General features: G+C 36.6%; 1 protein-coding gene and 1 long non-coding RNA gene across 2 annotated transcripts; both read right to left on the reverse strand.

The window, feature by feature from the left end:
- Positions 1–26,813: 26,813 nt before the first annotated feature.
- LOC130460635 (uncharacterized) lies at positions 26,814–27,720 on the reverse strand. Its single transcript, XM_056827968.1, has 3 exons — positions 27,526–27,720; positions 27,338–27,445; positions 26,814–27,121 (listed from the first exon to the last, which is right to left on the reverse strand). The coding sequence occupies exons 1-3, from the start codon at positions 27,595–27,597 to the stop codon at positions 26,969–26,971; spliced, it is 333 nt and encodes a 110-aa protein (XP_056683946.1). The 5' UTR covers positions 27,598–27,720; the 3' UTR covers positions 26,814–26,968.
- Positions 27,721–32,379: 4,659 nt separating this feature from the next.
- Positions 32,380–35,676, reverse strand: LOC130461923 (uncharacterized). The gene is made up of 3 exons (XR_008921952.1): positions 35,237–35,676; positions 35,086–35,142; positions 32,380–32,859 (listed from the first exon to the last, which is right to left on the reverse strand). It is a non-coding gene; the product is annotated as an uncharacterized lncRNA (long non-coding RNA).
- Between the last annotated feature and the right edge of the window lie 36,413 nt (positions 35,677–72,089).

The raw sequence follows: 72,089 nt of genomic DNA on the forward strand, positions 1-72,089 counted from the left end.
TGTAGAAGTCGTGTGGCTTGCATTTTGAATTTGGGCGATAAGTAGTCTTTGCCTCTTTTACACATGCTCTTGGTCGTGCCCGCATTAGTGCAATATGCCTTACTCTTTTTTAGACTTGTACCGTGGGATGGTTGAACTTATGGCGCGACTTAGGCTTGTGTGGCCTAACGGCGTGTCTTAGAACATTCCTCCAGGCGTTGGGATATCATTATTATTTTTGCATTGGAGTATTTCATCATGCCTCGTTCAGGTGTTTGAACAAGTGTAGCATCTTCTGCGTGGGTTTGCACGGCTTATTACTTCGTTCGATGCGAGGATTCATAGGTGTTTCTTTCTTATTTTATATCTGGGTAAAACTTGGCTAGCAGAAAGAATCAGCGCCCAGGCTGGGGCGTTAAAGATATCGGCGCCCTGCTCTGGGCGTTGAAAATGATTTCTGGGTATATTTTGACGGTTCTTATCCTTGATTTTTTTTTTTCTTTCGCTTTTGCTTTGGAACGAGGTAGACTGTGTAACGGGCGCTTGTAGGGCGAGCGTTATGTGCAGTAGTTTGATCGGAGTTTTGGTGATTCGCGATTTTCAGTTACCCTTGTTAGTGGGGTGACTTTATATATTCTAAGTAGTGCTTTAGAATTCGGGAGGGGTTGTAGCCATTCTAAGGTTCGTTTTACACGATTAAAGCTTAGGATTGTGCCCCTATGACGTGTGTATAGCATTAGCGTCGAGAATTTGCGATAAAATAATCATCTCGAGCATTTTTAGAGTGTTTTTCTCAAGCCCCCAATTGTAGCTACGGGGTTGGCCTGGTGCTATAATCCTTTGCATACGTCTTTATGCATTCATGGTGACATGGATCATGAATAGTTTGAACCAGACTCGTTTAGTGCGAGGTACTCTCGCGTAGTGATCTGCTACTTCTTTTGTAAATGTCGTATTTGTGCGACATTGCCATGGTCAAGGTAGTCACATGTTGAAGTGTGCCTTGACCAAAAGTTAGGTGCCTTTCTTTACCCATAATCATATTTAGAAATCTTTTTGACTCACTTGCAATATCGGGATAAACGCATATTTAGATTAAACCAACGACTCTTTATTATGTTCGAAGAAGTCTTTGAAAATTATTTGGAAATTATTTAAAATCAGAATCCTAATGTGTACAATCGGAGGTGTCCTAAGTAAGTTTGACTTATAGAAGGGTTCGTGCAGGATTACATGAGTGAATCAAAATACTGTTACGATTTTTGGAATGCTGTCTAAGGATTTGCTGGAAGCCAGGTGCAGGCGTCAAGATATACTTGTGCCAGTTTGGCATATGCTTTAGGCTTTTAGGGCCACCTTTTCCAGAATTGCGGGAATATAAACCGTTTTCAAATCGACTTAGATTTTTTGGTGTATGTCTGCACAAAAGGTCAAGGTATATTTAGTTCTTTCCCTAGCTTTTCATTTCAATTTTTTAGCCCCCTGTTGCTATTATGTCTTCCCATTAATGATGCTTTTAGATTTCGATTTTAGATGCCCGTGTCATATGTCTGAGTAGGGTGAGCCTTGGTTAAGTGCCAAGTCCTATTGACAATGTCTGTTTTTTTTTTTTTTTTTTTTTTTTTAAAAGGAGATTAGCAAGCATTCGAATTACCATGAACGGGTACCCTGAGTTCGAAGGAAGGATGGGGCGATGCCGTAGAACAATCTTTTTCATTGCAAGCTTACTGCCTTTACTACTTGTTGGCGATCATGACTGTGTCTAGTGGTGAAAGAAGGTCTTTAAGCGAACGACTATGTCTAGTGGTAAAAGAAGGTCTTTAAGTGAGTTAGTTCGCTTTTAGGGAGGGTCAAGTTGAGTACTTTAGAGGTCATGGACGGCGCTAGCCCCCATTCAATTGAGGCAAAGCGATCTTTTTGAGTATTGGCTAAGTGCCTAGGAGTGTGAGTGCTCCTTCTGGCAAGGGTACGTGCCCTTATTATTTTTCGATGTGTGCTCATTTTGGCATCTTGATGACTTGGATTCTTATTCGTGCTTTCAATTTTTCTTTCGACTTGGATTGCAAGTAATTAAATTTCAATAAGGGACTTCTATTTTATTCTTGTTTTTCTATAGGCTTTAATATTGGTTGGACCGAATCAGGGATTGCCTACGTATCCGTCTTAAATAGATTTAACTTGGAATCAGGTCTTGCGTAGTTCTTAGCCAGAAAATGGTTTCTTAGAATGCCGAATTCGATAAGTACGTTCTGAGGTGGAAACATATCATTTGAAACGGTAGAATAAGTGAAGTTCATTATTATTTTAATCTGCTGCCTTGCCGTAAGCCAAAATTTTGTTTTAATTTTTTTTTTTTTTTTGAGTACATGTATTTTTTGTTGGTACGTATATCTGAATACGTGTTGTACCCCTCCAAGTGTTCGTTATTTTTCCGTGCATGTGCGGATAAAATGACGAGCACTTCTGGACAAAATTTGGCAAGCAGAGAGATTCAGCGCCCAGGCTAGGGCGTTAAAGATTTCGGCGCCCAGCTGTGGGCGCTGAAAATTATTTCTGGGCGGATCTTTTTTGGTGCGCTAAATGCTTTTTTTCTTTTTAGACTAACTTTAGAGGCGCTTTGCAAAGTTTGCTTTTTTATTATTTATTATTTTTTGTACTTTTCATATGTCTTTTTTTTTGTTTTATTCGTGACTCAAGACGGTTTGAAAGATGGGTTGAATGAGATAGGATAATTTGTATAAGTATTAGTCAAGCATGAGGATTACATCTGCTAGGACTCACAATTTGCAGCCTCGTGCTAGCGTCATGAGTTTACATCAACCTAGGCCAATGAGTAGCATGGGGATGGCTCAAGGGTATATCAACAGGATGTATTCAAACAAGTTATATGGTCATTATACTAATGGTGATGTAAGAGCAGGTTTTGGAAATAATGGGTATGACGCACGTGTCAATGGCCGTACGTGGTTTGCAGTTGATAACAAGTTCAGAAACAAGAGTTGAAGTAATGGTTTCTTGGGTTATGGCAATGAGAACATGGATGGGTTAAATGAGCTGAACAGGGACCCCAGAGCGAAAGCGTCTAAGAGCATAAGGAATGGAAAGGGTAGACATCGTAGAATTTTATGATTTGGATTGGTTGACTCAATTCTTTTCCTTCGTTTACTTGGGTAAATTTCTCACTTTGGGAGGTAGGGGCTAAGTATTTCATGGCTCGCTCTTTTCGCTCTCCCTTTTCTCTTTCTTTTTAAGTATTTCATGGCTTGCTCTTTTCGCTCTCCCTTTTCTCTTTCTGTTTTTTTCTTTTTGCTTGGGATTTCTCCTCAACATAAATCCTTCAATTTTTTTTTATTTGGGCTAAAAGGTAGATGGTTGTGGTCTTTGAGTCACGAGGCGAGACTGAGTGAGCCTCGTTTGGTAGGCCTATAGTGGACATTTAATTTTAGTGGGCCTAGGGTGGACCTTTAATTTTAGTAGGCCTAGGGTGGACCTTTTAAATTGTCTTTTAGTCGTTTCTTAAAATGTGCAAATAGCGTAGATTCAAAATGTTATTTTTACCTTATTGAAATTTAACGGAAGAATTACATCGAAAATAATTTTTTTTTGCTTCTTTTCAGATTCCAGTTTTCGGGATTTAATTGGAAGTTGTGATTTAGACTCGAACTTTCATTAACTTTTCTGATTATAGCCCGTGTATGAATACAAGGAGGTGGCCTAGACTCAAAATAATGACGTGGCGTAAGCCTATAATACTTGACCAAGCGACTCTCAGACTTAAGCTAATTGGACCATAACTTTCGTTGGTTGACACTTTAGATTTTAACCCTTGGGTGTTCATTTGTCATGCGCCATTTTGCTTAATGTTGGCAAGGTAGTTAGTTGGGGAGATCGAATTATTATTTTTGCAAGACTAGAATCATTAGTGCGGCTTCTCTCTTAGTGTGTATTGCTTTAGCCCAATGGTAGCCTTATGGTATGCCGATTTGGGTATTTTCATGGTTGGTCATGTTGCATTCATGGAAAATCTTTTAGTCCGTACTTAGTAGTATTTCAAGGAGCGAGTGACTCGAGAGTACTATGATAGTCGTGACCCAATGTGATTATAAGCCTTGGGGGCCATTAATTTTTTCTTTGCCAATGGTATTAACACCTTAGGTTCACTTTGGGGGTTGTGCGACTATGGGGGAATGATTTCCAGAATGTGACCGTTTCCATTTCGCAAATACTATAATATATTCTTTTTATTGGTGAGAGAGAGTATTGAGGCCGTGGATTCCTAGCAAGGGATTGCAATTACATATGGGTGCTCATTGATTTAAATGTTAGGAAGGGAGACTCAATATGGTTTAACCTTTTAGCTTGCAGAACAACACCAAGTATTAGGACCGATTCTATGGATAAGACAACTAAGACTTAGGATTTAGATTGTACTTCGGCATAGCCTAGTCTAGACTCGGATTTACTTATTTTTCATTTGAACATTATTTTTTTTCTTTGAAAACTTTATTCGAACATCATTTTTGAATACTTTGCCCATGTGACATTTAAGGTCATTTAATTAGCATGTTCGGTTTTGGAGCAGAATATTGTCGTCATAGGAGGCCTAACAACGACACAAAGAGTTATTTTATTTTTTACAAGTCGATTTTAGAATCGAGTGCCTTTTCATACGCCCTCGCAGCAATTTTTTCGAAAAGTTTTTTTCTTGCTACGTATATTTTTTTTATGCGCGGGCACCGAGGCTACTGTGCCTGACCAGAAGGCCAAGCAGCAACTTCAGCGCCCAGCGTCGGGCGTGAGAAATTCTGGCGCCCAGCCAGGGGCGTTGAAAATGCGTCCCTGGCTGGTTCTCGTTTTCTGTTTGCGTCTACTTTTGTTTATGCGACTTCGATTTTGCGTGCTTGCCTAATAACGTCCTTTACGCGTTGTGTAGCGTCTGTGGGATTCGTTACAGGCCGTCCCGAGCGTCGCTTATTTTTGGGGCGATCGTTCGGGTTTGCGGAACACGTGTTTTGGTATAACTCTTTGGCAAATTGGTTTATGAATGTTTGGGCAATTTTATGGTCGTTGGTTTTTCTAGGACAGTTTGTCACACACAATCATATATTTCGCTACACATAACTAATATTCCATCATGAGGCAATAATAATATGTCATATAGTTTATGATAGGCTTCTATGGGTAGTTATTTGCGCCTGGCTTAGTACCGCTTCTATCATAGATCCAACACATGCCCCGGTCGAGGTAGTGTCTTCAACAGACGAATTTCGCTCAAGAGGCCAAACCGCAAGTGCAAGCCAAGGGGGCATGCAGGCGAGAGGGACCTAATGGGCGAGCGATTGGGTTTGGGACGGGTGTACTACTAGCGAAAGTGCCAAGTGGACAACATTCGAAGCATATGCACCCCCCGGTTGGCGATGGGTATCCTTAGTCCCAACTCCCAAGATGAAACACCAAGGGAGCCAAGATTCGTTATGCGGTTCTGTCCGTTCACATTAATATGCTGATTTTCAGGTCGTCCCAACTTGATTGGGAAATAAACGCGGGGTAGGATCGTTTCACCCTTCGGCTATTTTGATTACCTACAAGCACGAGTATTTCCTTCACTATCCCCAGTGGAGTCGCCACTGTGAGGGGGTCGAAAAAGCACGAGGCTAATGCGTGACCTCGTCTCTCTTGGGTGTGACGCTTCTTTTTGTCAAATCAAGTGTAATTGGATTTCCTGTGAGTTTACACCCAATTGACTAGTAATATAGGAGTCGCCATTCAGTTTTTAACGACAATGAGAAAAACTGACAAAACCCGGTTATCGTGACATAAAAGGAGTGCAATTATGTTTGACCACGACGGCCGTAGGTTCCCTTGTGATCCCTGGTGGTGGGGATCGCTCAACGTACACCCGCAGGGTAGAGATTGAAGGTTCGGGGGACTGTAACTACCGAGAGGAGTACTCGCTCTTCGATAACTCCAGAGGCAGAATATCCTTACTAGCTCAGCATAAATAATTGAAGGGACATGCGTTAACTATTAAACTAATCTGAGTTGATTTTATCAATATGCAACATATAGTACAAGATCGAACGCGGTTATCTGATTTAGATTGTTTTAAGGGACCTAGCATGATAATCCAATTTCCCAAAAATATCATATTTATTAAGCGTGATCGAACAATCAAATTTTAGTTAGTTTAACAGTTCATAAAAGGGCGAGGAAAACAATTAAACCATGGAAAAGGGACACATTACGACGCACCTTTGAGAGGTGCGTCACGGTTCTCAGAAAACTAACCACTTTGACTTTTCTATTTCTCCTTTTATTTAACGAATCTCAAATTATGGGACGGGATACGTTCTGTTCGATTTATGGATCGATTGCGACAGAACGCGTGATCAGTTTTGCAGCGTGAGGCATAGGCTTAGGGGTTTAGAGTCAATACTCAGAATATAATTGTGTGTTGTGTGTCCTCTTCACGTTGGCTTTAGGGGTCTATTTATAGGAAAGAGTGGCGTAGAAAGATATATTTTCAGGAATTTGAATACGAAACGGATTAGGAAAAGAATCCGTCCCAGGTATTTTAGGCGCCCAGCTCTGGGCGTCAAAGATTTCGGCGCCCAGGGCTGGGCGATTAATATAGGGTCTGGCAGAATTCTTTGTCAGATTGGACTCTAGAGTACGGAGTTCATTAAGAGACTTAATCCGAGTTATTTGGTGCGTATCAATTTACGACGGAATGCGTCTGGGCCCTTTACGAACTCTAGGTTCGTTATGAGTTTAATTAATACGTTAACTCTTTTATCGAACTGCGATAGGAATAGAATGCCTTTTACAATTTCTATCTCTTTTAGGATTTATGTTGGAGTGCAATACCTAATTCTGACAGGTTTCTATCTTTTTATTCTTACTACTTTTAGCAACTACCCATTACGGCAGTTACTATTTTTAGCATGTTTCCATAAATAGCAGGTTTCTATAAATAGCAGGTTCCGGGTGAAATGAAAAGGGGAATTGAGATTCGTTATTTTATAGGAGATGCGTTGTCAAGTGGAGATTTATGCTTTCATCATTGAACCTTCCCTTTCGGGAATGGGGACAAAAGTAGGTGTCTACAAAAGTAGGTGTCGCCACTGTGAGGGGGTCGAAAAAGCACGAGGCTAATGCGTGACCTCGTCCCTCGTGGGTGTGACGCTTCGTTTTGTCAAATCAAGTGTAATTGGATTTCCTGTGAGTTTACACCCAATTGACTAGTAATATAGGAGTCGCCATTCAGTTTTTAACGACAATGAGAAAAACTGACAAAACCCGGTTATCGTGACATAAAGGGAGTGCAATTATGTTTGACCACGACGGCCGTAGGTTCCCTTGTGATCCCTGGTGGTGGGGATCGCTCAACGTACACCCGCAGGCTAGAGATTGAGGGTTCGGGGGACTGTAACTACCGAGAGGAGTACTCGCTCTTCGATAACTCCAGAGGCAGGATATCCTTACTAGCTCAGCATAAATAATTGAAGGGACATGCGTTAACTATTAAACTAATCTGAGTTGATTTTATCAATATGCAACATATAGTACTAGATCGAACGCGGTTATCTGATTTAGATTGTTTTAAGGGACCTAGCATGATAATCCAATTTCCCAAAAATATCATATTTATTAAGCGTGATCGAACAATCAGATTTCAGTTAGTTTAACAGTTCATAAAAGGGCGAGGAAAGCAATTAAACCATGGAAAAGGGACACATTACGACGCACCCTTGAGAGGTGCGTCACGGTTCTCAGAAAACTAACCACTTTGACTTTGCTATTTCTCCTTTTATTTAACGAATCTCAAATTATGGGACGGGATACGTTCTGTTCGATTTATGGATCGATTGCGACAGAACGCGTGATCAGTTTTGCAGCGTGAGGCTTAGGCTTAGGGGTTTAGAGTCAATACTCAGAATATAATTGTGTGTTGTGTGTCCTCTTCACGTCGGCTTTAGGGGTCTATTTATAGGAAAGAGTGGCGTAGAAAGATAGATTTTCAGGAATTTGAATACGAAACGGATTAGGAAAAGAATCCGTCCCAGGTATTTAAGGCGCCCAGCTCTGGGCGTCAAAGATTTCGGCGCCCAGGGCTGGGCGTTGAAAGTAGGGTCTGGCAGAATTCTTTGTCAGATTGGACTCTAGAGTACGTAGTTCATTAAGAGACTTAATCCGAGTTATTTGGTGCGTATCAATTTACGACGGAATGCGTCTGGGCCCTTTACGAACTCTAGGTTCGTTATGAGTTTAATTAATACGTTAACTCTTTTATCGAACTGCGTTAGGAATAGAATTCCTTTTACAATTTCTATCTCTTTTAGGATTTATGTTGGAGTGCAACACCTAATTCTGACAGGTTTCTATCTTTTTATTCTTACTACATTTAGCAACTACCCATTACGGCAGTTACTATTTTTAGAAGGTTTCCATAAATAGTAGGTTTCTATAAATAACAGGTTCCGGGTGAAATGAAAAGGGGAATTGAGATTCGTTATTTTATAGGAGATGCGTTGTCAAGTGGAGATTTATGCTTTCATCATTGAACCTTCCCTTTCGGGAATGGGGACAAAAGTAGGTGTCTACAATGGCAATGAGAACATGGATGGGTTAGATGAGCTGAACAGGGGCCCCAGAGCGAAGACGTCTAAGAACATGAGGATTGGAAAGGGTAGATATCGTAGAACTTTATGATTTGGATTGGTTGACTCAATTCTCTTCCTTCGTTTACTTGGGTAAATTTCGCACTTTGGGAGGTACGGGCTAAGTATTTCATGGTTCGCTCTTTTCGCTCTCCCTTTTCTCTTTCTATTTTTTTTCCTTTTTGCTCGGGATTTCCCTCCAACATAAATCCTTCAATCAAATTTTTTATTTGGGCTAAAAGGTAGATGGTTGTGGTCTTTGAGTCACGAGGCGAGACTGATGAGCCTCGTTTGGTAGGCCTATAGTGGACCTTTAATTTTAGTAGGCCTAGGGTGGACCTTTAATTTTAGTAGGCCTAGGGTGGACCTTTAAATTGTCTTACTTTGCAAGCGTATTTAGTCGTTTCTTAAAATATGCAAATAGCGTAGATCCAAATATGTTGTTTTTACCTTATTGAAATTTAACGAAAGAATTACATCGAAAATAATTTTTTTGCTTCTTTTTAGATTCCAGTTTCTGGGATTTAATTGGAAGTTGTGATTTAGACTCGAACTTTCATTAATCTTTCTGATTATAACCCGTGTATGAATACAAGGAGGTGGCCTAGACTCAAAATAATGACGTGGCGTAAGCCTATAACACTTGACCAAGCGACTCTCAGACTTAGGCTAATTGGACCATAACTTTCGTTGGTTTACACTTTAGATTTTAACCCTTGGGTGTTCATTTGTCATGTGCCATTTTGCTTAATGTTGGCAAGGTAGTTAATTGGGGAGATCGAATTTTTATTTTTTCAAGACTAGAATCATTAGTGCGGCTTCTCTCTTAGTGTGTATTGCTTTACCCCAATGGTAGCCTTATGGCATGCCGATTTGGGTATTTTCATGGTTTGTCATGTTGCATTCATGGAAAATCTTTTAGTCCGTACTTAGGAGTATTTAAAGGAGCGAGTTGCCCGAGAGGACTATGATAGTCGTTACCCAAAGTGATTATAAGCCTTGAGGCCATTAATTTTTTCTTTGCCAATGGTATTGATACCTTAGGTTCACTTTGGGGGTTGTGCGACTATGGGGGAATGATTTTCAGAATGTGACCGTTTTCATTTTGCAAATACATAACATATTCTTTTTATGGGTGAGAGAGAGTATTGAGGCCGTAGACTCTTAGCAAGGGATGACAATTACATATGGGTGCTTATTGATTTAAATGTTAGGAAAGGAGACTCAATATGGTTTAACCTTTTAGCTTGCAGAACAACACCAAGTATTATGACCGATTCTATGGATAAGACAACTAAGACTTTGTACTTCGGCATAGCCTAGTCTAGACTCGGATTTACTTATTTTTCATTTGAACATTATTTTTTTTCTTTGAAAACTTTATTCGAACATCATTTTGAATACTTTGCCCATGTGACATTCAAGGTCATTTAATTAGCATGTTCGGTTTTGGAGCAGAATATTGTCGTCATAGGAGGCCTAACAACGACACAAAGAGTTATTTTATTTTTTACAAGTCGATTTTAGAATCGAGTGCCTTTTCATACGCCCTCGCAGCAATTTTTCCGAAAAGTTTTTTTTTGCTACGTGTTTTTTTTTGCGTGGGCACCGAGGCTGCTGTGCCTGGTCAAAAGGCCAGGCAGCAACTTCAGGCGCCCAGCGATGGGCGTGTGATATTCTGGCGCCCAGCCAGGGGCGTTGAAAATGCGTCCCTGGCTGGTTCGACTTTGATTTTGCGTGCTTGCCTTATAACGTCCTTTACGCGTTGTGCAATGTTTGTGGGATTCGTTACGGCCATCCCGAGCGTCGCTTATTTTTGTGGCGATCGTTCGGGCTTGCAGAACACGTATTTTGGTATAACTCTTTGGCCAATTGGTTCATGAATGTTTGGGCAATTTTTAAGGTCGTTGGTTTTCTAGCATTATTTGTCTAGCATTATTCGTACGCACAATCATAACATAGTCACATAGTTCGCTACACATAACTACATTACAAACACGGATTTGAAAATTAAATATGTCACGTAGTTTATGATAGGCTTCTATGGATAGTATTTGCGCCTGGCTTGGTACCGCTTCTATCGTAGATCCGACACATGCCCCGGTCGAGGTAGTGCCTTCAACAGACGAATTTCGTCCCAGAAGGCCAACCCGCAAGTGCAAGCCAAGGGGGCATGCAGGCGAGAGGGACCTATTGAGCAAGCGATTGGGTTTGGGACGGGTGTACTACTAGCGAAAGTGCCGAGTGGACAACATTCGAAGCGTATGCACCCCCCGGTCGGCGATGGGTATCCTTAGTCCCAACTCCCGAGATGAAACATCAAGGGAGCCAAGATTCGTTATGCGGTTCTGTCCGTTTACATTAATATGCTGATTTTCAGGTCGTCCCAACTTGATGGGGAAACAAACGCGGGGTAGGATCGTTTCACCCTTCGGCTATTTTGATTACCTACAAGCACGAGTATTTCCTTCACTTTCCCCAGTGGAGTCGCCACTGCGAGGGGGTCGAAAAAGCACGAGGCTAATGCGTGACCTCGTCCCTCGTGGGTGTGACGCTTCTTTTTGTCAAATCAAGTGTAATTGGAATTTCTGTGAGTTTACACCCAATCTATATAATATACTAAAAGAGAGGAAATTAATGTGGTGATGACAAATGTCACTCATTGATTGGTCTCTCTTTTCATATTAAAAAAATAAACCAAAATAATATCTTTGACTTTATTACTAAATATACTAAGCACATACTAATTCGAATGTAGGAAAAAAAATTATTGTAACAATAATTACCATATTAAACTATTTCCTGCGTAAAATTTTCACATTACCATATTGACAAAAAAAATATTGTAACGATAATATTTCATATTAAAACATTTCATACTAATCAGAGTAGTTGATTCATTTCACATATAAGAGGAAAATGACTAAATGGCTATGCATTAAGGACAGTTACACGCTTACACGTATAAATGTATAAGGACAGTTACACGCTTATAAGATAAATAATGGGCCGGACACATAAACCGGGTATTAATTAAGTAGGTATGGGTCTTAAGTGATGGATGATAATGATCAATATATAAAGAATTTATATGTTTTTTTCCTAATATTTTATTAAGTCTAACTCTATAAGCCATAGACGTTATAATGGTTAAGTGTTATATTATAAAGGTTTATTTTATGGAATAGTATCTTGTATTTTAACAAAATTGCTATTAATATGTTTGCAACAACAAAAATATTTTTTTGGAAGCTGTTTATGCAATTTGGATTCAAAGAAATGCTAATTTTTTTAGAAATCAGCTTGATCCTGTTTCAGTTGTAGCAAACAGAATTTGTTTTGTGTGTTTGGTAGAGCTAAGTAAGTTGTCCTTAGTTTTGTTGTAGTGTCTTTGTGACACTGGTGTTAGGGTGTATGGTTGACAATTTGTAATGCTGATTTGGTAAATAAAATTCTATCTATTTGCCAAAAAAAAAAAAAAAAACTCTATAAGCCATAGACTTTATAATGGTTAAGTATTATATTATAAAGGTTTATTTTATGGAATAGTATCTTGTATTTTAACAAAATTGTTATTAATATGTTTGCAACAACAATTTTTTTTTTATTTTTTATTTTTATTTTTTATGTTAATGTAAAGGATTACAATTACTTATATAAAAAAATTCGTGCCAATTTAAATTTTATTAAAACCGTGCATCACACTTGATGATGGGGCGAATTTGGATTTTAGTTTGTGTTGACGACGCAGATAAACTTAGATGATTGACTAATAAATAGATATTTGGTGTTGGTGAGTAGGTATAAGGATAACATGTACTCACCTTGAGATGGGCCGAGTTTTGATGTATTGCATATGAGAATATTCATCCAATCCTTATTATACATGTCATTTTTTAAAATATTTTAATCAATATTATGTCTAATTCTTCAATTTCAATAATAAACTTATATCAATATGTTCACAAGTTACCTGAAAGACGAAGTGAATTATTTACAGAATATCAAAATGTGATTAGATTGTCAATGAGCGGGTCTTTTGGGAAATCCCCAGCACATCCGCCCCAATTGGGTGGGGAAGGAGGAAAGTTCGGTGGGTGATGGGTTAAAAGTGTATTTATCATGGATGGCGGGGCGATGATGGATTTTAGATTGCACTCACCCACATTGCTTATCCTTCATCATGTTATACCAATTTTTTTCCTACGAACTACATATTATAATGTTTGTTTATTTACCCAATTACTTTAGTGAGACAATGATTTTGTCAAGACCCTATAATGGAGTTCAAAACTCTCTTACCAAAAAATGTTGTGTCTAAGAGTGGGTTTGAGGTAGTGTAGATACACGGGTGGGTGATGGAGCGGGATGATTTTATTTTTAACCCTTGAGATGTGGATGGGAAGGGTTGGGTACCCGTTCTTGAGTGGCGGGGATGATGATGAGAGTTTTAAAAGGCGGGTACAGTCATATGGGTATGGATCTTCGCCCCGCCTCAAAGTCATCTCTAACTGAATAAAGTAAATGTTGTGGTTAGATGTTAAGTTATCGGGTAATGAGGTTGATGAGGCAGTATTAAGGAGTTATGATTATCCAAATGAAGGGAGGATGTGAATAGCTTTACATTTGACATAGGTGAAAAGTGGGTATAAAAATAATTTTGTCAAACAACATTTTTTTAATAAAGAAACCGAATGGGCAAATAACAAATTCATCTATAATTAATTTTAATTAGAAGAATAATTATAAGCTTTATTTTGCTGATAATTATCTACCACTATATTTTAGATTTCATATAAATTTATATTTAGATTATAATCTGTGCGAGGTACTATACTAGATTGATGGATTTAGATTGAACCTTCCAACCTCGCATATCCTTCATCTAATTGATTATGAATAACATTTTTGCAACTAACCTACATATTATAACACTTTTTTATTTATTCAATTACTATATTAAGACAACCAAATTGACAAATACTTGAAAACTACCAGAAAAAGGGGCATATGGTGGATTTGGGGTAAGTTGGATAAAAGGGAGAATGATGGAGCGGACATGAATTTTATTTTGTAGATGGGTAATGTACATATCGTGGGTGGTACTTGTGGGGATAAGGGTGAGAGTTTTAGGTGGGTACGATTGTGGAAAGCCAATCCTCCGCACCCGCCGCGCCTTAATTAAAAGTCATCTCTAACTAAATAAAGGACATGTTGTGTGTAAGTGTTAAGTGATCAGGTAACAAGGTAAATGGTGGGCGCGAGAATTAAGTGGGTATAACTATAGAAATAAAGGGTATACGAGGATAACTTTATATTTGACACGAGTAATAAATTGAATGTGAAAGAAAGTAACTTTACCTACGTACCCTTATTTGTTTTATTTTTATTTTTTAATAAATACTACATCCGTCCCTTAATACTTTCCCTACTTTCCTTATAAAAATGTCATTTAATACTCGTCCCGTTTCTATAAATGACATACCTTTACTAATATTATATCATTTTTCACTTAACCATGGACCCACATATATTTCTTTCTCCCTAAAAAAAACATAAAAAAAATTCAATTCCCACCCACCCTACCCCATCCCAACCCCTTTATTTTTCACATTTTCCACTAATTATATTAAAAAAAATACCCCACCATTAACTACTCCAACTCACAATAAATTAATAAGTTAATTAAATTTCCTAAAACTATGCGCTGGTCAAACTGGAGCGAGTATTAAGGGACAAAGTGAGTAAGATACAAATGGGTCAATAACAAATCTATCCATGATTAATTTTAATTAGAAAAATATCTACAAGCTCTATTTTGATTAATTATCTATAAATATAGTTTAAATATCATGCAAGTTTAATATTTTGCATACTAGATTATAAATCGTGCATCGCACGGGTATTATACTAGTTGACTAGTAATATAGGAGTCGCCATTCAGTTTTTAACGACAATGAGAAAAACTGACAAAACCCGGTTATCGTGACGTAAAGGGAGTGAAATTATGTTTGACCACGATGGCCGTAGGTTCCCTTATGATCCCTGGTGGTGGGGATCGCTCAACGTACACCCGCAGGGTAGAGATTGAGGGTTCGGGGGACTGTAACTACCGAGAGGAGTACTCGCTCTTCGATAACTCCAGAGGAAGGATATACTTACTAGCTCAGCATAAATAATTGAAGGGACATGCGTTAACTATTCAACTAATCTGAGTTGATTTTAACAATATGCAACATATAGTACTAGATCGAGCGCGATTATCTGATTTAGATTGTTTTAAGGGACCTAGCATGATAATCCAATTTCCCAAAAATATCATATTTATTAAGCGTGATCGAACAATCAGATTTTAGTTAGTTTAACAGTTCATAAAAGGGCGAGGAAAGCAATTAAACCATGGAAAAGGGACACATCACGACGCACCCTTGAGAGGTGCATCACGGTTCTCAGAAAACTAACCACTTTGACTTTGCTATTTCTCCTTTTATTTAACGAATCTCAAATTATGGGACAGGATACGTTCTGTTCGATTTATGGATCAATTGCGATAGAACGCGTGATTAGTTTTGCAGCGTGAGGCTTAGGCTTAGGGGTTTGGAGTGAATACTCAGAATAATAATTGTGTGTTGTTGTTTTCACGTCGAACTTAAGGCCCTATTTATAGAAAAGAGTTCGTGGAAAGATAGAATTGCAGAACTCTAATCCACGAGGAATTAGGAAAAAACACGTACCAGGTATTTTCAGCGCCCAAGCCTGGGCGCCGAAGATTTCGACGCCTAGAACCAGGCGTTGAAAATAGGATCTGGGCCGTTTTTCTTAGTCAGATTCGGATTCCTAGAATCCGGAGTATTTGAGATTTAATTGAGTCCTTTAGTGCATATTAACCTTGTGACGGGATGCGTCTGGGCCCGTTACGAACTCTAGGCTCGTTAGGATTTTAATTAATACGTGACTCTTACTTTCGAATCATATTAGGAATAGGATTCTCTCGCAATTTCTATCTCATTTAGGATTTATGTTAGAGTGCAACACCTAATTCTGACAGGTTTCTATCTTTTATGACTTGCCACTTTTAAAAACTACCCATTACGACAGTTACTGTTTTTAGAAGGTTTCCATAAATAGCAGGTTTCTATAAATAGCAGGTTTCGGGTGAAATGAAAAGGGGAATTGAGATTCGTTATTTTATAGGAGATGCGTTTGTCAAGTGGAGATTTACGTTTTCATCATCGAACCTTTCCCTTTCGGGAATGGGGACAAAAGTAGGTGTCTACACCTTTCCTCAGTATTTCTCTCCGACTAAGTATTTGGCGCTATATCAAGGAGTCACGCGGATTACCTTTGATAGAAAATAAGGGGACATTATTGTTTAAATACTTTTTACGCGTCATTTTAGACCAAAGATTATTATTATCAGTCAAGATCTTCCAACCAAGTTTCGCAATAAAGGCTCTATTCATCGGGTAAGTGCGTCTTAGCCCAAGACCGCCTTGATCTTTTGGCTGAATTTTTTTATTCCAAGCAATAAGGGGGACCGAACTACCCTGTTGCGATTGATTTCAGAAGAATTTACGATGAACCCCATCTAACTGGGAACAAGTTTTCCTAGGAAGAAGGAAGGAATAGCAAATATACGCAGGGAGAGCTTCCAGGTTACTTTGAATAAGAGTCGTTCTTCCTACTTTGGAGAGGAAATTGGCATGCCATGCATTGACACGATTTTTGTTTTTCTGCGTTATAATTGCATAGTCCGTTCTATTGGGACAAACCCCGAGAAGTGAGCTCCAAGGTACCTCCCTAAGGAATAGGATTTAGTTATATTAAAGATATATACTAGCTAAAGTATCTCGTTTCTAGTGGTTGATGGCTTTAGAAAAGATCATTGCCGATTTATGAAAATTTACCAGCTACCCTTACAGGGTACATAAATCTATGATTACTTTTAGCAAGTTAATATATGCCGAGTTAGTAGCTTTACAAAGAAGTAGACTATCATCTGCAAACATAAGGCAAGGGATTTTTTGAGTTTGAGATGCAATTTTAAAGCCAATTCCAGTTGAAGGTATGTTGCTAGCTTTGTATAGAATAATTAATAGAACTTCAATGCAGATAATAAAAAGATAGGGGGAGAGGGGGTCCCCTTGTCTTAGACCCCTTGACGGAGCGAAGTGATCCGTGGGAGCACCATTTACTTTAACACTACAAGAAAGCGCTTGATTACCGACTAAATTTACCGACCGCCAGAAAAGTAGTTGGTAAAACAAAATTTACCGACCACTTTGGAAGCGGTCGTTAATTTACCGACCGGTTTAGAAGCAATCATTATTTTTTACATTTACTGACCGCCTCTATAGCAGTCGCTAAATTAACGACTTCTCCCCCATGTGTCCCGACTGTCGTTACACAAGCTTTTACCCATTTTATCCAAATATCTAGAAACCCTAGCTTCGTTAGTGTTGTCCATAGAAAATCCCATTCCACTCTATCATAAGCCTTTTCCATATCTAATTTCAGCGCACACCACCCAGTTCTAGATTTTGATTTTTTAAACACATTGAGAATTTCCTGAACCAAAAGAAGGTTATCGTGAATAGATCTTTCTGGAGTGAAGGAATTTTGAATGGAATGATATGTTGCTGCAAAACAGGGCTTAAACGGGAGACTACAAATTTTGAAATGGCCTTATAGATGGTGTTGCATAATCTAATTGGTCAAAAATGATTTAGATTCTCAGGGTTTTCAATCTTTGGAATCAAGGCAATAAGAGTATGATTTAGAAATGGTGGGAGTTTTCCATGAAAGGAAAAACTCCTAACCGCCATCGTAACTTCCTTTCCAATGATGGGCCAATATGTTTGGTAGAATTTGGGTCCAAAACCATCAGATCGCGGGGTTTTTAGGGGGTTCATACTAAAAACGCTTGTTTTAATCTCATCATCGGAGAAGGGTGCTACTAAAGCCTCAACTTCAGGCCCCGTAACTACTTGAGGGAGGAATTCAGGGTTAAGACTTCTCCCATTTTGTGCGGTTGAGGTGAATCTCTCTTAGAACGATTCAAGAAGAATTTTCTAGACGTTGTCATGACCTTCTTCCCATTGATTGAGATTGTTCTTTAGTCTATAAATATGGTTCCTAGCTGAACGTTGCTTCATATGCAGATGGAAGAATCTTGTATTCCTGTCACCTTGTGATAACCATGTTTTCCTCGATGCATTTTTCCTAGTATGTTGGCCATAAATAAGGATTTTTCTCTTTGTTTTAGCATTCGTGTTAGGTGGTTCTGCCAAATGGTGTTTAAAGGTTGGACCATTAACTTAGCTTCTAACACAGCTATCTTTTTAGCGTTGGCTTTTAGTTTCATAGTTTTGGAAGTATACTTGTCTTTCGCCCATGTTTTAACTTTTATATTTAATAATTTTGACCTGATTTTGAAAAATCTAGAGCCCTAGATATTGACCTTCCATTTGTTCAGCATACATGTATTATGAAAGGCAGCAGTGGAGGTAATAAGAAGGGTAGGAGTGAAAGAACTAAGCTCAACATACATGTATTTGTAGTCCCAGTAAGCGTAATAATGAAGATTTAAAGACAACTGAAAAGGACACAGGAGATTAATTCCTAGACAAGCAAAACAGGAAGGATCTAGAATACTAATACAAAGTTGAAGCATCACAGTAGTAATTATAACACAGAAAATAGCAAACCATAAGAAAACAAATTGCATGCATTGAAAAAACGCGAGAAATCCAATTAAACAGCATAGTAAAAGCAATAGCCCAATTAAATTCATGATAAAATACTTCCCTGCGCCAGAAATAGCAAAGATAAGATGTTCTATTGGATCCGATTGAAGCAGCTTCACAGACGAGCAAATTCGGAAGGATCTAGAATACTAATACAAAGTTGAAGCATCACAATAGTAATTATAACACAGAAAATAGCAAACCATAAGCAAACAAATTGCATGCATTGAAAAAATGCGAGAAATCCTAGACGAGCAATTCTTAGACGAGCAAAACAGGAAGGATCTAGAATACTAATACAAATTTGAAGCATCACAGTAGTAATTATAACACAAAAAATAGCAAACCATAAGCAAACAAATTGCATGCATTGAAAAAACGCGAGAAATCCAATTAAATAGCAGAGTAAAAGAAATAGCCCAAATAAATTCATGATAAAACACTTCCCTGCGCCAGAAATAACAAAGATAAGATGTTCTATTAGATCCGATGGAAGCAGCTTCACATACGAGCAAATGTGGAAGGATCTAGAATACTAATACAAAATTGAAGCATCACAATAGTAATTATAACACAGAAAATAGCAAACCATAAGCAAACAAATTGCATGCATTGAAAAAATGCGAGAAATCCTAGACGAGCAATTCTTAGACGAGCAAAACAGGAAGGATCTAGAATACTAATACAAATTTGAAGCATCACATCAGTAATTATAACACAGAAAATAGCAAACCATAAGCAAACAAATTGCATGCATTGAAAAAACGCGAGAAATCCAATTAAATAGCATAGTAAAAGCAATAGCCCAATTTAATTCATGATAAAACACTTCCCTGTGCCAGAATTAACAAAGATAGGATGTTCTATTGGATTCGATTGAAGCAGCTTCGATTTTGACAAACAATCTCTCCCCTCATTGGCCGAATTAAGGTAGCAAGAAACCCCTAGTGGAGTAAACTCTTTAACTAACCCACCTAAACCATCATTACGGTTTACTAACCCAAGATCTGATGACGGAACAACAATCTCAACCCTTGGATCAATAATGGCTTGTGGGGGAAGGTGAGTTGAAAGCCGAAAATGGAAAAGCAATCCTCGATACAATCGAGGCACCAATACGGAGCAAGGAGAGCCATAATTACCCCCTAATAAAGCTTAGGCTAGAGGCAATTTGGGAGCTAGATCTAAAGACAAGGAGGAAGACGAAAGGATTTGCAGAGAAAGTCCACCACCATAATGCAAAGAAAATCTAGGAAAGGGGCAATTTTTTTAGGATTTTCTTTCTCTCACTAGAACTCACGAGCCTCTCGTGTTTCTCTTTCATCTCACAAAAGGGTTTGCAAGGTGAATAGATATGTAGTACTTATTAATAGTATTTTTTAACTTTCTAAATTTCATAGTTTCTATTAGTTATGAATACAATAAGGATATATGACCTTAGACAAAAGTAAATAAAAATATTTGTTTTTGAGTTGGTCTAAATTATTCCGATTTTTTTATATAATCAAATTAATTCATTGATAAAAGTATATGACATTTTAAAATAAAATTTGAATATAACAAACACATACATAGTAACAATTGAATCAAATAAAAATTTACTCGTTGCATATCAAACAATATAAAAGTTAGATATTTGGAGCCCTTATTCTTCTGAAGTTTGGAGCAATATTCTACACCTAATGAATTTCCATAGAGATATTGTTGAGTTCGGTACTGAGCTGACTTTTGGTTATAAAGAGTGAGCGAAGAACAGGAGATAAGCACAAGTTGTATTTGATGTTATTTGGGGAATGTGTATACCATATATGGTTGCAAAGAAACACTAAGGTAATTCGAGGAAGCTACCAGTCTCCTGCTGGATCAGAGAGATTTTGTTTAAGGTTGTTGTAAGGGCATCTGATTCGCAAAGGGAAATGCTTGTACTGCCTTAGCTTTGGTGCTACACATGTAGGTTGTAGTTGTTGGGTATGAGTGGTGCTGCAAATGAAGAGTGGTTTTTCCTAGCCCTTCCTAGAAGGTAGGGGTCTAACCAAACTGATGCATAGCACTACCACTCTACTAATATGTTTGTACTTGTGTGTATCTTTGGCTTGGGGTTGTATTATTCTTAACTTCTCATTTTGGTAATAATATTTATGTTTACTTGCCAAAAAAAAAAACTTAGATATTTTGAAAAATATAAATTGAGATTACCGAATAACAATTAAAAATACAAAACTTTTGTCTTTACATATTAGTAACTAGTCTTATATGCACGCGATGCGTGCGAATATATGAAACAAATTTGTGTTATTACATTTAAACTTGAAATAACATGTAAAAAATATAATATAAATGACATGCGTGCGAATATGAGAAATAAATAAGTTAGATAGAGCCGAACGCATATAAATAGATTGATTAAAATGGTAAGAATTTATTTAAGGGGCTAGATTGATTAAAATGCATCTTTGGGCTTTTCCTATTGGGAAGATTGTCATTATATTCTCTATTCTATAAGTATGGAGGGTATTTTAGTAATCCAAGGGGGACACCAAAAGTGAAGTTACTAAAATAACCTCAGCTATTCACTTATATAATAGAGATAACTAGTGGGAAAAGTCAATATGATGCATTTATTAAGAAACGAAAGAAGTAATAAACTAAACAAAAACATTAACTAAAATGAAACACGCTATAGGGGCACTCACTACATTGAAAATATATGTTTTTCACAAATTCTTATTTACAAGTGGTGTACAATAAATATTGTTCACCGAAGTATAAGTTAAATCAAAATGATTAAAAGTTAGCCTTAAATATGTAATAGTTATCTATATTTTAGTGATAAAAATTTTCATTTTAATAAAAATTATTTCTTCAATCACTAATAACGTATAAAAGTAACCATTTAACCATTTAAAAGTAAATTTGCTAAATACAACCCAATATAGTTGCATCTTAATTTTCCAAATACAACCTCAAACATTCAAATTTGTAAATCACAACCTTAAATTTACATCTATAATCTAAATTTCAACCCCGATTTATTTTACGACGATATCAACCGAAATATGATGTCATTAATTTATTAGAAAATTTCTAAAAAAATAAAAACGAATAATATCTGATTAATTTGTTTTTTGTTTTTTTTGAAATTATTTAATTTATGTTTAGAGATATTTTGAGAACTTTTTTTTTTGGATTATTATATTAATGACATCATATACCGGTCGTTTTTGCCGAAAAATGACTCCAAATTGTAATTTACAGTGAGATATAAAGTTTAAGGTAATTTATAAATCTGGAAGTTTGAAGTTTTAATTGGATAAGAGAGAACTTTATTGGGTTACTAGTTATCACCCGTACATTGCACAGTTTCATTAAAAAAATTAACAATTAGTTTCTTCAATGTTATATTCAGTATAAATATGAGTGGTGTAGACGCCTACATTTGTCCCTAGGCTCGATGCGGTGTGTTCAATGATGAAACCAAACACTTATTGACTAAGCTTTCCTAAGTATGCAACGAACAACCTGTGACTGATTGACAATCCCTAAAACCATTATTTCCATTTTTAGAAATTGCTATTTATAGTAACTGCTATGCTTAACTGCTGCCCAAAATGGTAACCATATAAGATAAATATTCAAGTGATTAAGTTGCATTACAATTGATACTTGGATAAAGAATATGAGTAGCATCCCAACCAGTATTCTTAAGAGATAAAACTGTGAGATGAGGATAAAACCGGATAAATCTGGAAAAGTAGAAGTAAAACACCATCGCTAGAAAATTCTAGCGCCCGGCACATATGCGCTACATAATTTCTAGCACACCAAACACAGCGCCAAAATATTCTGGCGCTACAATTTGGTTCTCACCCAATCACGCAAAGATAAAGTTTTAATCCAGCTGTCAAAATACATATGTGGCTCTGACTTGCTGGGCGCTAGAAAATAACAACGCTCCTAATCAGAGTGCTACAATTTTCTAGTGCTGCAAGTTGCTTTTCAGAAAAATCTCATTTCTCCGAACTTATCTTATTATGGCATGTTACACTATAAATAGGGCCTCTGAAATTCAGAAAATAACACAGAATCCCAACCTAAAACCCTAAGCTTGAGTATTGACCGAAGCTTTTCTATGTCCCACATTCTCATCCGTGTGCCGTATTAACACACTGTTAAGTAGACGCTGCCCACACGATCGCCTAGTTCAGTCCAGAAGTTGTCGAAGTTCTGACTCAATCTCTAGCCTAAACACACAAAACTCTGGAAGAATCCTGCCCCGCAGTCAGTTAGTTATCGGAAACTTCAAAGGTTAAAAGGAAAGCTAGCAAAGTCAAGTGGTAGGTGTTCCTGAGAACCGCAATATAGCCTACGCTATACTGTAACCTGAAATAACGTTTTTACAGCTTTCATCACCATATAAATTTGTTCACTTAATCGGCTTATTACTCAGCCTAAATCAGATAATCTTTAGAAAAACCAGTTATTGCTAGGTACCTTGAATCAATTTAAATCACCGTTTTGACATTTTTTTTAGTAAATATCCGTGTATTAAAACCAACTCAGATTAGTAATGTAGCATAATGTATGTCCCGTTCGTCGTCGCATTGAACTAGTAAGGACAACCGCGTGGGCTAATGCTAGACACTCCCCTATTAGTAAACATCCCCCGAACTCTCAATCTCTACTCCGCCAGATGTACGTTGAGGGATCTCCACACTAGGGATCACAAGGGAACCCATGGCCGTTGTGAGTAAAATATGTTTGCATTCCAGGCATATCACGATAACCGGGTTTTCTCAGTTTTCTTAAACTGAATGACGACTCCTACATACTAGTAAAAAAGAGGCTAACGCCCACAATTAGTTCCTATTTATTTAATATGTTTGCCACATCCAGAGGGGAAAAGTGATGCGGGCCGTATACTCTTTTAGAGGCGCCCCATCATGTTTTTTTGACCCACTCACAACTTCCTACACGGACGTGGCAATCAATATTAAGTAAACGGGGACTAACTGGGTGGTCGTAGCCTCCTAATTATTAAACCATGGAGTCTCCATTTAGTTTTCATCGACAATGAGGAAAACTGACAAAACCCGTTTATTTTGATACGAGAGTAACAGCCAAAGCTCAGGCTCACGTATTTGACCACAACGGCCTTAGGTTCCCTTGTGATCCCTGGCAAAACGATCGCTCAATGTACATCCGAAGAGAAGAGATTGAGGATTTGGGGGACATTTACTAATACGGGGAGTGCCCAACATTCACTAGTGGAAAAAGGGTCATTTGCATCGCACTTTTAAGCACATTTGCATCGCACATTGTGCGTGGCAAAAGATCTCGATGCAAATGACCCTTATTTGCGTCGCACATTAAGCAAATGTGCGTGGCAAATGACTTTTCAGGCACCATGTTGAAAAGTCATTTGCCACGCACATTAGCTTAAAGTGCGTGGCAAATGACTTTCAGGCGCCAAAAAAAAGTCATTTGCCACGCACAATAGCTTAATGTGCGACGCAAATGAAAATTTGAGCGCCAAAAAATTAAGTCATTTGCCTCGCACATTAAGCTAACGTGCGTGGCAAATGACTTGTTTTTTGTTTTTTTTTTAAATTGGTTTTTTAATATTTTATTGGAAATTCCGACATGATCGTCTTTGAAAGTAGACGCTTCCCAATACCGGGAATACATTTATAAATAATACATGTCACAATAGTTTACAACGTAATTAACGTTCCCAATAAAAGGCAATTAAATTCGTCATAGATCAACCAACATGTTATAACAAACATAAAATTACTACAACAAAGGTATCTACCTAGAGATCGAGTTCATATTACAAATTAAGCTAAAAGTCGACATTGTTCATAAAGTAATCTGCCCAAAAATCTTTCACCTCATTAATCTCCTCCGGTGAATAAGGCAATGTTCTCGAAAAATCCTGAAAAAGTGTAAATAATTCAATTTATCAACGATCGATCAATATAATAGTTTTGGGTACTTATTATACGTTTAATATGCATATTTACAACTTTCTAAGGCTCTTTACAATCTATTATTTCACATTTAAGGCTAATTGGGTCGTTCTAGGACATTTTTAGGCAAATATGACGTTTTCGAACCCAACTTTGAACTAAAGAACCTAAGGAATGTTTTCAAACTTATTACACGTTTAATATGCATATTTACAACTTTCTAAGGCTCTTTACAATCTATTATTTCACATTTAAGGCTAATTTGGTCGTTCTAAGTCATTTTTAGGCAAAAATGAATTTTTCGAACCCAACTTTGAACTAAAAAACCTAAGGAATGTTTTCAAACTTATTACACGTTTAATATGCATATTTACAACTTCCTAAGGCTCTTTACAATCTATTATTTCACATTTAAGGGTAATTGGGTCGTTCTAGGACATTTTTAGGCAAAAATGACGTTTTCGAACCCAACTTTGAACTAAAGAACCTAAGGAATGTTTTCAAACTTATTACACGTTTAATATGCATATTTACAACTTTCTAAGGCTCTTTACAATCTATTATTTCACATTTAAGGCTAATTTGGTCGTTCTAAGTCATTTTTAGGCAAAAATGAAGTTTTCGAACCCAACTTTGAACTAAAGAACCTAAGGAATGTTTTCAAACTTATTACCCGTGTAATATGCATATTTACAACTTTCTAAGGCTCTTTACAATCTATTATTTCACATTTAAGGCTAATTTGGTCGTTCTAAGTCATTTTTAGGCAAAAATGAATTTTTCGAACCCAACTTTGAACTAAAGAACCTAAGGAATGTTTTCAAACTTATTACACGTTTAATATGCATATTTACAACTTTCTAAGGCTCTTTACAATCTATTATTTCACATTTAAGGGTAATTGGGTCGTTCTAGGACATTTTTAGGCAAAAATGACGTTTTCGAACCCAACTTTGAACTAAAGAACCTAAGGAATGTTTTCAAACTTATTACACGTGTAATATGCATATTTACAACTTTCTAAGGCTCTTTACAATCTATTATTTCACATTTAAGGCTAATTTGGTCGTTCTAAGTCATTTTTAGGCAAAAATGAATTTTTCGAACCCAACTTTGAACTAAAGAACCTAAGGAATGTTTTCAAACTTATTACACGTTTAATATGCATATTTACAACTTTCTAAGGCTCTTTACAATCTATTATTTCACATTTAAGGGTAATTGGGTCGTTCTAGGACATTTTTAGGCAAAAATGACGTTTTCGAACCCAACTTTGAACTAAAGAACCTAAGGAATGTTTTCAAACTTATTACACGTTTAATATGCATATTTACAACTTTCTAAGGCTCTTTACAATCTATTATTTCACATTTAAGGGTAATTGGGTCGTTCTAGGACATTTTTAGGCAAAAATGACGTTTTCGAACCCAACTTTGAACTAAAGAACCTAAGGAATGTTTTCACACTTATTACACCTTTAATATGCATATTTACAACTTTCTAAGGCTCTTTACAATCTATTATTTCACATTTAAGGCTAATTTGGTCGTTCTAAGTCATTTTTAGGCAAAAATGACGTTTTCGAATCCAACTTTGAACTAAAGAACCTAAGGAATGTTTTCAAACTTATTACACGTTTAATATGCATATTTACAACTTTCTAAGGCTCTTTACAATCTATTATTTCACATTTAAGGGTAATTGGGTCGTTCTAGGACATTTTTAGGCAAAAATGACGTTTTCGAACCCAACTTTGAACTAAAGAACCTAAGGAATGTTTTCAAACTTATTACACCTTTAATATGCATATTTACAACTTTTTAAGGCTCTTTACAATCTATTATTTCACATTTAAGGCTAATTTGGTCGTTCTAAGTCATTTTTAGGCAAAAATGAATTTTTCGAACCCAACTTTGAACTAAAGAGCCTAAGGAATGTTTTCAAACTTATTACACGTTTAATATGCATATTTACAACTTTCTAAGGCTCTTTACAATCTATTATTTCACATTTAAGGCTAATTGGGTCGTTCTAGGACATTTTTAGGCAAAAATGACTTTTTCGAACCCAACTTTGAACTAAAGAACCTAAGGAATGTTTTCAAACTTATTACACGTTTAATATGCATATTTACAACTTTCTAAGGCTCTTTACAATCTATTATTTCACACGTAAGTGTTTGATTTGATTTACAATTCTTGTTGTTTTTTTCTGTTGTCCTATCCTTAAATAGTGCATCAAAATTTCATGATTTTCAGGGTACTTGATGAAATACAATTGTTCAAAGATTCTCATCATACATCATCATTTCTTGGTTGAAATCAAATTATTTAAGTTCTGGTTCTGAACTTTCTGGTTTTTAATTATTTCACTGTCTTGGACTTTCAGAGGAGTCATTTTAATGACTCAAAGCTAACAGATAAAGTAACTTTTAAGAGATGGATTTCTATGTCTATTGAGTGATTTAGAATTTCTTCATAAGCATAACCATCCCCCTAAAAAAGGGGGAGGGGAAGGGGGGGGGGTGGAAGGCTTGGGAATAAAACAGAACTTTCATGAAACAATTTTATTAACTCTAGAACATTTCTAAGGGATAATTTCCAAAAAGTAAGTATCAACACCAATTAACCTTGTGGTAACTTGTACTAACCTTGCCGATGGAAGTAACATTAATGAATTGACTCTGATTTGGGGAGCATGAAAGCTCGCAGAAAAGATTCAAGAAGTTCCTCAAGCAAGCGGGGCAACTCACAAGTAAAGGAATCGCCTGCAACAAAATAGCCAAAATTGAACCCTTTTTTACAATAGACAAGAAAACTGAACAAGACACAGAGGTAACAAAATAATTTATCTGCACCAGATCAAGAGTTCTGAAATTATCTATCCTAGGTCCATATTATATACAGGAAGAAGCTGTTTATATAACATCATATTTATTGCTAGACTGCAGTGCTAGACATTAGTAAATAGTAATTATTCTTACTTGTTGAACTTGTGACCGCAATGTGTCAAACTCACGTTCTGTACAACAAACATTCCCACTTATGGTAGGACACAAACTCTGAATTTTCGCAGAAAAGAGATCATCAGGCTGCAAAAGATGACAACTAGCTTGAGTTAAAAGTCCAATGCGGTACAAATAATTTATGAAATAAAAACTTGATATCATGCCTTTTTTGAAGGAGAACTGTCAGGACAATTTAAAACTCTCCCATCGCTGCGCTCTCCACAAATATCATACATGGAACAATACTCTGTTGAGTGTTTTCTCCTAAGAACCAAGGTTAAGCAAGTTAAACTACGAATTTTACACAGGAAGTAACAATTTAGAAAAATTACAAGAGTTAAACTTAGACAAGGGACAGGAATCCGGTAAAGATACAAGAGCCAAGACTATGGGATCCATCTTATACACGACATAGTTATTATAATATGGCACTTGATTGGTTCATACTAAGTCAAGAAATCAAGATTGCAACTTAAAGTATAGACAATCCACTTTTCCTGACTTCTCATCTTCTTGCTTTTAATTTTTCCCAGTTATCTGCGAAAATAGAACTTAGGCGAATGAAATATATTAATACAGATCCTTTCACCAAGCACTAGTCAGAGTAGTCACAGACGTGCTAACTATAAAACGGCTCATAGAGTAATAATTAACCGCCAATTGTTTGAAATGTGTTCCTCCACAAAGATTTAACCACGACACCGCCACCATCTTACTCAGTTACCCTGGCCCCTAATGATGCCTATTACCACATTACTCATTCCAAGCATGCCCTAACAAATAACAATACAGTGGCTACAGTAAAAGGTCACATAAGCCTTTACCGTGACTTGGAAAAAAATAAGTGAAATCATCAAATCATAGACCTAGTTATCATCAAATCATCGTTATAGAGTATCATTTTGAGTTCGTGGAATTTAGTATAAAGGACAGAAGCAATCAATTTAAGAGTATTATACATCATTTTCCCCTTTGACACTCGATCACTCTACACCCCTAAAAACAAAAAAAACAATCAATACACTATTATCACTGCAATAAAACACGACCCATGCTCGAAACGCCAGTCGAAGGAGATAAAGTGAGGTTAACAATTCCAGCAATAAGCCAATCAAGCAGTAACAATATATCAAAGGAAACAATAACCATCATCTTCTGCAGCAACTTAGTATTTCAGATCATTTCTTAACTGAATTATTATACAATTCTATAGACTAAACAAAATCCATCAACAAAAAATAAATAAAAAACAGATAATCAGGGATCCAAAAGAATTCAAAAGGTGAATTATGGGGTTTCCTTTCTGGGTTATTTATTTATCTGTAAAAAGGAAAGATAAAATGCATATGTGCATCTGAAAAAACAAAGAATCGGATCTGGGATTTAACAACAAAAACAAAACTAATAAAAGAGATTGTTTCAATTACCCGTTCTTGCTGCGGAAATCTGTTCTGCTCAGACCCCATTTGTAATTTGTAATTTGTAATTAAAAGAGACGACAATGAACGAGGGCGGCTGAGTGGGTGGTGGCGTGGGCGGCGGCTCTAAAAACGGAGCAGGGCAGTGAATTAAGCAGTGAGGGGAAGCAGTGAAGCGCGCACTACGTGAATCAGCGAAGGAACGCCAACGTGGCAACGATGGAAGGCGGCGAAGCAACGACGGCAGTGCCGCCGGTGAGAACAAAGAAACTAGTGTTGGTGTTGGTGGTGGTTTCGTTGGGGAGGGCGCAACGTTAAGGGTGAGCTTTGCAATAACCTAAGTCAGAATGAATATTCGTTTTGCAATTATGGGTGAGCGCGAATTCGAAAAAAAAAAATCAAAAACCAGTGCATCGCAGATTTATAATTCTGCGTGGCAAATGACTCTAGGATGCTCCTAGAGTCATTTGCCACGCAGAATTATAAATCTGCGATGCACTTAAATGAGTCATTTGCGTCGCAGATTTATAATTCTGCGTGGCAAATGACTCTAGGGTGCTCCTAGAGTCATTTGCCACGCAGAATTATAAATCTGCGACGCAAATGACTAAATTTTATGCTAAAATTTGTTATTTGCTTCGCATGTTCAGAATGGCGTGGCAAATGCGGGGATGCAAATAAGCCTTTTTCCACTAGTGATTAGCCCATGCGGCGGTCCTTACTAGTTCATTGTAACGATGACGGACATGCATTAGACTACATTACTAATCTGAATTGATTTTAATGCACACGTATTGAATAACAAGCATCAATAGGGTGACTTAAGTTGATTTAAGGAAGCTAGCAATAATCCGGATTGTCCACAGAATATCTTATTAGGCGTGATCAATAATCAAATTATGTTAGCATATTTATAACGGTGACAAAAGAAATAAAAATATAATATTTCACGTTACAATATAGCTTAGGATAAATTGCAGTTCTCATGAAACCTTACCACTCGCCTTAGCAGAGCCTCCTTTAGCTTTAGAATGACCTTTGTACTGACTTTTAGATCTTTATCCTTCCTTCAATTCCGGTAGAGTTTCCCCTTATACTCTTCGGTTTAGGCTAATATAATTGGAATGGTTTGAATTCTTATACGGACAGAGTTCTTCTTAACAAAAGTTAATACGAAAGAACTATTAAGAATACGGGACGAGACTTTAATAGAGATTTAGAATATCGGAGAGGAAATAGTGAATTCATAATATCAGAGGAGTGAGACTGAATTGATTATTAATTGGGGTGCAGAAGGGTTGTAGTTATAGTGTAGACTGGCAAAATTATGATAGAATTAGGATCCCTAAACCAAAATTAAATATAATTTGTAACCGTCTGAAACTGTAGCAAGCGCAAGAAAATTCTTGTGCTGGTTATTGGGGTGCAATAAATAATTCGCACCTACGTGGTGGGCGCAAGATTAGTACGATTACGCGTTTTCCAAAAATTTTGATTTTTAACAACTCGTAACTTCTTCATACGAACACAGACTCTTAAAAAAATATCTTGTTGGAAAGATACCGAATCCAGCTTTCTATTTCCACCGGTCTTGCATCAATGGGCTTTGTAAATCTGGAGTTATGGCCCAAAGAGTGGAGGTCGGTCCGTTTTGGCAAAGCCCAAGTAAATGTCTTATAACTTATTCTATTAGATTGGATTTGGGCTTATGACAAGGCTATGGAAAGATTATCCTAAGGCCTATACAACCATGTAATTTTCATGATCCAAATCATAATTTATAAGACTAACTTTGACTTTGAAGGACATATCATTTGCTAACGATCTAACGAGCGTATACTATGATCTCGTGAGCATGTTTAAGTAATTTGTGTTAACATTTACATGGGCTGTGCTCAAGAAACATGAGTTCAGGAAGTGTTATCATTAAAGATATGTTGTTCTAGAGTCTGAAGGCAAGGTCTTAGAATCATTGTAGCGCGTGCAGGTGTGCTGCACGCGGACAATTACATTTTACTTTTCTAACGGTGTACATCCACGTATTAAGCCGTATCGGGATACGGATGCGACAAAATATGTGTCCATACTATTTTAGGAAGCTTTCTATTTATGGAAAATACTATATGTAACAGATTCTACCCCGGATAGCCTCTTTAGTCATTCGAGGGTCATTCTTAAGCTAAATAAAGTGCATTGTTGACAAGTGGGTTATGTTAGGTTATGATACATATGAACAACATAAATCATGCGGAAAAACCTATATGCCAGGATTCAAATTAATTGCACATAATCACATAATTAGTCTAGGATGCATACACTTTGTAGCGTGCCCTCCCTAGCTGCGCCCGAACCGAACAAGAACAAGTCTTTAGGACTCCAAGTGTCGTCCCTCCGTAGAAAGTCCACAGCACGTCCGGATCCGCCTTAAGATTGACCAACTAGAATCGCCCTTAAGGTACTAGTGATTTTCGGCTAATATGGGGCAATAGTATGACTGAATTTTGCTCTCAAAATGTCACTTTGAATACTTGAAAACTCGTCCTTAAATTGTAAACCTAGGTCACATATTTATAAGGGTATGGAAGGGGAATTGGAATCCTATTAGGATAGTAATTAGCTTAATTAGAATTATATTAAAACTCTTATTAACTAATTTATCCACTAGGATTAGGATTTTAATCATTGAACGAATCCTATTAGATTTAGGATTTGTATCGGACACAAACACACGCATACGAGCATGGCGCTCATCCCACGCAAGCCTTGCGGCCCACGCGAGCCTCGCAGCCCACGCGAGCAGCGCAGCTCGCAGCCCTTCGCGCGCGCACCTTGGCCTGGCCTTGCGCTGGGCCTGGCGTGGCCTTGGCTGCCTTGTGTTGGCACGCTTGGCTTGCTGGACGCGGGCCTGGCTTCGTGCTGGGCCTTCGTTAGCAAGTCTCGTCCGATGTTAATTCGTACGACGCGCTTCCGATTAATTTCCCGATTCCGGAATTTATTTTCGATACGAACAATATTTAATATTTCCGATTCCGAAATTAATTTCCGTTTCGAACAAGTATTTACACTACAAGAAATTGATTAATTACCAACCGCCAAAATTGGTTGGTAAAACGCGAAAAACGGTTGGTAAAAGATTTTGCGACCGCCAGCGGTCGCAAAAAGGCGGTCAGTTTTCACCTGGACGGTAATTTAGGAAACTCCAACTGAAAGGCGGTCGCTAAAATTTACCGACAGGATTAGCGACCGCCACATAAGCAGTCACTAAATTAGTGACCGCTAAGGCAGTCGCTAAATTAGCGACCGCCTTGACGGTCACTAAATTAGCGACCGCTTTAGCGGTCACTAATTTAGTGACTGCTTTGTTGGCGGTCACTAATTTAGTGACTGCCTTGGTGGCGGTCACTAAATTAGTGACTGCTTTTGTGGCGGTCACTAAATTTGTGACTGCCTTTGCGGTCGGTAATTATGCAAATATCATTTGCAGCCAATTTTGTAAAATCGCATATATACCTGTATTATATGCCTGTATAAATATTATATATGTACCTGTAAATATTATATATGCCTGTATAAATACGAATTTATATAAATTCTGTAAAATCGTATGAAACCTGCTCGATGTTATAATATTAAACATGTTCAAAGTCATACAACAAAGATTCATAATACACATAATGTTGTTCAAACATGTTAATACGAAAAGTTGTAACTAGTTCAAACTAATACAAGAATACTAACTACCTAACACAAAGGTGTCCCGCCTCCGGTTGGATCTCGAGGGTCCTGCGACTGCGAGAAAGGAAAACCATTGCCTTTTCATCTTGGCAGCATATTCTTCTCTCTCTTGTCTCTCCCTTTCCATCTCCCTTTGATGCTCTAGTCGCTCTGCTTCTCTTTCTTCTCTCTCACTTTGCCTCAAAAGTAGATCGTCCTCCATAGCCTTTAGCATCTGAGTTTTTGTTGTTTCAAGCTCAATGGAAGATCGTCCTGCATAGCCTTTAGTATCTCAAAGTAGATTTGGTTGGGATCTTTAGCAATGCCTTTTTCAACGCATTCAGCAACATTTTTTTCATAGTTTTCCTACAAGAATTGAAATGATTATCACCCATGCATAACAAATATATTAAACCAACTTGCATAACAAATAAGGAACTTTTGTTAAGGGACAAAACAATTGAGCTCTTGTACTTTTGTTAAGGGACAAAAAAATTGAGCACATTTAAACTTAAAACATATATAGGCTAAATAAGGCGTTTTCGGTCCCATTTTTCAACTAAAGGAACTAAGGGCTGATTTTAAATTAAAACATGTTATATAAGCTTAGTTTGAACTTGTTAAGACACATTCAAAAGTATTTACTCACATTTAAGTCTTATTTGGTCGTTATAAGTCATATTTTGCCTAAAATGTCATTTTAAACCGTTTACATGTTTTATGTGGCACATTCAAGGTTTCTAAAACTGATTCTAATAAATTTAAGCACATTTAAGTCATATTTGGATGATATAGGTCATATATAGGCTAAATAAGACATTTTCGCTCCCATTTTTCAACTAAAGGAACTAAGGGCAGAATTTAAACTTAAACAATGTTTTATAAGCTTTATTTTGACTTGTTAAGACACATTCAAATGTATTTACCCACATCTAAGACTTATTTGGTCGTTATAGGTCATATTTTGCCTAAAATGTCATTTTCTCGCCCAACTTTGAGCTAAGGAACCAAACTTGTCATTCCAAATCGTTTACATGTTTTATGTGGCACATTCAAGGTTTCTAAAACTGATTCTAATCAATTTAAGCACATTTAAGTCATATTTGGTCGATATAGGTCATATATCGACCAAATAAGGAATTTTCGCTCCCATTTTTGAACTAAATCACCTAGGGGCAGATTTTAAACCTTGAACATGTTTCATAAGCTTTATTTTGACTTGCTAAGACATATTCAAATGTTAGTTTCTCTCAACTGTGATGACTCATCCTGCTTACATATTCTAGACGTGCTGCAGGGGTTAAGAGAATGGCTGATGTGGCAGAGTTTGTTAGCCAGAGAGCAGAATGTAATTAAAGGGGGAACAGTTGAGAGAGAGGCAATGAGAAAGTGTTAGTTGTCTTATTTCTTTTCTTGGGAGAGATCTAAGCCTCTAAAAATCTTAGGGTTATGTAATCATCCTTCAAAATCTATCAAAAACCTATCTTCTTTGTGTTCAGCATTTTCTCTTTATTCCTCAGTGTTCTGAACTTCTGATTTAGTTATTTCAATTCATTAACATTTACTCAGAAATAGATTGTCCATAAACCAAAGAGTATCTTATTTGCCAATAACAAACCCCCCCAAAAAACTGAAGTAAAATAACTCTAATTATATGCCTCCAGAGAGCATATGACACCTTGCCCCTTCACAACTCTCAAAAGACCAAAATTTTAGTTCAGCCTAAACAAAATCTTGGTCCAAAGATCATCACCAGATACTTCATCCTGAAGAGGGATATCAGAAATTATTCAAGCCGGAAACAATCATATCAAAAGCAATAGAAATTTCACTAAACACTTCCAGGACTGCCAAAGTGCCAAGCATCACAGTAACTAACTTGCTAGAATCAGCAATATTAGTTGATAACATTTGTAAATAATTGGTCATGACAAGAGTAGAACTGAGAGTCTAAAAGATGGTGCAGAGCAATACAACAGTTTTCTTTTTAAACCCAGCAATACGACAGTTTTAGTAGCACATAACACCTTGTAAAAAACAGTCTGTCATTGAACTGATCTAGGCATCATTCTACAAAGCTTTTTAGCAGAAGTGGTGAGTTATTGGTCAAAGCAGAGAAGAAACTATATCTAGAGTAATTCAAATTATTGCACCCAGGCATCAACATATAAAAATATATGCAACAATATTTCACATTGTAGAAAAGACTACAAAGAAATAGCTTAGTGGCTAAAACACTCATTCCAAACACGAAGTCAGCAGTATAAATCCACTGTGAGAATTCCAGTATTATGTATTCTCCTAATTTGGTCGTTATAGGTCATATTTTGCCTAAAATGTCATGTACGAGCAGGTTGAGTGGGTTTTTGGCTTCATTATTCCAACATTGTTATTGTGTATCTGCCATGCTACCGCAAAACGCACTAACAACCACACCAAAATAAAAATCAAAATAAAAATAAAAATAAAATGTGTGTGGCTTCATTATTTTCTGCCTTTCTACAATTAATCAAATTATGCAAAAAAAACTAAAGCCACAAATCTACAAATCTACAAAAAACCAAATTCTAAAAGTAAAAGGAACAAGGTTACCTTGGTTGGGTGACAGAGCCACGCGGAAATGGTAGAGCAGACGGCGCTGGGGTGGGGCTGGCGGTTAGGGTTTGAAAAAATTGAACAATCCAAATTTTAGGGTTTGAAAAAATTGAACCACAATCAATAAAGCAAAATGAACAAAGATTACCTGGTTAATTCATGAGCGTCTCGACGATTCGCAAGGAGGAATAACAGCGAGGGTGGGGCTGGCGGAGCTGAGGGTGGGGCTGGCGGCGCTGGGGGAGAGGGTTGTTGCCTTCAATTCGCCCAATTTATTTGGTCGACTAAACCCCCTGCTCTGTTCTTTTTTTTTTGTTGGAATGTACATTCAGGAAGGAAGTTGGTCCTAAACCCAATTCCCACCTACATTTTCTTTTTTGAAATAATTAACGACCGCTAAAATGGAATAAGCGGTTGGTAAAGTTTTAAATTTAATTTGGAAATAATCTGATGTTTAAGGTCTATTATTTAGTCGGAAAACATGGAAAAGCAGTCGGTAATTTATCGACTGTTTTAGAAGCGGTTGGTAAATTTAAATAATAGCGACCGCTTTTATATTGGTCGGTAAAATACCGATTGCTTTAATATTGGTCGGTAAATTTAGTTTTACCAACTACTTTTCTGGCGGTCGGTAAATGTAGTCGGTAATCAAGCGCTTTCTTGTAGTGTTAATATTTCCGTTTCCGGTTCCAATAATATTTCCGATTCCGACAATATTTCCGTTTCCGACAATATTTCAGATTCCGGCAATATTTCCATTTCCGATAATATTTTCCGATACGTACCATGTTTCCGTTTTCGGCAAAATCTACGACTTGGATAATATTTATATTTCCGATACGATTCATATTTCCGTTTCCGGCAATATCATCGTTTCCGGAGTATTCATTGTTTTCCTTTGACGATCTTAGCTCCCACTGAAACCAAGATCCTTCGATTCCGAATATCCATAGATGGAGTATTTAATGCCATTAAATACTTGATCCATTTACGTACTATTTGTGTGACCCTACGGGTTCAGTCAAGAGTCAGTTGTGGATTAATATCATTAATTCCACTTCAAGTGAAGCGGTCTCTAGCTAGGCATTCAGCTCACTTGATCTCACTGAATTATTAACTTGTTAATTAATACTGAACCGCATTTATTAGACTTAACATTAAATGCATACTTGGACCAAGGGCATTATTTCCTTCAGTCTCCCACTTGTCCTTAGGGACAAGTGTGCATTTCCTAATTCCTTTGTCGCTCGATGCTTGCTCTTGAACATAAGGTAAGAGTTGTCATCCTTATTATGTCCAGAGGTGTTTCTCGGTTTAAGAGTTCAACTGATCAAATAAACAGATAATTATAGCCTGTGATTCATCTGAGCACGGCCATGCATTTTACAGTTTCTAGCTCTCGGAGTGGCCTTGTACAACTTTTAGCATCTCATCCCGGTTTATGGGAGGACAATCCCAATCTTGTGATCTTGATATTAGACTTTGTTTGATAGGCGATTACCTGAGCGTTTCCTTTATAGCCTCCTTTTACGGTGCGACGGTTGACAGCGTCAAAGTAAGCAGTTCTCAAACAAGTAATATCAAATCACTCAGGTATTGAGGATTAGTGTCTAATAATTTTAATGAAATTTACTTATGACATATTTTCATCTCTTACAGTAAAGTTTTATAGGTCTGTCTGATACTAGTCTTCCCAAAGTAAGTATCTATGCAAATGATTACGACATTGCCATGTCCACATAGTTCAAGAAACAGAACTACTAGTCATCTTGCATTCTAGTCGTCTAACGTTTTCTATGCGTCCAACTTTAGAGAAAACTCCGACCAGGGACCATTTTCAATCTTTGACATTCAAGTTCACTTGATAAAAATTTCTTAGTCACAAGACTGGTCCTGACAGTCTATCTTGAATATATCGTCAAATTGAAGGGACTCATCATTTAATAAACCACAAATTAAATGGAAAAATGAATTCTATTCATTTATGTGAATGATTAACCAATAATGTTTTACAAAGTATTAAACTCTAAAACTTTAAAACATTAAATAAGGACATCAAAGCCATTCTCCAATATGCTTGATTCCCATAGCTGCAATGTGCGAGTTGTGCTTCGCCTGCGGCAGAGGTTTAGTCAATGGATTTGAGATGTTGTCATCAGTTCCAATCTTGCTTATCTCGACTTCTTTACTTTCAACGAACTCTCGTAGAAGATGAAATCTACGAAGTACATGCTTGACTCTTTGGTGGTGTTTAGGCTCCTTTGCCTGTGCAATAGCTCCATTATTATCAAAATACAGAGCTATTGGTCCTTTAATGGAGGGGACTACACCAAGTTCACCTATGAACTTCCTTAGCCATATAGCTTCATTTGCTGCTTCATGTGCATCAATGTACTCCGCTTCAGTTGTAGAATCCGCAATGGTGCTTTGCTTAGCACTTTCCAGCTTACCGCACCTCCGTTGAGGCAGAAGACAAACCCAGACTGTGATCTGAAATCATCTTTGTCGGTTTGGAAACTTGCGTCCGTATAGCCTTTAACAATTAATTCATCATCTCCACCATAGACCAGGAAATCATCTTTGTGCTTTTTCAGGTACTTCAGAATGTTCTTGGCAGCAGTCCAATGTGCCACTCCTGGGTCTGACTGGTATCTGCTCGTAGCACCGAGTGCATACGCAACATCCGGGCGTGTACATATCATAGCATACATTATTGACACAATCAATGATGCATATGGAATCCCACTCATTCGTCTACGCTCATCAAGTGTTTTTGGGCACTGAGTCTTGCTTAGAGTCATTCCATGAGACATGGGTAGGTAGCCTCGCTTGGAGTCTGCCATCTTGAACCTTTCAAGCACCTTATTGATATAAGTGCTTTGACTAAGTCCAATCATCTTCTTAGATCTATCTCTGTAAATCTTGATGCCCAGTATGTACTGTGCTTCTCCTAGGTCCTTCATCGAAAAATATTTCCCAAGCCAAATCTTGACAGAGTTCAACATAGGAATGTCATTTCCGATAAGTAATATGTCGTCGACATATAATACTAGAAAAGCAAATTTTCTCCCACTGAACTTCTTGTATACACAAGATTCGTCTGTGTTCTTGATGAAACCAAAGTCACTGACTACTTCATCAAAATGTATATTCCAGCTCCTTGATGCCTGCTTCAATCCGTAGATTGATTTTTTAAGCTTGCATACCTTTTTAGCATTATTTGGATCCTCAAAACCCACAGGCTATGTCATAAACACAGTTTCTGTTAAAATGTCGTTTAAGAAAGCGGTTTTGACATCCATCTGCCATATTTCGTAATCGTAATATGCAGCGATTGCTAACATTATCCGAATAGACTTTAGCATTGCAACTGGTGAAAAGGTTTCATCGTAATCCACACCGTGGACTTGCCTGTAACCTTTTGCAACCAATCTAGCTTTGAAAACTTCAAGTTTCCCATCCTTGTCCTTTTTCAGTTTGAAAACCCATTTTCTTCATATGGCTTGGTAGCCATCTGGCAAATCGACCAAATCCCAAACTTGGTTTTCAGACATGGAGTCTAATTCAGATTACATGGCTTCTTGCCATTGCTTGGAGCTAGGGCTCGTCATAGCTTGTTTGTAAGTCGCAGGTTCATCACTTTCAAGTAATAGAATGTCATAGCTCTCGTTCGTCAAAATACCTAAGTACCTTTCCGGTTGAGTTACATTTCTAGATGGTCCTTGATTCTGACCAGATATTTCTAAAGATCTATGAGTTTCATCCTGAATGTCATCTTGAGCATTCTCTAGAGTTTGTTGTTCGACTCGAATTTTCTTCGAGGTCTACTTTTCTCCCACTTGTCATTTTGGAAATGTGATCCTTTTCCAAAAAGATACCATCTCGAGCAACAAACACCTTGTTCTCAGATGTATTGTAGAAGTAATACCCCTTTGTTTCCTTTGGATAGCCCACAAGGATACATTTGTCAGATTTTGGATGAAGTTTTTCTGAAATTAATCGTTTGACGTATACTTCACATCCCCAAATCTTAAGAAAAGACACTTTTGGAGGCTTTCCAAACCATAACTCATATGGAGTCTTTTCAACAGCTTTAGACGGAGCTCTATTTATAGTGAGTGCAGCTGTATTTAGTGCATGTCCCCAAAATTCTATTGGAAGTTCGGCCTGACCCATCATTGATTTAACCATGTCTAGCAAGGTTCTGTTCCTCTGTTCCGACACACCATTCCATTGTGGTGTTCCAGGAGGAGTCAGTTCTGATAGAATTCCACATTCTTTCAGATGGTCATCAAATTCACAGCTCAGATATTCACCGCCTCTGTCAGACCGCAGTGCCTTAATCTTCTTGCCTAATTGGTTCTCTACTTCACTCTGAAATTCCTTGAATTTGTCAAATGATTCAGACTTATGCTTCATTAGGTAGACATAACCATATCTACTGAAGTCATCAGTGAAAGTGATAAAGTAGCTGAAACCACCTCTTGCGCTGGGCCTGGCGTGGCCTTCGCTGCCTTGTGTTGGCGCGCTTGGCTTGCTGGACGCGGGCCTGGCTTCGTGCTGGGCCTTCGTCTAGCAAGTTTTGTCCGATGCTAATTCGTACGACGCGCTTCCGATTAATTTTCCGATTCCGGAATTTATTTTCGATACGAACAATATTTAATATTTCCGATTCCGAAATTAATTTCCGTTTCGAAAAAATATTTAATATTTCCGTTTCCGGAATTATTTTCCGATTCCAATAATATTTCCGATTCCGACAATATTTCCGTTTCCGGCAATATTTCAGATTCCGGCAATATTTCCATTTCCGATAATATTTTCCGATACGTACCATGTTTCCGTTTCCGGCAACATCTACGACTTGGATAATATTTATATTTCCGATACGATCCATATTTCCGTTTCCGGCAATATCATCGTTTCCGGAGTATTCATTGTTTGCCTTTGACGATCTTAGCTCCCACTGAAACCAAGATCCTTCGATTCTGAATATCCATAGATGGAGTATTTAATGCCATTAAATACTTGATCCGTTTACGTACTATTTGTGTGACCCTACGGGTTCAGTCAAGAGTAAGCTGTGGATTAATATCATTAATTCCACTTGAACTGTATCGGCCTCTAGCTAGGCATTCAACTTACTTGATCTCACTGAATTATTAACTTGTTAATTAATACTGAACCGCATTTATTAGACTTAACGTTAAATGCATACTTGGACCAAGGGCATTATTTCCTTCAGGTTATAGTTTCATCAATGAACCTTCCTATACGGGACAAGGGGTCAAATGTAAGCGTCTAGATAGGGGCACCTTAGTTGTGCGGTAATGGTAAATGTTTTCCACTTTAAGTGCATGGAACTTGGCAGGGTTGGTGATCAGACCACCAAGTGTGAAGTACTTGTGAGTGGATACCTTAGTGGCTTGGATGAAGGTGCTATGGAGAAAAAGAGCATGGTCCGGGAAATCCGAATCAACCTCCTCCCCGAGTAAGTACTTGGAAAAAGTGCCCAAGTCCAGGAAGTAGATCGAGATTGGGGGTGGTGATTTTTCTTTGGATCGACCACCTAGCGGCAAGGAAGAATACAATAGGCTTACGATAAGGGCTCAAGAAAGGAGAGACTTGAAGAAAATAATGCCCTTGGTGCAAATTTTCATTTTAATGCTAAGTCTAATAAATGCGAGTCGGTATTAATTAAATAAGATAATTTTGAAGTGAGATCAATTGATCTGAATGCCTAGCAAGAGGCCACTACAATTTAAGTGGAATTAATAATATTAATGCACGTCTTACTCTTGACTGAACCCGAAGCGTCACACAAATAGTACGTGAACGGATCAAATATTTAGGTGAATATAAAATTCCGTGACTACTTTAATTATGGACATCTGGAAATGATGGATGTTCGTTTCAGTGGGAGCTATACAAACCATCAAAAGGCAAAGACGAAATTTTTTTTCTGAAACGAAGATATTGTCGGAAACGGAAATATGGTTCGTACCAGAAATATTATCGGAATCGGAAATATTACCATAACCAGAAGCCGGCCAAAGCGCCAGCACGTGGGCCAGCACAAGGCGGCCCAGCGCCAGTGCCCATGGAGCACCACCCATGGGCCAGCATAACAGCGCAATGCCAGCCCGCAGGCAAGCAGGCCAGCGCCACGGCGCCAGGCCAGCCCGCGCCCATGGGCCTTGCGCCTATGTGGGACGCATGCTTGGCCAAGTCTCGTTTTCTTGTGCGCCAAGTAAACTTGCTATTCAAGTTGCTTGGGCCATAAGTAAACCAATTTATGTTAAGATTAGAATTAGATTTTTAATCCAACTATACTTGCTAGTTTCCTAAGTCATCCCTAATCCTAATATGCTAATCCTAATAAGCTTAGGATTTGTGATATTCTAGAATACTCCATGCACTATAAATATGACCCTAGGGTGACATATTTTATATACTTGAATACACAATAAATTCAATAATTTTTCCTATCACTCAAAGTGAGATCCCGAGTTCATAATACCTTAGATTATATCCAGGTTGGTTGAAGCTAAGGCGGATCCGAACGTATTGTGGACTATTTACGGAGGGGCGACATTTGGAGCTCTATAATTGTTGTTGTTTTGTTTGGGAGCATCTTGGGAAGGCACGCAACACATAGTATGTATTATGAATTATGCTAATTGATTATGTTGAATTAATTTGGATTCTGGCAATTTATGATTTTTTCGCATGCAATTAAATTCTTCATAACCTTACAAGTGGTATCACAAGCCTCGAAATAATTTCTAAATCAATTACATTAAAATGGATTAATTTTATAAATTTGCAAAGAATTAAAGGGGTGAATTAATTTCGTGTAATTAATTAGAAATTCATGCAATTATTTAATTATATGTTCGCGGGATTTTCGGCAGTTTTGTCAATTTTGATCCGAATCTTATGTTTTTATATTGAATTCTGCATGTAAACAACGTTTTAAAATTTTGATAAAAAAACACATTTCTGCCGTATCTAGAATTCCCAAATTCGAACCATAACTATGAATTTTCGTCCATTTTAGTTTGTTGGATGCAAAATTTATGATTTGTAATGATGTAAAACTAATATTTGCGGATGTTTTTTTTAATAATCTTGAATTAATAATTGGCCTACTGCGTATGATTAACAATTTTAAGGTTTTAAATTCGTTAATTATGCAACCTAATTTTTAATTATAATTAATTGTTGAATTATGAATAAATTAGATTTTGTTTCGTTTTTCATAATTAATTGATAATTTATTTGGGATCCTATGATTAAAAACCACCTAAAATTTGTAAAAGTTTGGATCTTTAAAATTTTATGAACCCTAATTTTAAACACTAGAATTCATGTCATCGAAAAAAAAATTAATTAATAAATTTTCGATTTTTCGCCTAAGTTTATGAAAATAATATAATTTATTAATTTGTCATAAAGTTTTAAATATAAAAAGTTTCGATTTTTATAAAACTTTTAGGAACTTGCACGTACGAACAAGGCCGCAAGGGCCAAGAAGGTACGAGTGCCCCTATGGGCGTTGCCGCTATGCGTGGGGCACACCGTACGAGCGATGTATGCTTATGTTGTGCGCTGCAATGTACGACGTGCAAGGTGCTGGTGCGCGCGAGCTGCAAGCGCTGCTCGTGTACTACATGTGCGCCAGTGCGTGTGTACGTGAGAGATGGCGAAGCGTAGCAGCGAGCAAGCGAGCAAGGCAATCGACGCAACGAGCAAGGGAGCTCGTGCGCGCACTGCCCTGCCTGCCTACCGTGCCCGCTTTTGAAATCCGAGCGCATGCATGCAAGGGTGCTGCTGTGCAATGGCAAGGCTCGCGCCCTGGCAATGCGTGCACGACTCCCTACAGCGATGCTGCTGTGCAAAGCGAGGGATTGTTGCTCCATGTGCCTCCATGCACGACATAAGTCACGGTGGCCTCGTGCCATTGTGTGCCTTATGCAATTTGATTTTCCAATCGAGCGATGAATTTAATTAACTTTAATTTCGTGCTTATAATTTTTTCTCGGAATTTAATTTAATTAGTTTAGTTATTATAATTAATTTTATACTAAATTTTTAAAAAATTAAAATCTTGAATACATTGTAATTAATTTGTTTAATTAATTAAGAATCAAATAAAGGGATTCAAAATAATAATTATATGGGCTTTAAATTTTAATTAAATTCATTAGTAGAAAAATCGACATATTCTTCCATTCAAGTGCGGCTCATTTATTAAATTGGCAGCACTTGAAATCACTAAAAAAAAACACATTTTCACAAGTGCGCCTCATTTAAGAAAATTGGCAGTACTTGAGTTTAAGTGCATGCCCATTTCACAAGTGCTGCACAAAAGTTTTCTAAAATTAAATTGTAAAAAAAACATTTCTAAAATTACAAGAAGCCTCATCTTTATCTCCCCGATTCTGCTCCCTCTTCACCTTCGTTTCTCTCTCATTTGTCGTCGTCGTCGCTTCCTCACCGTCGAACCTCTCTGTCGTTGCTTAATTGTTCATTGATGTTGTGGGGTTGATTGTTGTAGTAGCTCCACTCTTAATCTCACTTGTCTCTGCGCTCTCTCTCGTCTCCAATGTGTACCACCACCGCCAACGGTGGTCCTGAATCCACCATCAACTAAGCAAAGATGAAGAATGGACCAGAAGCTTCGAGTCGCCCTAATTTGAAGAAGTCGTTCAACTATTCTGCTGAATTCAAGTTGCCCATGTGATTCCTCTTTCTCTCTCTGTGATTTAATATACGTTTTAGTTTCAATTCATCTGTAGATTTCGATTCCAATTCATCTGTAGATTCAGTGGTTATCGAATTCCCCAATTTCTGCTTAATTATTAAAACTAAAATAACTATTTTCTCTCTTTGCCATGGCGTTCGTTTAGGGTTACTTCTATCGTACGACATCTCCATTGATGGGAAGGAAGAACAAATCAGTGGATGTTACCCCCTCTAATGACTGCGGAAACACTTATAATAGCATATATGACGTGATTTTAAGTGAACAAACCCAGGTTTTAAAGAATAAATTGTCGTCGATCATCTCCCATTTTGCAGGAACCTTCAACAACGATGATTCTCTCTCCACTGCTTCACCCTAGTGAAAGAATGATCTATGTTGAACTTCATAACACTATTTTGGAGTTGAATCGAGTTCTTGGGATACCTTGACCTCACGCTTAGAGAATGGAGTTGTTGCGCTCAAATATGGGTATTAATATCCAGGGTTCTTCGAATGAAGTGGTGGGTTCAGATGAGCGGCGTAACTTGGATCTTTCTACGAGGATCCAATATTTCAAGTGTTAGGTTATGATACATATGACAAAACATAAATCATACGGAAAAACCATAAAGCCAGGAAACATATTATTCACACATAATCATTTAGCATAATTCAGATGCATACACTTTGTTGCGAAGAACAAGTCTTTAGGACTCCAAGTGTCGTCCCTCCGTAGATAGTCCACAGCACGTCCGGATCCGCCTTAAGCTTGACCAACTAGAATCGCCCTTAAGGTTACTAGGATTTTCGGTTAACAAGTTGCAAGTGTTTGGATGATTTTTGCCTCAAAATCTTACCTTTAGAATACTTCAATTGTGTCTATAAATTGTGACCCTAGGCACCTATTTATAGAGATATGGAAAAGGAATTATAATCCTACTAGGATATGGATTTATTAATTAGAATCCAATTTGAACTCTAAATAATAAATTTAATGTATTAGGATTAGGATTTAATCAATCCACGAATTCCGATAGGATTAGGATTCGTTACGAACACGAGTCACACGACCACGAGCATCGCACCACCCGCACAGGCCTTGCGGCCCACACGAGTGAGCGCTGCCTCGCAGCCCACGAGCATGTAGCCCGCGTTGCCTCGCAGCCCACGAGCATACAGCCCGCGCGCGCCTGCAGCCTTGCTGGGCCTGGCCTTGCGCTGGGCCTGGCGAGGCTGTGGACTTTCGTGTTGGGCGCTCGGCTTGCTGGGCGCGGGCCTGGCTTCGTGCTGGGCCTTCGTCTAGCAAGCCTCGTCCGATGCTAATTCGTACGATGCGCTTCCGATTAAATTCCCGGTTCCGGAATTCATTTCCGATACGAACAATATTTAATATTTCCGATTCCGGAATTAATTTCCGTTTCGAACAAATAATTAATATTTCCGTTTCCGGAATTATTTTCCGATTCCGATAATATTTCCGAATCTGACAATATTTCAGTTTCCGGCAATATTTCCAATTCCGGTAATATTTCCATTTCCAATAATATTTTCCGATACGTACCATGTTTCCGTTTCCGGCAACATCTACGACTTGGATAATATTTATATTTCCGATATGATCCATATTTCCGTTTCCGGCAATATCATCGTTTCCGGAGTATTCATTTCTTGCTTGTGACGATCTCAGCTCCCACTGAAACCAAGATCCGTCGATTCCGAATATCCATAGATGGAGTATTTAATGCCATTAAATACTTGATCCGTTTACGTACTATTTGTGTGACCCTACGGGTTCAGTCAAGAGTAAGCTGTGGATTAATATCATTAATTCCACTTGAACTGAAGCGGCCTCTAGCTAGGCATTCAGCTCACTTGATCTCATTGAATTATTAACTTGTTAATTAATACTGAACCGCATTTATTAGACTTAATATTATATGCATACTTGGACCAAGGGCACTATTTCCTTTAGTCTCCCACTTGTCCTTAGGGACAAGTGTGCATTACCTAATTCCTTTGTCGCTCGATGCTTGCTCTTGAACATAAGGTAAGAGTTGTCATCCTTATTATGTCCAGAGGTGTTTCTCGGTTTCAGAGTTCAACTGATCAAATAAAACAGATAATCATAGCCTATGATTCATCTGAGCACGGCCATGCATTTTACAGTTTCTAGCTCTCCGAGTGGCCTTGTACAACTTTTAAGCATCTCATCCCGATTTATGGGAGGACAATCCCAATCTTGCGATCTTGAGATTAGACTTCGTTTGATAGGTGATTACTTGAGCGTTGCCTTTATAGCCTCCTTTTACGGTGCGACGGTTGGTCAACGTCAAAGTAACCAATTCTCAAACAAGTAATCTCAAATCACTCAGGTATTGAGGATTTAGTGTCTAATAATTTTAATAAAATTTAGTTATGACAGACTTTCATCTCTTACAGTAAAGTTTCATAGGTCTGTCCGATACTAGTCTTCCCAAAGTAAGTATCTATGCAAATGATTACGACATTGCCATGTCCACATAGTTCAAGAAACAGAACTACTAGTCATCTTGCATTCTAGTCGTCTAACGTTTTCTATGCGTCCAATTTTATAGAAAACTCCGACCAGGGACCATTTTCAACTTTTTACATTCAAGTTCACTGGTTAGACATTTCTTAGTCACAGGACAGGTCTTGACAGTCTATCTTGAATATTTCGTCAAATTTGAAGGGACTCATCATTTAATAAACCACAAATTAAATGGAAAAATGAATTCTATTCATTTATTATGAATGATTAACCAATAATGTTTTACAAAGAATTAAACTCTAAAACTTAAAAACATTAAATAAGGACATCAAAGCCATTCTCCAATATGCTTGATTCCCATAGCTGCAGTGTGCGAGTTGTGCTTCGCTTGCGTCAGAGGTTTAGTTAATGGATCTGATATGTTGTCATCAGTTCCAATCTTGCTTATCTCGACTTCTTTTCTTTCAACGAACTCTCGTAGAAGGTGAAATCTACGAAGTACATGCTTGACTCTTTGGTGGTGTCTAGGCTCCTTTTCCTGTGCAATAGCTCCGTTATTACCACAATACAGGGCTATTGGTCCTTTAATGGAGGGGACTACACCAAGTTCACCTATGAACTTCCTTAGCCATATAGCTTCCTTTGCTGCTTCGTGTGCAGCAATGTACTCCGCTTCAGTTGTAGAATCCGCAATGGTGCTTTGCTTAGCACGTTTCCAGCTTACTGCACCTCCGTTGAGGCAGAAGACAAACCCAGACTGTGATCTGAAATCATCTTTGTCGGTTTGGAAACTTGCGTCCGTATGGCCTTTAACAATTAATTCGTCATCTCCACCGTAGACCAGGAAGTCATCTTTGTGCCTTTTCAGGTACTTCAGAATATTCTTGGCAGCAGTCCAATGTGCCTCTCCTGGGTCTGACTGGTATCTGCTCGTAGCACTGAGTGCATACGCAACATCCGGGCGTGTACAAATCATAGCATACATTTTTGAACCAATCAATGATGCATACGGAATCCCATTCATTCGTCTACGCTCATCAAGTATTTTTGGGCACTGAGTTTTGCTTAGAGTCATTCCATGAGACATTGGTAGGTAGCCTCGCTTGGAGTCTGCCATCTTGAACCTATCAAGCACCTTATTGATATAAGTGCTTTGACTAAGTCCAATCATCCTTTTAGATCTATCTCTGTAAATCTTGATGCCCAATATGTACTGTGCTTCTCCTAGATCCTTCATCGAAAAACATTACCCAAGCCAAATCTTGACAGAGTTCAACATAGGAATGTCATTTCCGATAAGTAATATGTCATTGACATATAATAATAGAAAAGCAATTTTGCTCCCATTGACCTTCTTGTATACACAAGATTCGTCTGCGTTCTTGATGAAACCAAAGTCACTGACTGCTTCATCAAAACGTATATTCCAGCTCCTGGATGCCTACTTCAATCCGTAGATTGATTTCTTTAGCTTGCATACCTTTTCAGCATTCTTTGGATCCTCAAAACCCTCAGGCTGTGTCATAAACACAGTTTCTGTTAAAACGTCGTTTGACATCCATCTGCCATATTTCGTAATCGTAATATGCAGCGATTGCTAACATTATCCGAATAGACTTTAGCATTGCAACTGGTGAAAAGGTTTCATCATAATCCACACCGTGGACTTGCCTGTAACCTTTTGCAACCAATCTAGCTTTGAAAACTTCAAGTTTCCCATCCTTGTCCTTTTTCAGTTTGAAAACCCATTTGCTTCCAATGGCTTGGTAGCCATCTGGCAAATCGACCAAATCCCAAACTTGGATTTCAGACATGGAGTCTAATTCAGATTGCATGGCTTCTTTCCATTGCTTGGAGCTAGGGCTCGTCATAGCTTGTTTGTAAGTCGCAGGTTCATCACTTTCAAGTAATAGAACATCATAGCTCTCGTTCGTCAAAATACCTAAGTACCTTTCCGGTTGAGATCTATACCTCTGCGATCTACGCGGGGTTACATCTCTAGATTGTCCATGAATCTCACCTGAAATTTCTAAAGATCTCTGAGTTTCATCCTGAATGTCATCTTGAGCATTCTCTAGAGTTTGTTGTTCGACTCGAATTTCTTCGAGGTCTACTTTTCTCCCACTTGTCATTTTGGAAATGTGATTCTTTTCCAAAAAGATACCATCTCGAGCAACAAACACCTTGTTCTCAGATGTATTGTAGAAGTAATACCCCTTTGTTTCCTTTGGATAGCCCACAAGGATACATTTGTCAGATTTTGGATGAAGTTTGTCTGAAATTAATCGTTTGACGTATACTTCACATCCCCAAATCTTACGAAAAGACACATTTGGAGGCTTTCCAAACCATAACTCATATGGAGTCTTTTCAACAGCTTTAGACGGAGCTCTATTTATAGTGAGTGCAGCTGTATTTAGTGCATGTCCCCAAAATTCTATTGGATGTTCGGCCTGACCCATCATTGACCTGACCATGTCTAGCAAAGTCCTGTTCCTCCGTTCCGACACACCGTTCCATTGTGGTGTTCCAGGAGGAGTCAATTCTGATAGAATTCCACATTCTTTCAGATGGTCATCAAATTCATAGCTCAGATATTCACCGCCTCTATCAGACCGCAGTGCTTTAATCTTCTTGCCTAATTGATTCTCTACTTCACTCTGAAATTCCTTGAATTTGTCAAAGGATTAAGACTTATGCTTCATTAGGTAGATATAACCATATCTACTGAAGTCATCAGTGAAAGTGATAAAGTAGCTGAAACCACCTCTAGCATTTGTATTCATTGGTCCACATACATCTGTATGAATTAAACCCAATAGTTCATTTGCTCTTTCTCCAACTTTAAAGAAAGGTTGCTTTGTCATTTTGCCAAGTAAACATGATTCGCACTTACCATAATCCTCTAAGTCAAATGGTTCTAGAATTCCTTCCTTTTGAAGTCTTTCCATGCGTTTCAAGTTAATATGGCCTAATCGACAATGCCACAGATAGGTGAGATCTGAATCATCCTTTTTGGCCTTTTTGGTATTTATGTTATAAACGTGTTTGTCGTGATCTAATAAATAAAGTCCATTGACTAATCTAGAAGATCCATAAATCATCTCTTTAAAATAAAACGAACAACTATTGTCTTTTATTAAAAAGGAAAATCCCTTAGCATCTAAGCAAGAAACAGAAATGATGTTTTTAGTAAGACTTGGAACATGGAAACACTCTTCCAGTTCCAAAACTAGCCCAGAGAGCAACGACAAATAATAAGTTCCTACAGCTAATGCAGCATACCGTGCTCCATTTCCCACTCGTAGGTCGACTTCACCCTTGCTTAACTTTCTACTTCTTCTTAGTCCCTGTGGATTGGAACATAAGTGTGAGCCACAACCTGTATCTAATACCCAAGAAGTTGAATTAGCAAGTATACAGTCTATAACGAAAATACCTGAAGATAGAACGACTGTTCCGTTCTTCTGATCTTCCTTTAGCTTCAAGCAATCTCTCTTCCAATGCCCCTTCTTCTTGCAGTAGAAGCATTCGGATTCAGAAGTGGGTTGACTGACCTTCCTCTTTTCATATTTGGCGCCAACTGGTTGCTTAGTCTGGCTGGCCTTGTTGCCACCTTTCTTAGCATTCCTCTTCCTTTTAGATTTCTTGAACTTGCCCCCACGCACCATAAGCACATCTTGCTTATCACTTTTGAGCGTCTTTTCAGCGGTTTTCAGCATACCGTGAAGCTCAGTGAGCGCTTTGTCCAGACTATTCATACTGTAGTTCAGCTTGAACTGATCATACCCGCTATGAAGAGAATGGAGGATGGTGTCTATAGCCATTTCCTGAGAAAATTGTTGATCCAGCCGACTCATATTCTCAATGAGTCCAATCATTTTGAGAACATGTGGACTTACGGGCTCGCCTTTCTTAAGCTTGGTCTCAAGAATTTGCCTATGAGTCTCGAATCTTTCGACTCGAGCCAGATCTTGGAACATGTTCTTTAACTCACTGATGATCGTGAAAGCATCTGAGTTGATGAACGTTTTCTGTAGATCTGCACTCATGGTTACAAGCATTAGATATTTCACATCCTTATTGGCATCAATCCAACGATTGAGGGCTTCCTGAGTGACCCCTTCGCCCGCGGCTTCGGGCATCGCCTCTTCCAGGACATACTCCTTTTCTTCCTGCATAAGAACTATTTGCAAGTTCCTTTTCCAGTCAAGGAAGTTTTTCCCGCTCAACTTCTCCTTTCCGAGAATTGATCGAATGTGAATGAATTGTTGTTTGCCATAATTAAAACTACAATTGAAAAGAATAAACAAATAAATAATCATTCACAGTTTCTCTTAATAAACTTAAATTCTAGCATACATGCATAATTCAATGTTCATTAAGCATTTTATTCAAGTTATGTGTTCCGGCAGGTGTGAATAAAATGGTTCCAAGATCCTAAAACTCATTGAAGAATTAAGCACATTATGTATTCAGACTCAATTCTAAAATCTTTTAGGTAAGCAAAAGCCTTTTGCTAATAGTCTAGAAACTACTCTTGGCTGATATGTACGTCTAAGAACTTATTAGGTAAACCTATCGATTTTGCCACGACATAAAAGGACTTCTTACTTATATCGTTGAGTTTCACCAAAACTAACATGTACTCACAATTATTTGTGTACCTTACCTCTTTAGGACCAATAAGTAACACCTCGCTGAGCGAAAACTATTACTAGATTGATGTAAAGGATATCCAAGTAAGTGTTTATTTTGGCATGGCCCCTTTTAACTCAATTTTTTAGTTTGGAACTTAAGGCTCTTACTATGTTGGTTAGATTTTAAGTGAACTAAAATCCTTAATCATGCAACATAATCAAGCCACAATCTCATGCATAATTAAGACATATTTAAAGCAATAAATAACTTAAAGCATGCATAAGATAAATGTGATCTAGTATGCCCCGACCTCATCTTGAAGCTTCAACTTCAAAGTCCGTCTCAAAAATGGAAACTTCGTCTTGAATTTCACCGTGGGAGGCGCCATTTTCTTCAAATAGGATAAGTTATAATTAAACTAATTACAACTATTTGATGGTACGCAGACCATATTTAAATTGAAAAACAAATTTGGTTCATTAGACCAATTACATTCAAATTAATGGTACGCAGACCATATTTTCTATCCTATTTGGGCCATACTAGTCACTCCATAACCTGCAAAACAGTACATATACAATATATACCATTCACCCATTCATTATCATGAATGACCCACATAGCTGGTTAGTAAAACACGTTATGCACCACATAAATATTTGCAGCAATTAATTAAGGGCACCAATAATCTACCAATTATTCAGTCCTTATTAATTCTAATCAAGTTGTTTAACCTTAAAGGATTTGTAGACCTAATAAGGAGTTTATGACTAAAATGCTCCCACTTAAACCAATAAATTCATATGCTTTACTAATTTTAAACATAAAAATGTATTTCTAGCCTAACCGGAAACATACAAATTTATTTAAAATTTAAAGCTCATATAAATTTATAACCGAATCCATTATTTAATTTATTTCACTTGAATTAAACGAATTTAAATTAATTCAAGGTTTAATTTTAGTAAAATAATTAGTATAAGTAAAATTTATAATAATTATAATATTCAAAATTAAAATCCAAGAAAGCAATTTAAATTATTAATTTTAAAATTAATTAAAATTATTTCCGAACTGAAAATTCAAAATTAAATTTGAAACGACTCAATCGAGACACGACGAGGCACTTGGGCTTGCGCCCAAGCCCCATCGAGTGCACGAGGCTTAGCGCCCCTTGATTGTTCGTACAGCAACACGCAAGCAACCACACGCAACGCAGCACTGCAGGCCACGCTGCGCGCGCCCGCTTGCTCGTCGCCTTGCGTCTGCTTGCTTGCTGGGTGTGGCAGCACGCGCTGTGGCGCAGCATGCTTGCTGCCCACACGCGTCTGCCACTGGCTTGCGCCTTGCCCTTCGCCCTTGCCCACTCGCCCACATGCGCACAACACTCGACACACGGCTGCGTGCTGCCTTGTGCTCGTGTGCCATGGCCCTTGCTCGTTGCATCGTACCGCATGGGCGACGAGCTCCCTTGCTCGTTGTCGCATGCCCGCACTATACAACACCCCTTAAGGGTAACACGTAGCGTCCATTGCTTTGTGGGTGCAAGTTTTATGAGCGAATTGCATAAAAATTAAAAATTTTATTTCCAAAATTAATGACAAATTAATAAATCATATTAATTTCATAATTTTAGGGCGAAAAATCGAAAATTTATTAATCAATTAATTTCCGATTATCATGGATTCAAATCTAGGTCATAAAATTTAAAATTTAACACAAATTAACAATTTTTATGGTGGTTTTTAATCATTGGTACATAATTAAATTATTAATTAATTATGAAAATCAAATCAATTCTAAATTATTCGAATTTCAACAAATTAATCATAATTACAAATTAGGTTGTATAATTAACAAGGCTAGGCATTCAAACTCGTTAAACATATACAGTAGGTCAATGAAAGATTCAAGATTTATCAACAAGAATCGCAAATACTTAATTTAACATCTTAAATTTACAAACTTTTGCGTTCGAAAAACTAAAACCTCCGAAAAGTCATAGTTAGGCTTCGAATTTGGGAATTCTGGGTTTCGGCGAAAATTAGTATTTTTGTCAAAATTTTAGAATGCTTTTTACATGCGGAATTTACACAAAACTCACTCGATTTGGTTGACTAACGAACATTCTGCCGAAAAACTGCGTACATATAGTTAAATAAACGCAATTTGCAATTAATTAACAATTACGAAAATTAATCACCCCTTTTAATTCCTTGCAAATTTGTAATATTCAACCATGTTTATGCAATTTAGATTATGAAAATAATAAGAGGCTCGTGATACCACTGTTAGGTTATGATACATATGACAAAACATAAATCATGCGGAAAAACCATAAAACCAGGAAACACATTATTCACACATAATCATTTAGCATAATTCAGATGCATACACTTTGTTGCCTGCCCTCCCTAGCTGCGCCCGAACCGAACAAGAACAAGTCTTTAGGACTCCAAGTGTCGTCCCTCCGTAGATAGTCCACAGCACGTCCGGATCCGCCTTAAGCTTGACCAACTAGAATCGCCCTTAAGGTTACTAGGATTTTCGGCTAACAGGTTGCAAGTGTTTGGCTGATTTTTGCTTCAAAATCTTACCTTTAGAATACTTCAATTGTGTCTATAAATTGTGACCCTAGGCACCTATTTATAGAGATATGGAAAAGGAATTATAATCCTACTAGGATATGGATTTATTAATTAGAATCCAATTTGAACTCTAAATAATAAATTTAATCTATTAGGATTAGGATTCGTTACGAACAAGAGTCACACGACCATGAGCATCGCACCACCCGCGCAGGCCTTGCGGCCCACACGAGTGAGCGCTGCCTCGCAGCCCACGAGCATGCAGCCCGCGTTGCCTCGCAGCCCACGAGCATACAGCCCGCGCGCGCCTGCAGCCTTGCTGGGCCTGGCCTTGCGCTGGGCCTGGCGAGGCTGTGGCCTTTCGTGTTGGGCGCTCAGCTTGCTGGGCGCGGGCCTGGCTTGGTGCTGGGCCTTCGTCTAGCAAGCCTCGTCCGATGCTAATTCGTACGATGCGCTTCCGATTAAATTCCCGGTTCCGGAATTCATTTCCGATACGAACAATATTTAATATTTCCGATTCCGGAATTAATTTCCGTTTCGAACAAATATTTAATATTTCCGTTTCCGGAATTATTTTCCGATTCCGATAATATTTCCGATTCTGACAATATTTCCGTTTCCGGCAATATTTCCGATTCCGGTAATATTTCCATTTCCAATAATATTTTCCGATACGTACCATGTTTCCGTTTCCGGTAACATCTACGACTTGGATAATATTTATATTTCCGATATGATCCATATTTCCGTTTCCGGCAATATCATCGTTTCCGGAGTATTCATTTCTTGCTTGTGACGATCTCAGCTCCCACTGAAACCAAGATCCGTCGATTCCGAATATCCATAGATGGAGTATTTAATGTCATTAAATACTTGATCCGCTTACGTACTATTTGTGTGACCCTATGGGTTCAGTCAAGAGTAAGCTGTGGATTAATATCATTAATTCCACTTGAACTGAAGCGGCCTCTAGCTAGGCATTCAGCTCACTTGATCTCACTGAATTATTAACTTGTTAATTAATACTGAACCGCATTTATTAGACTTAATATTATATGCATACTTGGACCAAGGGCACTATTTCCTTCATCAAGAAGGTTTGAGGACACTGTGGCCTGTAGGAATTCTGGGTTGGGTCAGAACCTTGTTGTAGCTACTACTATACCTCCTCCTGTTGTGGTGCCTGCTCAGAATGGAGAAACCTGGACCAACTTGTTTCGACGCTCGCCATTAACAAGTAAAGGTGCTTCACGTACTTCAATTTTTAGCTCCTACTGTTAAGGATGGTAAGAAACTTGCTCAAATGCAGAAAGCCGAGGTTCATAAATTGACTAACAAATGGGTTACTTATCTTGTAATGTATGTTGTATTGCTGCTATTGTGTTAGGACTCCAAATGTTTTTCTACATGATGATGGTTATTTTGTATTGCAATTTTCTACCATTGTTGATAGAGATGTGATCATCCGTGGAGGTCCCTACTGAAGGAAAAAATGCCCTTGGTCCAAGTATGCATTCAATGTTAAGTCTAATAAATGCGGTTCAGTATTAATTAATTATACAAGTTAATAATTCAGTAAGATCAAGTGAACTGTATGCCTAGCTAGAGGCCGCTTAAGTTCAAGTGGAATTAATAATATTAATCCACAGCTTACTCTTGACTGAACCCGTAGGGTCACACAAATAGTACGTGAACGGATCAAGTATTTAAGTGAATTAAATACTCCATTTATGGATATTCGGAATCGACGGATCTCGGTTCCAGTGGGAGCTGAAATCGTCAAAAGGCAAATTATGAATACTCCGGAAATGATGATATTGCCGGAAACGGAAATATGGATCGTATCGGAAATATAAATATTATCCAAGTCGTAGATGTTGCCGGAAACGGAAACATGGTACGTATCAGAAAATATTATTGGAAATGGAAATATTGACGGAATCGGAAATATTGCCGGAAACGGAAATATTGTCGGAATCGGAAATACTATCGGAATTCAAAAATAATTTCGGAATCGGAAATATTAAGTATTTGTTCGAAACGGAAATTAATTCCGGAATCGGAAATATTAAATATTGTTCGAATCGGAACTAAATTCCGGAATCGGAAAATTAATCGGAAGCGCGTCGTACGAAATAAACATCGGACGAGCTTGCTAGACGCAAGGCCCAGCACCAAGCCAGGCCTGCGCCTAGCGAAGCCCGCACACAACAAGGCGAGCCAACAGCCCGCCAAGGCACGCAAGGCCCGGCCAAGCAGCACGCAAGGCCAGGCCCAGCGTGTGCCAAGGTCAGCAAGCTGGCGCGCCCTTGTGGGCTTCGTTGCAGCTGCTGGGCGGGCATGCCCTTCGTGGGCTGTTCGTGCGTGTTGGTGTGTTCGTGCATGTTACGAATCCTTAAGCTTCTAGGATTTATCCGATTATACTATTTTCCTAAAACTACTAGAATCAGTTGTTGAGTTAAACACTAAATTAATAGATTTAATTAGTATCTAATTCTAATAAGATTAGATAAGTTGAATCCTAGTAGGTTTCTAGTTCCGATGATCCTACCCTATTAATAGGTGATGGCAATCACAATTTATAATACATCAATTCAAGTATTCATATAGTTTTAAGTTAAAACTAAAGTTAATAATTTGCCACAAAATTATAACTGAATAAAATAATACCTTAGGCTAAATTCTAGTTAATTGAATCTAAGGCGGATCCGAACATACTGTGGACTATCTACGGAGGGACTACACTTGGAGTCCTAAACTTGTTTTTGTTCGGTTCGGGAGCAGCTAGGGAGGGCACGCTACAAATGTATGCATCCTAAATTATGCTAATTGTTATGTGGAAATTAATTTGGATTCCTGGCTTTATGGTTTTTCCGCATTAAATATATGTTTTATATTTTTCATAACCTAACAGTGGTATCACGAGCCTCTAATTAATTCTATAATCAATTATAGTTAATATGGTTAAATTTTATAAATTTGCAATGAATTAAAGGGGTGATTAATTTCGTTGATGGTAATTAATTGCAAATTCGTGCGATTATTTAATTATATGTTCGCAGGATTTTCGGCAGTTTAGTCAATAATGGTCGGAATCGTATAATTTTATAGTTAATTTCGCATGTAAACATCATTTTAAAATTTTGATTAAAATCAAAGATTTGATGCCGATCCCAGAATTCCTAAATTTGAAGCCTAACTATGACTTTTCGGAGGTTTTAGTTTTTCGAACGCAAAATTTATAATTTTTAGGATGTTAAATTAAATATTTGCTATTCTTGTTTGTAAATCTTGAATCTATGATTGACCTACTGTATATGTTTAACAATTTTAATGCCTAAGCTTGTTAATTATACAACCTAATTTGTAATTGTAATTAATTTGTTGAAATTCGAATAATTTAGAATTTGATTTGATTTTCATAATTAATTAGAAATTTAATTAGGAACCTATGATTAAAAACCACCATAAAATTTATTAAAATTAAAAAGTTTTAAAATATTATGACCTAGATTTGAATCCATATAATCGGAAATTAATTTGAATAATAAATTTTCGATTTTTCGCCCTAAATTTAAGAAATTAATATGATTTATTAATTCGTCTATAAATTTAAATAATAAAGTTTTGATTTTTATAAAATCCGTTCACGAATCTTCCACGCACGAAGCAATGGACGCTAAGTGTTACCTTTAAGGGGTGTTGTATAGTGCGGGCATGCGACGACGAGCAAGGGAGCTAGTCGCCCATGCGGTACAAATGCAGCGAGCAAGGGCGTCGCACGAGAGCGCAAGGCATCAGCCCTAACTAACGTCGAGTTCTGCGAGTAGTGGGCGGGTGGGCGAGAAGCAAGGCAGCAAGCAAGACGAGGCCGCGCGCGCGGACAGCGTGAGCTGGCTCGACCAGCGAGCGCTGCCTCGCCCAGCGAGGGATGCTTCGCCACAACGAGCGAGTTGCTGCGCGTAGGCGTGGTTGCTCGGCTTGCTGCGTTTGCGCGTGGCTGCTCGTGCCTTGCAATACGATCGGTCGAGTGGCAGCCCATGGGGCGTTGCTACTACGTGGACTCGACGAGGCATGGACGCGAGCCCATGGCCTTGTCTTGGCCCGATTGGTTCGTTTTAATTTTAATTTTGATTTTCGGTTGGAAAACGATTTTAATTAAATTAAAAATTCGTAATTTAATTTTTTCTCGGAATTTAATTTTGAATCATTTAATTATTATAAATTTTATTTATACTAAATATTTTACTAAAATTAAAACCTTGATTAAATTTAAATTAATTAATTTAATTCAACGAAAATAAATTAAAGGATCTAAATAATAATTTATATGAGCTTTAAATTTTAATTAATTTTGTAAGTTTCCTGTTAGACTAGGAAATACAATTTTATGTTTAAAATTAGTAAAGCATATAAATTTCTTGGTTTTAGTGGGAGCGTTTTAGTCATAAACTCTTGATTAGGTCTACATTCCTTTAACGTTAAAATAACTCGATTAGAATTAATAAGGATTGAATAATTTGTAGATTATTGGAAGCCTTGATTAATTGCTGCAAATATTTATGTGATGCATAAGATGTTCTACTAACCAGCTATGTGGGCCATTCATTGATAAATGAATGGGTGAATGGTATATTGTAAATGTACTGTTTTGCAGGTTAAGGAAAGTGACTAGTATGGCCCAAATAGGATAGAAAATAAGGTCTACGTACCATTAATTTGAATGTAATATTGGTCTAAAGTACCAAAGTTTTATTGCTTTAAATATGGTTTGCGTACCATCAAATAGTTGTAATTAGTTTCAATTATAGCATATCCTATTTGAAGAAAATGGTGCCTCCCATGGTGAAATTCAAGACGGAGTTTCTAATCCATTTTCAAGACGGAGTTTGAAGTTGAAGCTTCAAGATGAAGTCGGGCCATACTAGATCACATTTATATCTTATGCATGCTTTAAGTTATTTATTTCTTTAAATATGTCTTAATTATGCATGAGATTGTGGCTTAATTATGTTGCATGATTAAGGATTTTAGTTCACTTAAAATCTAACCAACATAGTAATAGTCTTAAGTTCCAAACTTCAAAAAATGAGTTAAAAGGTGCCATGCCAGAATAACACTTACTTGGATAACCTTTACATCAATCTTAGTAATAGTTTTCCGCCATAGCGAGGTGTTACTTATTGATCCTAAAGGGGTAAGGTACACAAATAATTGTGAGTACATGTTAGTTTTGGTGAAACTCAACGATATAAGTAAGGATTCCTTTTATGTCGTGGCAAATGAGATAGTTTTACCGAATAAGTTCTTAGACGTGCCTATCAACCAAGAGTAGTTTCTAGACTATTAGAAAAGGATTTGCTTACCTAAAATATTTTAGAATTGAGTCTAAATACATAATGTGCTTAATTCTTCAATGATTTAAGGATCTTGGATTCATTTTATTCACACCTGCCGGAACAATAAATTTGAATAAAATGCCAATGACTTGTTTAAATTGCATGATTGCTTTAATTTTCAAGTTATTACTCATGATAAATGTTTAGACTTTGCATGCTTCAATGTATGTTTTAATTATTGTTTATAATTAAATATCTTGCACTGCAGTAAATCCTTTTAGAAAGGTAACAATAAATTTCCTCGATTGGTAGTGAATCCAAGAACGATTCACGGAAATGAGAGAAAATGAGCAATTTAAATGTACGTTTCTTAAATCGACTTTTATGGTTGTTTTCGAGTATCAAAGTCGAATGGAAAACCGATTGGTGCTTGTGAATTCAAAATCCAATGTAGTTTTGAGATCATAAAGCATTGAGTTTAAACGCTCAGCTTTACCAATGGTTAACAACCTAATATCTTTGTCCATTTAATTCTCGAATGAGTCTAGTCCCTAGACATTCGAATAGATCGATGCTTAGAGAACTTTAGAAGCTTCTGGTAAGATCATCTAGTTGAAAAAGAATATTCAACATAAATAAAAGGGTAAGAACTTTGTTGGAGTGACATTGGACATGTCTAACAAAGTATAAAAGTCAACACTAGAGAAGTCAATTCTTAAGACTATAAGAAAGGGTACAAGAAATAGGAAAACAAGGAACAAACAAAAGGAATTTACGATTCCGTTTCTACCTATAAGTTTATGTTTAAAAGAGAAGTGACCTAGCAATCAAACTTCCTTGGTATCATATACCGCTTGAGGTTCTTACTTCGGTAATAACTCAAACAATGGAAGCTAGGATACACTAATGACATACAAGTGGGAAATGAAGCATGGCAATGCTACATTAGTTGTAGGGTCATCTAGTTTGTTTTAAGTCCTTTCAAGGCTGGAACTTAATGACTATTTTGTTCTATAATCAGCATACCTAAATTTATGTTTTCAAGCTCATAAAGACTCACATTCAAGAAAAACAAAAACAATTTTTATTTGTTTATTTGAATGAAATGGTCATTTACGGGTTGAGTCAATATGCTTGATTAAAACAAACAACTATTTAACAAGAAGAACTTTACTAGGTTCAAATCAATCCCTTAATTTGAGTTCCAATAATCTTTGGCACTGTTGCTTAGACCACATCAACAAGGTAACGTTCTAAAGCTCTATTTTGATGGACTTTTGAAAGTTGATTAATTTCTAGATCATTCAAGAGAAGTTAGTCTTACTTGTTGAAAGTAACAAAAGATATGAACTATTATTAGAACCCCTAGACAATAGAGTTCAAAGCTAGAGAAAGATTTTATGACTTTATTATTTCACCTAGATTTGAGTAAATATTGGTTTATTTACTCAAAGTAATATAAGTTTGAATCTGTTTGGCTAGTTCAAAGATTCAGAAGTATAAAAATCCACATGGCAATAAATCATAAAGATCTAGGTTAGATCATGACGATGATTACTTTAAGACCAAAAATGATCATCAATGATTGTGTGTTCACGATGTAGCTCCATAAGATATGACATATCTAAGTTGGATTGATCAAAGTCAATTAGTACTTGATTCGATCAATGATGAATCATAAAGACTTTTCCTATAATTTCTAAAACAAAATGCTCAACTACCACCAAACTAAACCAACTTCGTCAAAGCTATTGAAAAGTAATTTCAGAATATCTTTTCAATGATATATATATATATATATATATATATATATATATATATATATATATATATATATATATATATATATATATATATATATATATATATATATATATATATATATATATATATATATATATATATATATATATATATATATATATATATATATATGTTAACCCACATGGTTTTGATGATGACAGGCAAACTTAACTAATAAATGTTTAAGTTTCTATGCTAAGAAAACCAGGAGTTCCAGAGCAGGAACAAGAGAAGGCCAAAGCATGTAGACTTGGACAATCAGAGAAACTGATCAAGCAGGCATAAATAAGTTCCTGATGGGAACATGGTTCGAGAAGTTCCAGAGGTGGAACAACCAACATGCGGAGCAGCATGGAACATGAAGACAGGAAATAAGAGTTTATTTTCTAGGATTCATGTAAGTATGTAGTAGCTTGAAAGATTATGGAACAAGGTACTAAAAGGAACTTTGAATGTGATCTTAAAATAGTAAAATAAAGTCTCTCTAATATAAGATTAATATTTTCTAAAGAAAGATTTTATAAAACAGAATATTTTCTAAAGAAAGATTTTATAAAATATAATATTTTATAAAGAAAGATTTTATAAAATAGAAATAGAATTTTACTGTGAAGAAATAAAATGAAATAGTTATGTTTTGGAAAATACACCTTGGATCCTATTTTACAAAACATTTCTTTTTCCCCAAGGATTTTATTTAATCACGTTTTCCTATTTTCTGTTCTTTCAAAAGGAAATTCTGTTGAGAAAATTCAGGCACTTCCAGCTTTGACTCCCACGTTTTCAGCAACTGAATAGGTCATGGGAACATGCCTAAAATCATGGCAACATGGTCGTCAGTTGAGGAGATTAAGGGGGAAGTGGTTAGGAGTTTCAACACTATAAAAGAAGATCTTAGCATTCATTCCAAACTGTCTGACTCTCACAGTCTTTCCAGTAGGTCTGGTTTAAGAGGAAAAACGTTTTAATAGAAATATGTTTTGGTTTCCACGTTCTTGAGTCAGTCCATTAGTTCCAAGTTCCTCGAAGTTCTAAGTTCCCCATTGTTCTTTCATGTGCTACATACTAGAGGGATACTAATCAATTATCAATCATCAATATTTTGAGAGTTGGTCAAGGGTTGAGCGAACTCTTGTAATGGGGAATTGGTAAAGGGTTTGAGTGAATTCTTGTATCAAGTTTTGGGCTGGAACTTGAGTGAGTTCCTGATGTGTATGGGGCAGGAACGTGAGTGAGTTCCTGATAAGTATTTGGGTAGGCTTTGAGTGAAGTCTATGAGAGAGAAGAAGAGAGGCTTTGAGTGAAGTCTAAGAGTCAAGAGAGACTTCTAGGGAAGTCAGTGAGAGCGTAGTTGTTTGAGGGAACAACTATTGGGAACTTGAGTTCGTAGAGGAACTCAAGTAATGGCCAAGTTTCTTATAGGATTGTAACTGAGTTGTTGCCCTATAGTGAAAAGAGTTTGAGTTGAAATCCCTAGTGGGTCGAGGTTTTCTTTCCAGTTGGGCCCTGGAAAGTTTCCTCGTAAAATCTCTCTTGCATTGTTTCTCTACTTGCTTATGTTCTTTATAATTCCGCAAAAATTGGCTAGCAAGTTCCATATTACAATTCACCCCCCCTCTTGTAGTGTTCCATCCAAATAACAATTGGTATCAGAGCCGGAACTCGCTGATAAGCAGGCAACCCTGCTGAGTTAAGTTCCTGGAAGGAGGAACAATTACAAGAAACTTGATGAAAGGAACTCGATCCTACCCATTCAAAGGAACAAGGCAGATCTGACTTTTATTGTTGAATAAAAGTCAGTCAAGGTGTAACAGGCGATCTTCTAAGGTAAATATCTATTCCTTTAGACCTTCTTTGTGTGCATACATTAATTTATTGCGTGTTCCTTGCATTGTTTCTAATGGAACTTCTGTTTTGTTTTGATTTAAAATTAAATTTGAAAAATCTAAAATCTATATTTAATAAATGATTTTTCAATTTATTTTTTTTAAACTTCAGTACATTAAAATTATGTCAAGGAAACGTATTTTGAAAAATGCATATTTGTGGAACTCAGAGTTTTTAATTTTTAGGCAACAAAATATCCTACTTATTTTTTCTCTGCCTAAGAACTATTATTTTATATGCTTCATGAATATATTGAATATCATTTATATGAAGGCTTATTGTATCTTGGTAGTAGTTATTGTGTTGATTATTTTCTTAACAGTTACTACTAACAAGAAGGGACCCAAATCTGTTGGGTTCCCTTGACAAAGAAATTGGTACAGGAACAAACAAAGATGCACATTAATATGTCAGAGTTCCTATGAATATAAGTTCCACATTGAGGAACTCACTAGATCACTGTTGACCCACGAGTTACACTTAGTAACTCATGAGGGTGTGACATTATTAAAGATACATTACATCAGCACCCCACTTCAGAACAAGGATCAAAATCCGAAGAGGAACTTCTAGATAAAGGAACTCATTCCAGCACCATTCCAAGGAACAGATAAAGGCTGCAACTAAAAGATCCTTAATGATATATTTAAGGTAAACATCTAATTTTTGAGATCTTTATATGCATACGCTATTTATTTAACTCAAGTTCCTGACAACGTTTTATGAAAATTATTCAAATGTATTTTGAATTTGTTTAATCGATTTTGGATCTTCTCAAATATGTTTTTGTGAGACAAATTTCAGATTCTAAAATTGATTTTACATTTATGCATTATTTGTTTAATAAGAATGGTTCAAGGAACAAGACAAAGGAACAATGCATATAGCCACTCTTGGAACTTGGTTTCCCTGCGAAGGGAACTTTATTCTTTGGGCTACATAATCTAATGTTATATCATTTATTGTCCAAAGAACGATTTTTCCATGTATTATGAGTATATTGAATATTTATTACATGTATGCATGTTGAATCTTAGATCCAGCAGTTTAAGATAATCATTTTCTAAGATGCTAATGCTAAAAAGAAAGGAACTGAAATCATGTCAGGTTCCCAAGACCATTAATTGTTTACAGGTCTGTTAGTTTACAATTTTTGTATACTTTAATCTTCTAAATTATGCTACTTACATATATTTACTACTAATGCATGATTATGGAACGTAGTAGAAGAGAAATGATTTTTACAGGTTTATAACTCATGATTGAGTGTGTGTATGAAGTAAAGGAACAACATCAGAATTACACCAAGGAAAAATGAGTTGGAAATCCATTAGATTCGTTGGAATAGTGAAGAGGAACTCAGGCTCGGAACTTGGAACTTCAGATGTAAACTAGTTCCAGTTCCACCAGCATGTAAGTTCCTTCCAAATATGATGGGTCATATCAACGAATCAACTCACATGCACTATATAATTGGAAGTCACTTTGAACATCTCAAAGGAACTCAATCATGTGAAATGCTAGTAAGGTTGTTCCCTCATTTTACTTGTGTTAATTAATGTTGAATTTTTTTTATATAAACCTGTTTCTCTTAAATTATTGTGCAAACTAACCTTATTTGTGTTATAGGTTTTGTTTTGGAATTTAATATGTATAAAATGCATAATAATAAGTTTCATTGATCAAAGGAACTCTTCCTAAGTTCTGGTGAAACAATCAGCGAACTCAAGGTTACAGTAACTTGATAAATGGTGCATAAACTATTTGATAGCAAATTTTTGGTGTCAAAGTTTTTCATGTACAAGTTCTTGGTTCTTGTTAACTTAAGTTCCATGGAACAAAATATATGTTTCATGTTTCTTTCGTGAAGTAACTTTTTCAGGAACATCATATTTTGTTATTATGTTTGAGTATATATATATTTATTTTAGACTAACCTGCTAATCATAACTTTGCACAAAAGTACTACACTTGAGTGTTATTTTTTCCCAGATTACTCATATTAAAATAACTCAAGATGGAGAATGGCCATGAAGACCATAGGAACATGTTCTAGCTTACTTGTAACATGAAAAATGAGGTGGCTACAACTAAGGGGGAACAACTCGTTATAGCTCGACAATGATTGTTCTATGAAAGAAAATTCACTATTATCGTTTGGTTGCTACCTACAGTGGAAACTTATAACTTTTGACAGTTAAGGTAAGATTGGTTCCAAATGAAAAGTTGGTAAGTCAAGTTCCTGTTCCATTGTGAATTTTTATTGTCGAGTAATTAATGCACATTTGTTTAGAGTTTCCAAAATTATGTTTTCTCTGGTAATTTTAAAAATAAATTACATCATCAGTAATAAATGTCATAGTTGAAGGGAATCAAAGAGGGAACACATACTTTGTGGATCACAATTTGGTTCCTAACAATAATTTGATATTTCTAGGGGTTATTGAAGATGATCCAGAGTTTACAACAAATATAAAAATGTGCGTTGAAATAAGTGAATATATTACTTGCGATTGAAACTAACATGACTATTCCCAGCAACAGGTTAAAGTTTATTTCAATATTGAACTCGCAAGTTCCTGTAGAACTAATCGAGTTTCTAATGATAAAATATGTCACTATTAAAAGCAACAGTAGCCAGCTACATAAGCTCATGTCGAGGAACTTCAAACTAAGGTTCAAGTTCCAGTTCATGAAGCTGAAGATCAACTCGATCAATCAATATCATGCAACAAGTTCCACGACTGCTCTAGTAGTAGAGAAATTGCCAGATTCATTTATCGAGTTCTTGTGTGCACTACAACATTCATTCAATCAATTTATCAATGACATCGACAAAGGAACTCAGAGAAGGTTGGTTCTTGAAAGGAACAACCAGTCAGAAAGGTATTGATTTTTAGGAGACTCTTTCTCCAGTAGCTTGTTTATAAGGTAATTATATATAATCCTATGTTGTTGCACATATGGGACGTAGGTTGTTCCAAATAGAAGATGACTTCTTTTTTTCTTATAAAGAACAATGTCAAGTCCCTTCTTGAAAACTGATTTTAAAATTAACATATTTTGTTTTCAAGAGAAACTGATTTATTAGTGATATATATACATAAATGTTGAACCTAACGAATTTTTTTATAAGGTTTCATTATCATAAGTGTTTATATGAACATGATGAAAGAACACAACAACCACTCTCTTAATTTCTATAAAAATTAAATAGAGAGTGATATTTGAGATGATCAAATGACAAAAGCATGTCAAGGAACTTCTGAAGAATGATTGACAATATTCGATTACACATGAATGTTTCCATAAGATGTGAGGGCATCAAGATGGTGGAACTAGCACTCTAGGAACTCGAACATAAAGTCATCAAAATCAGTCCAGCACTTCAAAGAAATCATATACATGGTGAAAATTTATATAAGGTAAATTTTTCTTATTCATATCATAGCATGTTTTAATGCGTTATATTGTTAACTTATTAATACAAGTGTACAAGTTTTGCAATGCATTATGTGAATATGCTTTCTTTATGATTTCATCTACTCATGGACTGTTTGGAGGATCAAGACTTAGTGAAGCATGACATGAGCATAACATAGTCTTTAACAAGAGTTTTGTTGATTTGGAACGCATACACATATTTAAATAAGGCACTTATGTATGCTTAAAGTAAATGTGTCACACTTATATTTTGTGCTGTAAAAGGAAAACGCATTATAGCTTATTTTTCCAAAGAATTATTCTTCATGCATCATGAATTTTCTTTTAAAAAAAAAAAAAAAAAAAAAATCCTTCATATGAATGCATGTTATAATTTGGTTGTTGTACGTATTTATCACTGATTATATATTCTTTGGTACAACTAACAAATCTCTGTGTAAGTACTTTACTAAACTCATAAAGTAATATGAGCGTAAGAATGCAGAGACGCATCACACTCCCACAGGAACACGAGCAAGACTAGATGAAGGTTCCTAAGGGATGATTGTGAGCAATACACAAAGCTTCAGAGGTATGATTGTTAAATTGTCCAATATTTAACCGCTAATAGACCAAATATTGCCATATCCATAGGTCTAAGCGAGAGGTTCCAATCAAATCTCCGAAAGTCGCATTTTACCATCCTATAACTCTTGATCAGAAGCACGAGAAAATGTGACTGGAACTCAGTATATTCAAGCTGGATATATTTTCCTTGAAGTTCCCCAAATATGGCAAAACTGTAAGTATTTAGCTTTTGGTAAAATTAATCCCACGCAATTCTTGTGTGTGAACATAGATCAGAATTGTACATTGTGAAGGACTCTCCTAATTTCTCGTATTTTGGTTCATAATTACTTGTGCTAACTGATGAAAAGGTCAAAAGAAGAGTCATAAGCCATGTTGTTTTGTGTGTTCCTATTACTAGTACGACAAGCAATTTTTTATATTTTTTCTTTTGATTCAATCTTCGTTTATTCTTTTTCCTTTACAATTTTTCGTATTTGCTTAATGAAAGGACTCCTTGCCGATCTCAATTTTCCTCAAGGATGTTCCATATTTTGTTAAGTTACACCCAATAAAATAAAATTTTATCTTTTAAATGTTTCAATCTATCATAAACACCTAAAACACTTAAAATCTCTTACACCTATATCCTAAAAGACTTATGCACCAATTAAGTTTTGTTCCTCACAAAAATGTTTCCCAATATTCTCTTACCATATCAATCTATTAGAAACCACAAAAGCCAAATCAATACCACACGTTGATTTATTTTTTCTCTTCAAAAACATTCTCAAAAATTCATCACTATACAAAAACCCTCTACAAAATATTCCTCCTTTGTCACTAAATCGATGCAGCAACAACTGAGGGGGAACTAATGAGGAAGGTGATTAATAGAGCGTTAATGTACATTTTGAAAAAAAAAGGGAGATGAAAAAAAAAAAAAAAAAAAGGGAGACAAAAGAAATGAAAAAAAAAAGAGGGGAATAAAAGGAGAGATATGTGAAAATAGAAAGAGAAGGGATCATAAGTTCCTACAAGCATTTCAAGTTTCCAAGTTGAAATGCAAATGAAGCTGTCTATACCTTAAAGAATTATCTCAAAAATTATGTAGTTCCTTCAAGATTCACATGGGAACTTACACCATAAATGTAAGTTCCTACAAAAATTGAATCAAGGAACTATCAAAAAGCTTCAAAGAATTTATACGTACTGCTAAAGAAGAATAGAAGAAAGAAAGGAACAATGGTGTATTTTATGGAGAGGATCTTCAGTTGAAAGTCCGTAAAGAAGGAGACATGCAGATAAACAAGTGACCAAAGGAATACATTCATTAAAATCATGACCCATGCCTAACCTTTACCTCATAAATTGCCTATCCCTGCAAAATATAAATTGATGGTGTTTATGTATTTTGAAATAATTTTTCATTATTTTTATTTTGCTTTTCTGTTTTTTTTTTTTTTTTGGTGAACTTATTTCTTTCTTTTCTGCTTGTTGCTAAGGAACATTGGCTTATGATAATTTCTTTTCACTTTGAATTCTATTCGCTTGAGTATGATTGTCTAAACAGTACAACATTGAGGGAGATATTTTGCTTTGTCTCTGATTCTGACTAACCATTCTCGTTAGTATGGTGCTGTGATGGGATTAAATTAATATTATTAGCTAAACCTTTTTGATGATGCCAAAAGGGGGAAAAGAAAGGCAAACATTGAAGGCAAAATATTTTGAGTTCCTAGTCTCAAATATCTGCTTTTCTCAAGTATGTTACAACTATGTATATTCTTTTAACTCTTGTAAATATTTTGTTTTAAGATTTCTATGCATGTTGGATTTATTTTCTCTATTAAGTTTGCTCGGTTTGTCATCACCAAAAAGGGGGAATTTGTTAACCCACATGGTTTTGATGATGACAGGCAAACTTAACTAATAAATGTTTAAGTTTCTATGCTAAGAAAACCAGGAGTTCCAGAGCAGGAACAAGAGAAGGCCAAAGCATGTAGACTTGGACAATCAGAGAAACTGATCAAGCAGGCATAAATAAGTTCCTGATGGGAACATGGTTCGAGAAGTTCCAGAGGTGGAACAACCAACATGCGGAGCAGCATGGAACATGAAGACAGGAAATAAGAGTTTATTTTCTAGGATTCATGTAAGTATGTAGTAGCTTGAAAGATTATGGAACAAGGTACTAAAAGGAACTTTGAATGTGATCTTAAAATAGTAAAATAAAGTCTCTCTAATATAAGATTAATATTTTCTAAAGAAAGATTTTATAAAACAGAATATTTTCTAAAGAAAGATTTTATAAAATATAATATTTTATAAAGAAAGATTTTATAAATTAGAAATAGAATTTTACTGTGAAGAAATAAAATGAAATAGTTATGTTTTGGAAAATACACCTTGGATCCTATTTTACAAAACATTTCTTTTTCCCCAAGGATTTTATTTAATCACGTTTTCCTATTTTCTGTTCTTTCAAAAGGAAATTCTGTTGAGAAAATTCAGGCACTTCCAGCTTTGACTCCCACGTTTTCAGCAACTGAATAGGTCATGGGAACATGCCTAAAATCATGGCAACATGGTCGTCAGTTGAGGAGATTAAGGGGGAAGTGGTTAGGAGTTTCAACACTATAAAAGAAGATCTTAGCATTCATTCCAAACTGTCTGACTCTCACAGTCTTTCCAGTAGGTCTGGTTTAAGAGGAAAAACGTTTTAATAGAAATATGTTTTGGTTTCCACGTTCTTGAGTCAGTCCATTAGTTCCAAGTTCCTCGAAGTTCTAAGTTCCCCATTGTTCTTTCATGTGCTACATACTAGAGGGATACTAATCAATTATCAATCATCAATATTTTGAGAGTTGGTCAAGGGTTGAGCGAACTCTTGTAATGGGGAATTGGTAAAGGGTTTGAGTGAATTCTTGTATCAAGTTTTGGGCTGGAACTTGAGTGAGTTCCTGATGTGTATGGGGCAGGAACGTGAGTGAGTTCCTGATAAGTATTTGGGTAGGCTTTGAGTGAAGTCTATGAGAGAGAAGAAGAGAGGCTTTGAGTGAAGTCTAAGAGTCAAGAGAGACTTCTAGGGAAGTCAGTGAGAGCGTAGTTGTTTGAGGGAACAACTATTGGGAACTTGAGTTCGTAGAGGAACTCAAGTAATGGCCAAGTTTCTTATAGGATTGTAACTGAGTTGTTGCCCTATAGTGAAAAGAGTTTGAGTTGAAATCCCTAGTGGGTCGAGGTTTTCTTTCCAGTTGGGCCCTGGAAAGTTTCCTCGTAAAATCTCTCTTGCATTGTTTCTCTACTTGCTTATGTTCTTTATAATTCCGCAAAAATTGGCTAGCAAGTTCCATATTACAATTCACCCCCCCTCTTGTAGTGTTCCATCCAAATAACAATATATATCTATATATATATATATATATATATATATATATATATATATATATATATATATATATATATATATATCTATATATATATATATAGATATATATATATATATATATATATATATATATATATATATATATATATATCTAAAGAGTTGCTAAACTCAGTGGGAGCTTAGTGTTTGTTATTCAACAAACTAAGGCCCAAGTATAGATATATGTTTCATTGTGATTTACTCAAATGAGACCCAAGGGTATTGTTTCTACCACGAATTTTTGAGAACATAATGTTTGTTTGCTCGAAATAATGTCATTTTGGAGATTCGTTTCCAAAATGACAAGTAGGAGAAAATAGACCTCGAAAGTATTCGAGGCGAACAACAAACATAAACGGACATTCCGGAGGCTTTTCGAAGTTCTTTCGAACATGTATTCTTTACGGACTTTAGAAGTGGCTTTTAAGAATAGACATCTCTTAGAAGACTTTACAAGTGCTTCAAGGAGAACAGAATATTCAAAGGACTCTCAAAGTGCCTGTTGATATTCTATTGTTTGATGTTCTATACCCAAGTAGACATAGAGTTCAAGTCACTGAAACTATGAGATTCTCCTATTAGATAGTGAAGAAACATAGAGTTCAGGTCACTGAAACTATGAGATTCTTCTATTAGATAGTGAAGAAACCTACAACTTACAGTCAAACTATTATCAAGATAATAATTAGTATATGACTTGTAAGAAAGCTATGACGAAATATAGATTTCCTAAAATGGTTAGAGGCCATATATAGACTTAATGTTTAATTGGTTAAAGGCCATAAAAACATACTCAATGTTCTGATGACAAAATTGAAATTTTGTTGATTTGCAAGAATGATTTACATCTATTGGTTGAAAATTGGTTTTAAGGATAAAAACCATCAAACATGGAATTGTGTTCACACACAAAGCTAGATTAGTTTCTAAAGGTTACAAGAAAATTCATGGCATGGATTGTGTTGAAGCCTCATGCATAATCTTAATGCTCAAGTCTATAAATCAAGCAATGATTGCATATTGGTATATATGGCAATCGGATGACAAAACATCTTCCTCAATCAAATGTTGGAAGAAACTATGTACATGGTATGTCATAGGATTTGTGGATCCAAATAAATACTTGAAAAGGAAAGCTAGCTTATGAAATCTAAGTACAGATTTAAGCAAGCAATTGGGAATTGGAATTGTATTTTAGTGAAGCTAATAAGTATTTTAGTTTCATAAAATGTACATGATTCTTATAGATATATAAGAAGTTTAGTGGGAGTATATAAAACTTAATTGGTCCTATGTGTATCACACACATATCTCTCTATTGTGAAATAACATTCAAATGCTAGTGACTAAGATTTGAAATTATTCATCAATGATGGACCAAGGAGAAACTTAGTACATATTGGGTATTAAGATCTATTTACAAAGATCTTATAATATTGTTTTGGATTAAGTAATGGCATTTACTAAATCAAACACGAAAGACTCCATTGGAGATATTCGACCCATATGAATAAATCTAAGTAATAGATGTTTGAACTATGTATAAGCATTTACTAAGTTAAACATCAAAGAGTCTAAATGAGGTTCTTAACCTATATTATATGTCAAAGAATTTAGCTGGATTAGTATCTACTAAAACTAGATGAGCTAAAGTTACATGAATAGAATTCAATTGGGAATCATTCTGCAAAAGAATTTATCATGTATGATGTAATATGAGGATCGCCAAAATGTATCGTATGGCATAACGAACATATACCAATCTCTATTGATCTAAGTGAAGATCAACTCGATTGAGATCAAGCAAAACTTATGGTACTTGAAAAGGTACATAAGATAAGTTCTTGATTCAAAGAAATGAAGATATGCTAAATAATTGATGCTACACGCATAAACACTAGCAAAGGATCAAGCAAGATCCCTTTGGAGTTAACCATTGGCAAGGACGAGCTATAGAGCATCGTGTTTTGAAATGGCAACATGGATTAAAGACCATAAGTTGTTGCGTGGGAAATTAAATATTAATTTCTATGTTCTAAAATATAGTTGGAAGTCTTCCACATAT

Source organism: Spinacia oleracea, chromosome 5, assembly GCF_020520425.1.
Source record: "Spinacia oleracea cultivar Varoflay chromosome 5, BTI_SOV_V1, whole genome shotgun sequence".
Classification (NCBI taxonomy): domain Eukaryota; kingdom Viridiplantae; phylum Streptophyta; class Magnoliopsida; order Caryophyllales; family Amaranthaceae; genus Spinacia; species Spinacia oleracea.

Coding starts and splice junctions, on each gene's coding strand:
- LOC130460635 (XM_056827968.1), bottom strand. CDS start 27,597: ATGTATGATATTTGTGGAGAGCGCAGCGATGGGAGAGTTTTAAATTGT. Junction 27,446..27,525: donor ACAGTTCTCCTTCAAAAAAG/GCATGATATCAA, acceptor CATCTTTTGCAG/CCTGATGATCTCTTTTCTGC. Junction 27,122..27,337: donor TGCGGTCACAAGTTCAACAA/GTAAGAATAATT, acceptor ATTTTGTTGCAG/GCGATTCCTTTACTTGTGAG.